This window comes from Aquila chrysaetos, chromosome Z (assembly GCF_900496995.4).
Source record: "Aquila chrysaetos chrysaetos chromosome Z, bAquChr1.4, whole genome shotgun sequence".
Taxonomy (NCBI): Eukaryota; Metazoa; Chordata; class Aves; order Accipitriformes; family Accipitridae; genus Aquila; species Aquila chrysaetos.
In genome coordinates, this window is record NC_044030.1 from 45,244,911 (window position 1) to 45,316,999 (window position 72,089).

Sequence of the window (72,089 nt, forward strand, 5' to 3'; positions counted from 1 at the left end):
ATCTGGATTTATGAATTTAGCACAAACTCATGCTGTACCTTCAATATCATCTGACCAAGAAAGAAGGCAAATGTTGTCCTACCTGTATTAGTCTGCATACTTCCAGTAGAGATAGAAAGTACTAACATCGTACAAAATCCTAGTGAGGACTCATCATTTTTCAGTTCTGGTTGCTTGTGTCTGAAAAAGAGAAATTCAAAAAGATGATGCAAGGTAGTCCTAAGATATCCAAAATAGTTTTGAATAACCTTGGCTACCAAAAGCAGCCTACCACACAGAATTAGGACTCCAGATCTAGAGGACATTTCAAATGAATTATTTGTTACAATTTTATTTTTAATTGCTTGATACATTTCCAGGGAGTTAGCATTTCCCAATAAATAAAGAACTAACTAAAGTTCATAACATTTGGTTTTGTACCAAGTTGCAACCACAGGCTTTGCTTAACAAGGGAATGTCCCAAGTACTGAATTTAATGGATTGACTTACTTTAAAACATTCAACTTAACTTCAAAATTTCAAATCAGATTTCATCTTCAGCTCTTTTGCAGATGGTTTAGAACTTCAGGTGATATTGGATTTTTTGGGTGGTTGGGTGGGTGGTTGCTTGGTTGGTTGATTGTTGGGGTTATTTTTCTTTCCCTACCATGTTAAACACGTTGAAAAGCAAAACTAAAGTTATTTGATCTTCTTCATAATAAAGTATGTCTATGAACTTGGGAGTGTTCCTGCACCCAAGTGGCAGGGGAGAAAGCTGGGAAGAATTTTCAGTGTTGTTACTTTTAGAACATCTTATAGCAGTCCAAGGCATGAAAAGTGCAGGAACATGGTTTCCAATTTTTTGGTACGGAATAAATCCAGCAGTTCTGCCAACACAACATTCATTTTACTCACTAAATACAGCAACTGAGACAAACATTGTATTTCTTCAAATAGGTCCTGTAAACCCTAGATCTCAGTTCCTTCAAATTCAGCAAGTTGAGCACCTGGGGAAAAGGTTTCTTCAAGTCTTGGTTTTCCATGTAGTCATTGCTTGAGACAGATAAAGAAACAAACATAACCAGAAATGTCAGCAGTCTTCTTTCTGAATAAATAGCATTTTCTAAAAAATGTGAATCTCCCCACTGTATCAAGCTGCTTTCTCAGTTTGTGTTTTCTTTTTATAAAGTTTTACAACATCGCAATAAAATAATCATCATTATGGTGCTTTGGTTTGAGTGTTGGAATAAGAATATCCTGAATCTCCATATATCATGTCACAGAAATCAGTCTTCCACACGAACTAAAAAAAGTCCAAATATGAAACTCAAAAAGATTTGAATGGGTTTTGGTCAAATAACACAGCCACAGCAAGCAGTGCTAAGTTCAGGACATTCGTGGAAAAAAGGCATCAAAGCAATTTTCTAGGAATGTTGTTTTGGGTTTGTGTCGTGGGGTTTTGTTAACAGGGGAGTGGCTGCAGGAGTGGCTCCTGTGAGAAGCTGCTAGAAGCTTCCCCGGCTCCAAGTTGGACCCACCTCTGGCCCAGGCCGAGCCCATCAGTGACGGTGGTAGCGCCTCTGGGAGAACAGATTTGAGAAGGGGAACTGCAGTGAGTAGGGGATCGGAATGTGAGAGGAACCCCTCTGCAGACACCGAGGTCAGTGCAGGAGGAGGGGAGGAGGAGCGCCGGAGGGGGGATGCCCCTGCAGCCCGTGGTGAGACGGCAGGCTGTCCCCCCGCAGCCCGTGGAGGGGAGCGGGGGAGCAGATGCCCACCTGCAGCCCGGGGAGGACCCCACGCCAGAGCAGTCAGATGCCCCCCAAGATGGCCGTGACTCCATGAGAAAGCCCGCGTGGAGCAGTCTGTGACTGAAGATCTGTGGCCCGCGGACCCGTGCCAGGGAAGTTCGTGAAGGACTGCGGACCATGGAAAGGAGTCACACTGGAGAAGTTTGTGAAGGACTGTCTCCCATGGGAGGGATCCCATGCCAGAGCAGGAGAAGAGTGTGAGGGGTCCTGCCCCTGAGGAGGAAGGAGCAGCAGAGACAAGGTGTGATGAACTGACCCCAGCCCCCATTCCCCATCCCCCTGCGCTGCTGCAGGGGAGGAGGTAGAGAGAACCGGGAGTGGAGTTGAGCCCAGGGAGGAGGGAGGGGTGAGGGGAAGGTGTAGCTGTTGTAAGGTTTGGGTTTACTTCTCATTATCCTTGTTTTGATTTGATTGGTAGTTTGATTTTGTTTCTTGCCCAAGTTGAGCCTGTCTTTTGCCCGTGACCATAAGTGGTGAGTGATCCCTCCCTGTCCTTGTCTCGACCCATGAGCTTTTCTTTATACTTTCTCCTCATCCCACCATGGGCAGGGGGGGAGTGAGCGAGCAGATTTGTGGTGCTTTGTTACCGGCTGGGCTTAAACCACGACAAATGTTAATAGCAGATAAATAATGATTGCTAGAAAAGAAATTTAATTTTGGTCTTCCCCATAACAACCACAGCCACAACTTGAGATTTTAACTCACTAAGATGCTTTTGAAAAATAATAATGAGAAATACTATGTTGTCCTTTTCCTGACCTCTTTCTACGAAACTAAATAGCTCAGATTTTGAATATTCATATTCAATAAATGGAATAAAGCCCAGAGTGTTTGTGCCACACTGTCTAATAATAGATGCATTTGAGGAAATCATGTAGTCTGAGAGGAAAAAGAGGCTAAATTTAACAAATTATTCACCGGAGATTACTCACTTTTCTCTGATGAGAGCAGGAAAATGTGACAGTATGAACAAAGTTTATAAGCTCATTCGTGTCAGCTAAGCATAGTTTTATGTCAAAAAGAATGAATGATAAAAACCACAAAGCAGAATATTAAAATAAATACCTTCAGGGGAAAAAGACAGCAAAGACTACAACAAAAGAAAAAGACAGCATATATATAGCCTCTTCGGAAATACAGCAAAGAATTCATCATCTTATTTGGTATTTCTAATTAAGAGAAACACAAGAAAGGCACAGAAACATTGGTAACATCAAACAGTAACTATTGTGCTTTCACTTCCCCCAGTCCTTTAAGGAAAGAGATGACAAAAGGATGTGACACTGTACCTACCCCTGGTGCCATACCCTTTCTTTGACCCAGAGTCTTTCCACAGAGAGTTAAGCAACACCAGAGCAACTGTGTCTAGTGACCAACTAGGTGAAGAGGCAACCAAGTATTTCACAAATAGTTCTTCATCACTGCATGAAAGCGTAGTAGATTTGTGATGCTTTGTAAATTAAAGGTGAGCTTTGCTTTCAGTGAAGTCAGGAACTGTATCCTGATGCCACAGCCAATGGGCAGAAGGTTAACCTCAAATTCTCCTGGTGTACCTTTGAGAGATGAGTCCTTTGTATTTTACCCAAATACCTCCTGATCTCTCAGGTTTTGGTGTTAAGTGTTTAAAATTCTGCTCACTCACTAAAAAGTGATCTGAAGTTGCTTTTAATGGCCAAGTAAAATACAATTTCATTTTCATTTCAGACACTGAGTAACCTGATTTTCTGCCCAAGACGGTAATTTTTCAGGCTACTAGATTACCAACACTCTGGGAATCTATGGCAAGTTTTTTCAGATGTCATATTTTTGCTGGTGATAACAGCTAAGGAAATATGGCTGACCCCCTTCACTGGCTTTACTGGATCTGCCTTTATGACCCCTCAAACTCATGCACTCCCTTCCTGAACAAAGAAAGAGATGGAGAAGTGAGGAAGAGAGTGAGAGAAAACAAAGTAGATTGAGAGGCTTTATCATTTGCGTGAAGGAGTATTGTCATTGTCACCCTGTTGTAATCCAACATGACAAGCTGAAAAGAGAGTGTTATTACACACTTTCTCAGAAGAGAAAGCAGAGGTGTCACATACAGAATAGAAAACAGGAATCATGATATGATCTGGCCAGACTATTCAATCCTTTGCTGAAGAAGCCCAACACCAACAGAGAGGCCGCAAAAGTGCTGGTTAGTTTGCTATGTCTCACCTTGAGAACTAGAAGGAAGAAAAGATGAAAAGAATGCCTTCTCCAAAATGAAACTAAAATATAAAACAAAATAAACAAAATAAAAAATCTCAAGGAAACAGAAAAAAAAAAAATAACACATAGGTTACAGAATTGTGAGAACTGCCAATATGAATAAGGAAAAACTCCTGGTCTAAGTAAGTATATAATTTTTCTTTCTCCTCCCCACCCCAAAAATTTCTTTGGGGCTGGATTTTCTAATACTTTTTCTTCAGGCTGTAACTGAATTCTTACTGAAAGAGCAGAAAAGACTTCTAATCGATATATACCTGAGTGGCCCACATGTAGCTATATCAGAAAAGCCATGTTTTCTTGTAATCACAAAGATCCTTCCCATTGCTTTTCTCTTGAATCAGTGAAGGATGCTTTGCCCACTGCTTTATGGCACTTGAATATTTAATGTTTTCTAATTTCTGAAACTTTAAATGGTTAGAAATTTTCAAAGATAACTCTTTGTCATTCAAAATCATTATATACCATCTCAGATGTCTTTTACCAGCTGCTACTAAATTCTTTATTGATGACCTGTGCCTGTTTAGAGGCAATGTCTTGTGACCTTGGATCTTGCTGAGTTTGCAGAGACTTACTTAATACCTTATCCCAACATGACAGACCTTTACTTCTTCCATTACTTCATATCTAAACACTCACTTAAGTCTTTGGAAGAGATAAAGAAGTAAAGGGAAAAAATATCTGAATTAAAAACTAACTTGATTTTTTTTATTGGCCCAAACCAATGTGAAAGAGAAGCAGACAAACTTCAAAATAAGAAGGAAAAGGCACATTTGTGTTTCTTGCTCTTTGCACAGCATACATAACATGAAGGAGCCTGGTAAGCACAGCAGAATCCAAATATCTGGTTTATGAAACATATAACAAAGGTTTGTATACAATAGAAGTATTCTTATATATGTGCAAAATATATAACCTGTGTATAACACCAGTACTCTGTCTGGCAGTAAGCTGTTGGCTTCTGAAACCCAGGAGGCACTTGAGGTTCCCCATTGCCTTGTTAACAGCTATGGCCTCAGTATCCCTCCTTTAGGATGAATTGCCTCACATTAGGAGGAAAATGTGAGAAAGCCGGCTGAGCTCAGTAGGAACAGACAATATTAAAGACCTTCTCCCTCCTCACAGACAGCCCAGAGGGGATGACGTGGGCAAAGCAGCTGGAGCAGAGAGCCAGGTCACCGGAGGGGTCCAAAAGAGCCTGAGGCTTCCCTCACTCTAGGGCTACTCTGGGGCTTGGTTGGCTGAAGTGTGACCCCAAAAGATTTGGGAAGCAGCCTAACAAATGGCTTCAAGTCACCGCAGGACAAAAAGGTCAATGGCAGGCCCGCACAGCACTCATAGGGATACTCCTAATCCAACCGTCCAGTAACCTGAAGTTACAGAGTCTGAAGAGAAATGTCATCATGCCTGACAAGACTATTAGGCAAGGTCTGAGAAAGTGGTTGGGATTTTGCAATTTATACCTCATGCGTTTGGTAGCAGCTAGGACAGCTTCATGAGTTGACTCATCTTTTTGTGGCATTTGCTGTGATACAAGATACACCACTAACAGCAGCAGACATTCTAGCACTCACATTGGATTACAGTGGAAACCAGCTACATGATACTACAGAAATACATCAAACATTCATGCCTGGCAGGCTTGGAAAACATTAGCTCTAACTTAGACAACTAGCTTAGATCAGCTTTTGTTTTTGCATTAATTGACCCATTCTCAGTGTCCCTATCTTTAAAATGAAGTTGTCTGCATGATTATTTTGAAAGGAATTTGCTTTTATAGGGAGATGACTAAATTTGAGCTAAACTATGATAGCCCTTATTTGACAGCTTTTTCCCATACAAGCCTGTTTTCCAGCTTGGATGCCAGTCTTAATGTGGGACAATGAAGCAGAAGGGAAGGAAAGGGCATGTTTAGCCATGGCTCTATTCACTCTCTTTTCTAGCCAAAGAAGCCAGAGAGTAAGTTGTTCTGTGACCACATGAGTAACTTACTCCATGAAGAAGAGAACTATGGCCTGCCCCTTCTTTGCAAAGCAGTTAGACCTCTGAAAATAAATGTTTATTTCTGCACTGATCCAAAGGTGATGCAGACCACTCCTCAACACGAGTAGACATTTTACATTTTGTTCCTGGTATTTTGCTACTCTGCTTTTTATGCAGTTGACATCTAGGTCTAAATTCTGACTGGTAGTGCATGGATGCTTTGGAATAAAAACATTTCGAGGCTCCAGCTGCCTTCTCCCCATCTTCTGAGCATGTTCAGGAGTAAAATTCAAGACAAATTCCACCCCAGCAGTAAAACAACATGATTACTAGACCAGACTGAGATAACATACAACAAGGATTTTTCAGCCATCAGGGAGTGAAGCCTGACAATTCAGTGCTATGCTCATGCTCTTCACAGACAGTATTGCACTGAGTTGCAGGTCAGGGTGCTCATTTGTTTGGAGCAGTGGTATGTTCCATCATGAAGTTTCTTCCCTGTGGATTCCCAGATTCATTCTGTCCCATGTTGGCTGCTCTCTTTCCACTAGAAAAGAGATTTTCTCTTAATCCATTTTCAAGTTCTTGCAAATATTTGCAATCTATTGGAATACCTGAGATTTCTATCATGGAAAAATCTGCTGTTAGAGATGGTTGAAGCAGGTTGGATAAACCAGGACTGAATGTGATAATTCATCAAAACTCAGACTGCAGAAAATCTTTGTTGATTTTCTTGGTAAAGATTGGGTGAATTTTTTAGGTTTTTTGGCTGTTTTTAAAATATTTCCAGTGTTAAATTTTGTCAACAATATTAGAGGCAATACCCAAGTTACCCAGGCCTGAAAAACTCAGCAAGTTTAAAGGCTCATTTTCTAGACCAGAACAGAGACCAGGCTAATGTAGAATGAAACAGAAGGAGTAACTTAAGTTCTGTCTGCTCCTCTGAATCTTTAAAGCCTTTGAGGTTTTCTTATTGTGAATTATGATAATACTTTCAAGTAATTTATGTACTTTATGTATGGTAGCATTGCTTCTCTTGGTAAAACAGATTTTTTGTTCTTTCCGGTCCTCCAAACATCTCTTGCATTAGGTTTAAATTCCTGGGAGAACAGGGTTTTAGTTGTTATGCATCTACTATGAGCTTTGAAACATATTCCCACAAGCCACTGGGGACACGATATCCCTGATGGATTTAAGACTTGCATTGGCTTGTCTCTTGACTTCAATGTTTTATCTGCTGTGTACATAACAACTTTGCAGGCTCAAGGAGTCCATGTATTGTCCCCTGTCAACAAATCTGTCTTATGGATACACTTAACTGAACTAATACATTTGATCATGCACCTGTTGAAGGTTTTTATGTATAAAATGCATTCTAAACTGCATCAGTAATGTCAGTTAGCCTCTTTTGAGGCTGAGATTCTATTTCATATTCTCTGGTTTTGGAGGGAAGGCAATACTGTTGGTGCTGTTCTTAGCTACTATTAGAGCTGGCTAGAGAACAACAATTCTATTTGATGACAACTTTCAAAGTTTCCAATTTTTTTCTTCCTCTCTGCACTGGAATAAAAAAGTCTTTTGAAGGTTGCAATGAAGCTGCATTGAGGTAAACAGCCATTTTTAGATTGAAAAAGTTGTGTGCTCACTCTTTTTCTCTCTTTTTTCTCCAGAAAGTCCATCTTGAATTTATAAAACCATATAGTTGTAGCTTCAGTCAAAATCTATGAGGTTACATCAGAATTTTGGTGTTGGCTACAAATCACAACTGCAGGAAAACACCTAGTTCTATCTTAGGAAATCTGTCTTCCTAATCATAGAATCATAGAAACATAGAATCATAGAATATCTCAAGTTGGAAGGGATCATAAGGATCATGAAGTCCAACTCCCTGCTCCTTGTAGGACTACCTAAAACTAGACCATATGACCAAGACTGTTGTCCAGATGCTCCTTGAACTCTTACAGGCTTGGTGCCATGACCAGTTCCCTGGGAAGCCTGTTCCAGTGACCGACCACTCTCTCAGTGAAGAACCTTTTCCTAATGTCCAGTCTGAACTTCCCCTGATGCAGCTTCATTCCATTTCCTTATGTCTTATCGCTGGTCACCAGAGAGAGGAGATCAGCAGCTTCCCCTCTGCTGCCTTCCTTGAGGAAACTCTGTAGTTTCATGGCATTGCAGCTGGACTTGTTAAAAAGAGAAGTCTGGACAACACATGCTTCTGAATATTCCTCCACCACAGTTTTAGAGCACAGACTGGATTTCTAGTGTTAAAAGTGAAAAGACATTAACTTTAGGCCATCATAAATCTTGCATTCACCAAATGGGTAGAACACTACAAGCTTTCCCAAGATCAGCTCTGTTCTTTTGACAGAAATGCAGTGCAGTTAATGTCTACTGCAGATAAATTGTGGATTAAGTCACATTGCATCCTTCAGGTTTGGGTTATTCAACCCTTGTGAGGGTGAAATGTTTTACTTTGCACATTGCTGCTGTCCTTTTAAATGGGTAATATGTAAATTTTACTTACAGGATTGTATATTGTAAACTCCATGACAAAAGGATTTTTTTCCCCTTTACATTAAAATATAGAACTCAAGCATTGTATTTACTGACAGTCTGAAGTTTGCAATGTGTTCCTTAAGGTAACAAACAGAACTGTATCTTTCCCGATGAGCATATCTTCTTTTAAGTTATGGCAAAGTGCAATTACAGTTTAAAGGGAATATTTATGTACATTAGTTAACAACATCATTGCAACTTAATGCTCACACATCAACACTTAATTAGTGTAAGCATAAGTGACATAATTGCTACAAGGCGTGCATTACCCATAATGTGAGGTAATTTCATGCACTATGCACATTTTAAATATCTACTCCGTATTTTGCCAGGCTGGATTTTTAAATCAATAGGAGATGTTTGCATATAAAGACACCTTAACCTATTTTCCATCTTACTTGAATGCAGAATGTTGTCCAGCAGTAGAGCAAAATCCTTTTTTCCCCCCAAGGAAACTCTAACCAACTTTCAATCTTCAAACTTGCAAGTTCAAAAATGTTTTCTTTCAAAACAGCACAACTGTCTATGTGAACAGTATAGTAAGTTTTCTATTAAATAAACATATTTTTTGTGCCTTTTCCACAGAATTGTCAGCCTTAATATACTGATGTTGTTCTTCTGTAAGCCTAACTATGCTTTTGTCCAATCCTCCTCTTCACATGAAATACCCTTGTTAGCCGACCAGCAAAGCCAGTGGCCTCTTCAAAATTCAGTATGACCTGAAGAGACCCAGCTGTTACGACAGCTACAAGAAACCAGTGAGCTAATGAATAGACAGGGCATCTGGGAATACATTATGGATGTGTAAGTGAGTAGGTTCATATGTACAAATAAAAATGCAGCCATTCGTTCCCTGCTTTATTTTGTTTTTTACTTTATGAGAGGATTGTCTCTTGGAATTTATTTTCTGTTTGAGAGGGAATGACTCTACCATATTCTATCAAACATTAAATGTATTTTGCATATTACTACGTCTTAAGGAAAAAGAAAACTAGCTTTATAATCTAAAGACAAGAAACAGAAAATGTATGTGTCTTCCTTTGGGATAATTTGCAGAAGTTACATACGATTAAATGGAGGCAAGAAGGAACCAAGCAGTTTTAGAAAGTTTTAATATTCCCTTGTCATGTTACATAAAGGGCTAGAAATCTTCAATAAGATTGCTGCTTCTTGCCTAAAACCTAATATCACATGCAGCAATTAGTGTTTAATAGTCCTGTTGAAAGGATAATCTAAACTTAAGACCATCCTTCCCTCTCATTACCTACAACTTATTATAAATAAGATCTGAGGTTTAAATATCTGAAAGAGATTAGGATCAGATATTTTTTTCTGCTTTTTTTGGGGGGGGTGGGCAGGGGTATAGTCAGCAGAGTTGACAGAATTTTATATGTAATCATTTCACTGTTGCTCTTCCTTTGTCAGGTAAAGCACTTTTAAAGCTGGAGGAAATTTTATCAGCGGAATATTTTCCTGCTAGAAAATGTTCTTTCTTATCATATAAAGTCTTCTGCAACAATACATCAATGTTGAAAAGTTTCTTTAAAAAATAGAGAAAAAATAATTATTAGACTGAGTGGTGGCATTTTGTTCTCTGTTAGAGCTGACAGTTTAAATTTTTATTGCAAAAAGACTTTCATTATTGATTTTAATTTTTGTTATTATAAGCCGAATAAATCTTTTAAAGTAAAGACTAAAACTGAATATTTTTCTTTAAAACTGTTCTTTTTTGAAGGTAATTAAAAAATATTAATGTCATTGGAATTTGCAATAATTAAATCACAAGAAAAAAAAAAATCCAGTGCCTGTACAAGTCCACCTCCAAGCTTACTGAAAGAATTTTTACAAATGCTTATAGAATCAAGACTTTCAAATAGTTATTTTGTTGTTTATGTAATTCTAGTTTCTTTAGGCTGTGACTTAGCAAGAGACATCAACACAAGCACCCACCCAGCGTTATAACTTGTTATTGTTTGAAAAAATACTTATGCACATGCTTATCTTAGAAATCTTTTTTGATTGTTTTTGCCATGAACCTTAATTTTTTGTACATACTGAAAGCATTAGTCAGTCATCAAAATTTAGGAAGATGTTGCAACTAGAAACATTATATATATATATTATATTATATACCCATTTGGTTATAATGCAGTGACAGTTAAAATACCTGACTTCTCTTATGTCCTTTTTTTATATCACCCAGAAGAATTTAGATCTGGAGAAAGCTTGATACATCCCATAAGAAGTACCACTAGAAAGTCCCTCCAAATATTTACTGAGCTCTACCAAGACAAGCTAAAGGATTTGTCGTTTTCCCAAAAGATTTTGTGTGTTCCCCCATGCCAAAGCTATTCTAAAATCTCAGATTTCTCATGGTGGGAAACATGCAAATTTGCAGCCCTTTATTTGCTGCATTCCTTACGTCCTTGTGTGCAGTAATCTCCATTAAAAAGATTTTCTCAGAGGGGTAATGCAATTATGATTCTAAACACAGCAATCATTTTTTTCTTGGTCTACCAACCTAAACTTCTCTGTGGTCTTCTGACATGAGATGTCTCCTCTTTCCTGAACTTCTTAGTTGCTCTCTTCTGCACCCATTCCAATTTGAGTACACCTTTCTGAGTAATCAGAATTAGACATGGTGACTGATGTCACCACTACCTTGTACAACAGCATTAATGCTACTTTTACTTTTACTGAAAATATCTTGCTTGATATATCCTAAATCAGATTAACTCATTTTTACTGACACATTCACATTAATGACTCATGCTCAACCTAAGATCAATAAGCACATCCAAAGTCTTATCCTTCTATGCTGGGTCCAATGCTGAGCCCATCAGTTTACAGCTTATTTTACTTTGAAAAGTATTTTACAGTTTATTTTAATCTGAAAAATACGTTTATACAAATAAGAGACATCAGGTATGTAAAAGAGGAGACATTAGCTTAGAATATGCATTGGTATTTGCCAGAAAGCTTATATATATTCTTATATGAATATAAATATGTATATCCACATATTATTATATATATTCTACTGTGTAAAACTAGTTTTATAGTTTATCATTACTGTTATTATTATTTATGTAATTAAATGCATCCTTCATACTGCTCCTCTCTCTAACCTACAATGTATTCCTGCAAACTCAGATCTCCTCCTTGACAAGATAATATATTGCTGTCACCTCACTGAATATTAGTATAATTCTGATTTTAGTCTACTAAAATGACAAGTGTAGCTACTTTATAGCTGCTTTGGACCATAAAACATTTTGAAAGTTATTTTGCCATTGAATCAGCACTGGAGCAGATATGCGTGAAGATTTGGCATTTAATATGTGAGGTGGTTTTGCCCCTTTTCTGTTGTGGGAAATTTGGTTATAAATTTTTCATGACATAGTTCTTTTGTCTGTCAGCACCTTTTACTTGGGGAAAAAAAACTGCTTGACAGCCACTTTGAGCCTGCTTCTCCAGAGCTTTTACTCATCACAGAAAAAAGTTTAGGAATAATAAAAAAAATAAAAAAAAAAATAAAAAAAAAAAGAAGAAGAAGAAATAAGGACAAAAAGAGGAATTTAAGAAAATACTTCCTTTTTCACTGTTCTTTTTTTTTTAAGTACTAGATATAAGACAGCTGTCATCAGATAAGATGAGGAAATGTTTTATGGTCCAGGAAGAAATCAGAAGTATATGCTTTTAGTTGCAGACCAAAGTCTACAGGATTGTTTGTGTTCCACACTTCACCCAGGACTAAAAGCCTTCCCTTTGGAGGAATCAGATGGAGAAACAGAAGGACCCTGCCCCATTAAAGAGTGATACCTGTGCTTAATCTTATGAACTATGACAGCTTCCACCGATTTAGTGGAGCTTGTTATGATACAGATAAAGCTACATATATACAGAAATAGTCACAGGTCCAAACCAAGCTTAGGCTTTAGGATTAACTGATACATATTGTACTACTACCATTGTAAAGAAAATTAATTAAATAGTAGCTTGTCCCTGTACATATGCAACAAGTTTGGCTGAAGAACCTCTCCTCTGAGGACAGGCTGAGACACTTGGGGTTGTTCAGCCTGGAGAAGGCTCCGGAGAGACCTTATAGCAGCCTTCCAGTACCTTAAGGAGGCCTACAAGAAAGCTGGAGAGGGACTTCTTACAAGGACATGTAGTGATAGGACAAGGCGTAATACCTTTAAACTGAAAGAGGGTAGGTTTAGATTAGAATGTAGGAATAGATTGGAATATCAGGAAGAAATCCTTCACTATGAGGGTGGTGAGGCAGGTTGCCCAGAGAGGCTGTGGATGCCCCATCCCTGGAAGTGTTCAAGGCCAGGTTGGATGGGGCTTTGAGCAACCTGGTCTAGTGGAGGGTGTCCCTGCCCATGGCAGGGGGGGTGGAACTAGAGGATCTTTAAGGTCCCTTCCAACCCAAACCATTCTATGATTCTATAAGCAATTATATCATGAAAAAGAAGAAAGAAACATATAGTTAAGGGCTCTGGGTGAAAAAATATAAGAACCATATAACTACAGATATAGCTGTACGGAAGTACTCAGCTATGCTGGTCTTTAGACTATCACTATGTTTCCTCAGAAAACACTTAAGAAGAGCCAGCTTTCAGTGTTAACAGACCTAGAAAGGAGCAAGGTCTTTTATTAAGACGACTGAGGTAGCAGGGACATAAGTTAAATGCCCAGATGTTGAGTCACATCTACGCAAGGTGGAGAGTACCTCATGAGAAAACATTGTTTTCCTTTCACAGATAGTCCATAACAACTTCTTTTGTTTAATCTAAGGTGTATGGTTATTGACTGTCATCTCTCGACAACTTGTCTGACTGCCATTCCAAGGAAGACAGTACCTCCGTTCTCCTGAGGACATCAAGGCAAGGCAAACATGACAGCCTGCGTACAGATCAATGCCACAGAGAAAGCTGCTCTTTTTCCTCCAGAGCAGTGTAATCAGCATTGCTGTCATTTTTCTCAACCCAAAAAATTCCAGTTTCAGAGTTAATTTGAGGAGAAGGGTTTGTTTTCCAGAAAAAAAAAAAAAAAAAACCACAAAAAACCAAAACACTTTAATAACTCCCATCAAACAAGCCACGAATGTAAAATAACACAACCAACTGAAATCCAAAAAGACCCCTTTTTCAAAATTCGGCATGTAGCTCATACCTGACAACTAAGTCCCCAGCTTATTAACTACATATTTCATCCCATTTATACAATTTTCCCTTTACATCATTAGCAGCTTTTAAAAAAAAAAAAAAGCTAGTTGCCAGCATGGCTATGCAACAGTCCATAAATCACTATAAAATAGTGAAAAACTGGATATCCAATATGTAAAGCTAAAAGGAAATAATATAGTATTAGAGCTTGTGAGAGAGACACTAGTCCTCCTCCTCCTCCTCAGAACTTGGACTTTAATTGTCCTTCATGAAATGAGTTGTGCTGCCCAAGGAATGGGGATTTTCCTGTGTGAGTTGCTTTCTCTTTTCATTGTTCTGTGCTTGCAGTTCTTCCCTTATTGTCGGAGTCCTTGGAAGTCGTGTCATCACTCTGTTATCAACTAAGTCTCTCCAAAATCACTTTCAGTTTCTAAAAGAATTTACTTACTATATAATCCATTGTTATACAAAAATGTATATAAGGATAAAGAATTGCTGGGAAAACACTGTTGTTTTAGGTTTATCCTGTGCACTCACCTTCATGCAACAAGCATAGCTGGAGAAAGTGAACAGATGAAATCACAAGTCACAGCAGCTCTGAGAAATTCAAATGGCCACCCAAACCATAGTTAGCCCAACAACAATTCTGAATATTTTGGTGGCTTCTGTAGTCTACAATGATGGTCAACATGGACCTTAGCAACATCGAGATGTCAAGGCAATAAGGAATGTTTGTTTCAGGCTAAAAACTGTTCCTGATTATATACCACTGGCCACACACAAGTGCAACTTAAGAGTCAAGATGAGCAACAATGAAATTCCCCGTTTCATGGAAATTTCTGGTACTTTTTGTTTTTTGAGGGGTTCTGAAAAAAAGAACAAACCCAAGAAAATTCAAAATTTTGTATGAAATTGTGAAAAATATATGGGTTTGGTGGATAAGGGTACTGTTTGCCAACATCAGCACATTATGTTCTACCTTTGAAGCATTCGTTTAAAATGCAAAACATGGAATTTGACAAAAAAAAAAGAATTAAATCAAAACTCAAAATGTTCCATCACTAAAAATGCCAAATTCTGAGATTTTTATTCTTTGTGCATCGTAATAAAGACAAGATTTTTCCTAAAAAGTTTGATGAGAAATTTCTTTAGCCAGTTATATTTACCATGCCGTTAGAGAATAATTTTCCTAAAAATTTCTGTTAGATCACTGGAAAGGGAATGTTCCCACTCCCATGAATAGGAAGAGGTTACAGACTCTTTTCACCTAACCATTGATGACTGAGAGAGAGTGAGAAGAATGGTTCAGCTGACAGACTATGTTGGCTGCTCCCTTTCTCTGAAAGGAGTCCAAATTAATATGCTGAACCCTACTACTGCAAGTTTAAAAATTGTATATGAAAGAAACTCTCTCAACTTTCTCCTACTATTTTCACTGTGTGTTGTACAATAGTCTTGATGAACTTTCCCCTGTGCTCTTGGATGTCATCTTCAGCAGATTGGATACAAGATTCTGCAATCCCTTCCTTGTAGAAATGGAGTGGAAGTTGACATTAATTAGAAACACATTTTTCTTTACGTGGACTCTCATAATTTTTTGTAGGTCACTTTTTCTTTTTGGTCAATAACACAATAACATTAATATCGATTATTTTAGAGTTTTCTTTATCTTTTGCTGTCCTACTCCTTATCTTTGTTGGTAGACTTAAAAATTTATATGTGTCTAGAGAAAAGTCCCAGAGTGGTTTCACATGTCCAATTATTTTTTTTTTTTTTTTTTTTTTTTTGCCACTTTGAAGAGGAAGTTAGGGTGAGAAGGTCATTATTTCCTTCTCAAGTTCAGCATATGCAATCTAGATATGTTTCTAGCACACACATTTATCTTTACTGGGTTTTTATTAATATCAAAGGTAAGCAGAGTGATTTGCTAAATGTAATTCCCTTGAACACCTGCTGGGCCCAAAGCAAGGACTTACATTTTTATCAAAATTACATTTCAATGGCAATGCTGACATCACCATAAATGACATATGTTTAGCGACAAGAAAGCCATGAGATGTTGTCTTTTGCTTAAACATAGAAATTTCTTTTGATGGCATTTTGATCATATAAAAATCAAAGAAATTAATCATTTCCAATTATAGCAAATACATCCATGTTGTTATCTTGTTTTGAACTGAAGTCCTATTAAATCCTGGGAGAATTATATCTCTTCCTTACCCAGTCTGTCACCATCTTACTACACTCTTCAGCTAAAGCTATATTGGAATAAATTCATATACTGGAACAGAGAAATTACAGACAGTAATAAGCTGCAGCTTACGTTTTTACTGCCACTGGAATGAGGAACAATCCTTTGGTGAAATCAACATTTTAGTAAATAAGGAAGACTAATTATTTTCACAGAAAATTCTTTGCATTTCCAGGATTGTCTCTGTTTTCCCTGCCTAAACCCCAGACAAGGATTAACACTTTGCAGCTGTAACTCCACAAACACACCCAGCCAGTCACCACCTTCCCTCCCCAGCACAAAGCACCTCTCAGTCACAGGTGCAAGCAAACTCCTACACAGGACATTTTCTTTCTCCTGAGACTACTCTATTCTCTCTGCATCCCAGTTACTTGTGTAGGTAACTATTAACAGCTCTAACAAGTCTTGCCATCTGCATCTATTGTCCTTTCCATCTCTGGATTGTGATACTTATTAATTTGCAAATAATGCATATGTTAGTCTATAGTGCCCATCTAAAAGTTTGATAGGTTGGACTGATACAGAAGCCTAACAAATAAAAATAAATGTGCTTGCCAGAATCAGAGGGATGGAAAACAAATTAGATATCTAATTTTTTTTTTCCTTTCCTTTAGTTCCCTTTGCTAAAAGGCATTTTTCCTCTGCTAGACATAACAAACGACCCTGCAGTTATCACATGGAAATAAGAAACAGGAGTTTAAGGACAAATGTCTGATGAGAAGAAAAATGTTATTCTTTCACAGTTCAGGTTTTGTTTAATTATTTTAGGCTGTACTAATGGGGAAACAAGTGCAGTTTAGCTGTTGTAGCACATATAAGACTGCAGCCCATTTTGCTTGTCTCAAAATCTCCCTAGCTTTCATTTTTGGGAGGATACATTCCAGAAAACACAGCGCCTTACCACGTCATTCATTTCATGCAACTCAAGAGATTTTTGCAGACCCAGCACACCTTTTGTTTTAGAAAAGGAAACATGAGGCTCAGGAAGTTCTACCCCTTATGTCAAATTGAGGCTGCATCTTTAAATTATAAAAAAGTCTGCCTATTCCTGGTGTGGGATGAGGTTTTTTATGGATTGCTCAGGATGGCATAATGTGTCTAAGTGAGAAACGTAGAAGGAAGGCAACCAGGGAAGGCTTGTTAGTGAACTGAGTTCTCTGGAGTAAAAATAATTTCTCCTCCTTCAATTTCCCCTGTGCTCTGGCATGTTTATGTTCCGTAATTTTTGTCACAAGGCTTCAAATAAATCAGTAGAGATTTGCCTTTCTTGTCAAGCTGTTTTTTAAAATTAAACACACACATTCTGTGCTGGTTGCAAGGTTCTCCCCTCCTCAAGACACAAACATTCGTGTGCATACACACGCATGCGCACGCACACACACAAACACACACACATACAAGCCAGCATCTTGCTTACTAGACAGAGACAAATTCCTCACCAGTGTGATCATCAGACACTAAGCCAAACTCATCTTCTTCTCCTTCTATTTTTTTCCCCCCACTCTGTTATTCATAGAGACCACAGGTGAACCAAGAGAAAATTATTACAGTGTGATGACTGCTGAAATAGTAGAAGGTAAAGAAGATGGATTATCATGGTGCTGACATGATTTGTATGGATTTCCAGAATTAAGCTGTTCACTTAAAGTGACCGTCTTCTTTGCACCCACAATATTGCAGCTGCCCTAGTAATAACCTTCATCTGCACTTGTGAGCCAAGTGAGCAGAGCACGTTTCCCATTACCTGTCAAGCGAGTATGTAGAGTTCTTCTGGCCCGGCAGTAATAGCAGGGCTGCTGGTGAACAGAGTAATAAACACCTACTGAGAGGGATGTAGCGTGAAAAGATCTCATCACCTGCCATTAGCACGCTGATGAATAATGCAGCATTTTCGGTGGCAGATGTCAGGGGTGGGAGGAAGAATCACTTCTGTAAATGCTCTGGTGAGCACTTCAGCACAAAGTGAGAGGTGATAGCAACAGATGCATGTGACAAAATTACACTCGCTATTGTATTTTAAAAGAAATGGGAACATTTACTTCACAAATAGCTGGCAGGCTTTCTCTTTCTCCCCCCCCCCCCCTTTTTTTTTTCTTCCATCAGAGTCAAAGGATGCTACAAACTAGCAAACTAATTCACATACTGCTAAGCATTTACAGGTCCTAACTTAACCACTGTGTAAGGGGCAGTGGGGCTTGGCTGTCCAGCCAGTTAAATGCTTTCTCCTGCAGACCCAAACTGGCAAATTGATTGAATAGGTAAGATTTGAAAAAAGAAGAATCATATTTCTATTTACATTTCCCTCCCACTGTACATTTCATTTCTCTCTTTCAAATAATCTACAAGCCACTGGTTAAGTGAAGTGACAACTCCTGGATTTCATGCAGTTAAACCCCTCAGAGGCTCTGGCAACAGGAAAAAGGTCTCGCTAATATTGAAGTTATCAAGAAACCTCCTATTATTGCCCCTGTTCCACCCACCCATTTTGCTGCTGAAAATGAGGTAAAGAAGGGTTACAACTGTAATACAACTGGTTTCTGGCTGTGATTTTAAGTGTGGCAGTCCCTCTCGGCTAACCTAAATTAATGCAGGTATTATTAATTGTTGACAATAATTTTTTTCACTTGACAGAAATCACAGACCTGGACCAAGTAGTTGTTAATGATGAAAGGTGTTGCATGACAGGGGGAGTATAAGACTTCCAAGCTGCCACAGCAACTTAATTCCCTGTACCTACAAGGAACAGCTCTCAGAGAGAGCCCAGTTGAATTTTACATAAGTTTTATGCCATTGCTCTCTTGCAGAGAGAGTTCCTCAGTGCTAGTTATGAATGAGGTCCAAAATCTGTCATATCTGACACCTACATATACGGGGGGGGGGGGGGGGGAATATGAATTCACAACCAATAATAATGTTATGTGATTGAAACATTATTCCTGGCACATTTTATCATCTTGTCTGGGGAATCACAGATTCAGATGATTTAAAGCAACCAGTCCCAAAGTGGAAATGTTTTCTGATTAAATTTATCTTCAGACTTCTATTTCCAGTGGTGTTTTGAGCCAAACAGCTCTTTTTGGTCAATTGCTACCACTCGGCAGAGTAACTTCTTAACATCAAAAGTCCTGGGTAACAGATGGCTTGATGCCACAAATGGTGAGATTTTAATATAGAAAAAGACTGAAGCACCTGGAGACCTGCACTCTGGAGGCCATGAGGGCTGGATACTCAATGATAGTAATGAGTTTGATGTCTGCAAGACAGCTAAGAAGAGAAAGGAAGAACTGTTGAAAACCGGAGGATGGGAATGCTTAAGAGACTTTCTGTAACAGGCGAGCCACAAGATGGCATATATGCTGTCATTGCTCAGAATGGTCCTGTTCATATTCACGTGCACTGCACAAGCCACAAAAGTAAAAGTTATGTCAGGTGTCCTTGTTTCTGCCCCTAGCAAGCTATGCACACATTTAGATTCTAATAATTGACTGTAAAAGGCTACTGGAGGATAATGGATTGGGATTAAAGAGCTCTGAAAGGCTGAAAAAATGCCTCTACCATTAAGCAGAATCCTGCAAATATATTTCAGGGCAGACTCTCTCTTCTGATCACCTTTTGGTTGCAGTTGTTATTGCCCAAGCTCCTTCTGCGCTGCCCATTCACACACATTTCAAAGGTCAGCACTCTCCTGTTAGCCAGGGTTGTGTCAGAAAGAGATGGTGAGACTTAGAGAAGGATGCATCACTTCAGCAAGAACTGTGTGATGAGAAATACAATGGGTTTGGGAGATATCTGTATAGCTGCAACAAAATGAAAAAAGGAGATGAATGAACTATATAGCAAGGAAGGAAAATAAAAGGCTAGGTAAGGAGGCCATTTCTGATTTCCTTCAAATGATAAGTGCCGTTATTAGAAGCAGAGTAGGCAGAGCATATATCCCAAAAGAAAGAGAGAATGTTCTTTAAGAAGAAAAGTATATAATCAACATGTAGCAGGGATAATCAAGACAAGGAAAATACTCATAATAATCCCGTATTCACTAAGTTCTTATTAGAAGAGGGTTGCTTTGAACTGTGATTCGAACGCAGGGTAGCATTGAAACGAAGAGAGACGCATTTACCAGTAAATCTGGCACACTGGAGCTGTGCCTCCTAGCATAGAGAATTTCAAAGCATGTGTATAAATAATGCCAGTCTCCTCTGGGTGAGAGTCATGAATAGACTGGAAAAAAGATCATCACCTCCTCTCCCTCACCACCCAGCCCATTCCTCTGGACATCTTTTCTTCAAAATCAGTTGTGCCAAACCCAAGATGTAAACGCACTTTAGTTTTTTTGGCATTTCTCTTTGCAGTGTGCCAGATTACTGTGGAAGTAGAGCTGTAAACAATATTCTTTTAAGTGCTGTGGATGGAATGGGAAAGTTGCTGAAGTAGAGTACAAAGGCACATCTCTTCAAGATTTAGGCTCAACTGCCCTGGAGATATTCCTTGGATTAGCCAAGATTTTGCATTTCAAACTTAAATTGAAAAAGAAATATCATAAATTAGAAAACAAATGCTGCTGTAAAAAGAACAAGTAGGGTTTTCATATGGTCTCTTTTTCCATAGGGGAACAGGTTGAGATTCTTTAAAAACTTGGTTCTAACTGTTTTGTAAAGTATATACTTGCCTAGAAAGCTGCTGTATTATAATATTTCTGTTTTACTCATACCTTCATAGATTTTAGGAAGAAAATATACTTTGCCTACCTTTTAAACTTGTAATTCTTCATTATTGCACTTATAGTTTGATATACTTACCAACAGGTAGCGTTCACAGATGTTGTATAAATATAATTTTAATCCAGAAGTCAATCCTGGAAAGACATTAAAAGCTAAAGAAGTTTTGATAAAAAGCAACATTTGCCATGTGTTTTGTGCCCTAGTATTATTGCCACCGATGTGTAAGGCTAAAAAGGGCCACCTATTACTGTAGAGATGTATCTAAAAAATCTCTCAAGCTGCCTGTAATAATCTCCATTATGTATAATGACCATTTTGATAATAGTCTTTAGAAGAGGTAATGGCCCTGCTGAATGGTTATTACCTGTCTGTTCATGCTGGAAGCAAGATGCAGAAGCCAAAGGGGACAGTGAAATGGCCCTTGTAGTGCAGTCTGAAGGAATAAGAAATATTTAACAGAATGCAAGAAACAGACAAGCAAGCACCTTTGGTTGTAAAACTGTCTGCAGTGGTGCAGTGAGCCACTGTGAATTTTGTGAAATAATGAAGAGATAAAATGGTAATTAATAATAATAATAGGCAAACTATCACTGTGAAAGCTATTTTAAGTGTCACAAAGTCTGTCAGAAAATAAAACACATCTGAATGTTAAGTGTAGTTTGGTGTGTTATAGAATGTTAAATGTTGCTATATGCCAGTTATTTACCATGCCACAGGAGCAATATCAGTTTATTCCCGAGAGACCTTCGCACAAACCAAAGGTCAAAAGTGTTTACATCTTCCGCACAACCACGGCAGAAGCATCCTTATATACAAAACTATGGGGTTATAAAAACAGCGAGCAAGCCATGTCAGACCTATAAGGACTCAGACTAGCCTTTAAAACACAGAATTGTCTTGTAAATGAAGCCTGAGCATAGACAATCTACTGCCACAAAAACATCAGGACCTCAGCGACTTATGTCACCTCTGCCCAGGCTAGATGACCAGCTCTAGAAGTTAACTTTTAATTATTATCTGCGAAAATGATAAGGTCTTCCAAGCAGAGATTGCCTTTAAAACCTGCACTGTGTTTAACAAAATTTGACCCTGATTTCATCTGTGACCTGTGGGATTTATGATAGATTAAAACTGCATGTAATGAGTAATTCCTGAATTAAGGAAAAGTGAAATTATTAATTATCTTATTTTGGCCTTATGCCTAGAAGCATATTGGGAAATCATTTCACTCAATAGAATTGGTTTAAAGACATGCAATGAAAAAAAAAGAAGATCCTGTCTTGGAAAGTAGAAGAAAGAGACAATCCAAAAAATCTCCATTTAACAAAAAAAAAGGTAAAGTCTTGCTTCAAAATGCAAACAGCTATGAATGCTGAGTGTTTTATTCTGTGTAGCTTGAACTGTACCACTGAACACTGGTATTTCAAGAACACAGTACAAAGATGTGTGTTTACATCTTTACATGTATTACATTTTCCTTAAAAATTGCATTGTTTCCACCCCTTACTTAGCAGCTCTGCACACAAGAGGAAAATGTGAGCATTCAGAAAGAAGGATCTCAGCCAGATCTGTGATTGTTTGAATTAGGGAATGCTTTTAGCAGTGATTTGTTTTGTCAACAGACTTTTGGGTTCAGGGAAACCCAGAAGTCCCAGTTAGAGGGCTCACATGCCCTTAAACATGTTATTGCTTCATCCTCCAGGGTAATCAGGAAGGCATGAAGAAATGCCAGCTGCATGCACTCTTCTGATGCCTTGTTGGTATTTGTACACTGGATAGGGACACTCCATTGCTCAAGGAGAAAGTGACTAGAGCAGACCAGTAGGCACTGGCAGTCCTGGATCCAGGTCTCCGTTCTGGATTGACTTGTACTGTGACTTAAAATGGAAAGATGAGTCTGCATTGATAGTGATGATATTCGCTGCCTTGCTTTTCTCCATTATTATTACCCTAACTTGCTACCACTAACAAAAGAAAGAGGGCAAATTATCAACTAGATGTAACATGTAACAGATGTTTCATTTACTACTACAGACAATAGCACAGAATGGTTTTTTTGTCCTCTCCTCCCATTTCAACTCCTATTCTGGTCTTAAGTTGGATTCCAAAAATCATCTCACTTTTAAAATCATTTCCCTCACTTCAGGTTTAGAAGATGCTCATCCTAGGTCACCCACATCCCAGGAAGAGTATTCCTTCATTCTCGCTACCTGTGTGGAAGCACTTTTTCTGTCCCATCTTTTTACTTGAGCAAGTTGCCCTCTGGCTGAGAAGTACATAAGCATTGAATGGACCTAAAAGAGTGACTCAGGACATCTTAAAGAGTTAATTAATTGAAGGGGTTTGAACAGATTCTGAAAACACAGTTGGAACCCTGTGTCATGACAGGGTGTGTGAGGAAATAACAGTAATAAAAATACAAATAACAAAATAATGGCTTATACCCCATAAAGGAGTCCACAATAAGAAATTACTTCAAAGAGAACCACACTCAGTGTCAGAAAGAGGCAACAGCACGCACCAGCAGGAAAACAAAGGGACTACCCTGGTGTTTCTTCAATTTGCACTTGCTGGTCAGTTCACTTGAATTTAATCATAGAAAGCATGCTACTGGTCCTCAGTAAGGCACAATAAAAACAAATGACTAGGTAGTATCCAAAAATACTAATGCTGAAGAACACAGGTAACTTCATTCAGTTACAACAAAATAAAATTAAAATGTGGAAACCCAGCTTGAAATTGTACAGCCTTGGCACAAAATTAATGCCACTAAATAGAAAATAAAATCCCTATTATTAGTACTACCACTCCAAAAAAAGTGTTCTCACAGGAGAAATTCCAAGGGAATATAGAAGCAAGATGAAATGTGTAACTGTCCTAGTAAGTTCCTGGTGGTCTGTATCTCATCTGGAAGGAGGTTTTTACAGAAGCAGTAGACAGTGTTTCAGGGCAAAATACAAGACTGTATAAAATACAGTTAGAGAAGACTGCGTTTCATTTGTTGCCTCGTCCCTACAGTTTGTGAACTGCTCAGGCTTTTTATAATGGCATTAGATAATATATGACTTACATATGAAAATTCATTTGTGTTTATCTTATCCATTAAATGGATGGTGGATTTTGGCATCTATCTAGATTTTCTTAACAACTTTAAAATCTGTGCCTTGGTAATAGCCTCCAGCATTTATTTCTACTGGGCAATTAGGTATTTTCTGAAGAAAAAACAAAGAATCATTCCTGTACCATTCATAAATATGGCTATTCGTTATCTATAATTAAATTCTGGTTTTGATACTGACATCTAGGCCATCTCAGATATCCCATCAAGAGAAAGAAGAACACAAACCCCTTACAAATGTCCTTTCAAACTTCATCTAATCTGAAAGAAAAACAAATCTGTGATCATTTGAAAAAGATAAGGCTATAAAAAATGTTCATAAATACAAATGAATAAATAAATTTCCAAATTAGTTTAACATTACAGAATAAAGAGTGAAAATAAAATAATTTTTGCTTTTTTTTTTAATTTAAACTCCTTTTTTTGGTGTATTAAAGCTGTAAGTCACAAGCGTTAAAAATTCTGCTTAGAAATGTTATTTACCAAGAACAATACAATAGATTTCTTTCTTTACTCTTTAATGACAATTTTGCTTATAAAAAAGGAATGTCGAAAAAAGTATTTTCATATTAGGTAATGATTTTTTATTTTTTTTTGTCAGAATGGGTTTCTTTTCAGGAAAAGAAAGATGTTTCAACAACATTTACTACTTATACAGATTCTGACAGAATTTCCTGAGTACTTTGGAGGCTCAGGTTTGTATCCTTGCATGGCCACAGGCCTTGTTGGTCAGCTTGTACTTAGCTTCATGGTCCAGTCATTTATAACACTAGGATAATGGTACTTTGCTGTTTTGCAGACATCTCAGGCCCTTAACAACTGCAATGTCCTCCTGTGCTACAGTGTCATGGTTTAACCCCAGCCAGCAACTAAGCACCATGCAGCCGCTAGCTCACTTCCCCCCCCCCCCAGTGGGATGGGAGAGAAAATCGGGGCGGGGGGGGGGGAGTAAAACTCATGGGCTGAGATAAAGACAGTTTAATAGAACACAAAGGAATAAAATAATAATGATAATGGTAACAATAATAAAATGGCAATAATAATAATAAAATGATTGGAATATACAAAACAAGTGATGCACAATGCAATTGCTCACCACTTGCCAACTGATGCCCAGTTAGCTCCCGAGAAGCGATCCGCCCCCAGGCCAACTCCCCCTAGTTCGTATACCGGGCATGACGTCACATGGTATGGAATACCCCTTTGGCCAGTTTGGGTCAGCTGCCCTGGATGTGTCCCCTGCCTACTTCTTGTGCCCCTCCAGCCTTCTTGCTGGCTGGGCATGAGAAGCTGAAAAATCTTTGACTTAGTATAAATACTACTTGGCAACAACTGAAAACATCAGTGTGTTATCAACATTATTCTCACACTAAATCCAAAACATGATACTATGCCACTTACTGGGAATAAAATTAACTCTATCCCAGCAGAAACCAGGACATACAGCAAGAGTAGCCAGACACTTACCACCTCCAGTGCACATGGGTATCATCAGGACATCAAGATCCCCACTTGTGCCCAGGTTCCCTAGTTATCCATGCAGCATAAGCATTTCTTACCCCAATTTGCTGAACAGGAAGCCAGCTATGTTCCTGGGGAGAGAAAATGGGGCACAGAGGGTTGGGTGACCACACATCCTGTCCCTAAAAGTCTCCTGCACAGCACTGGTTCACCTTTCTTGCTCTGCTGGCTCCATCCATAGTCTATCACACCCACCAAAGGCAGGGCATACTTAGCAGCCAGCATCTTGGTGCTTGGAAAACACTGGACTTTTTACCACTCTGTATTTTTCACAACTGAAAACAACAGATTATTATCAGGCGGCAGAGAACTGAATGTTCCAGAAATATATTTGTTTCACACACTCAGTATATGAGTCATGTTCAAGCTGACAGGACAGCCTGCTCCAAGATCTGTCCCTCCACTCTTGCCACCACTTGCTATTTACTTTATTTTCACATGGAACGTTTCTGTTAACCATCTTTGAGATACATTCATAATAAACAAGTATTAAAACCACAGAATCACTAAATGGTTGAGATTGGAAGGGGCCTCTGGAGGTCAACTGGCTCAACCCCTTGCTCAGGCAGGACCACCTTGTCCTGAACATTTTTGTCCATGGTCAGTTGCCCAGGACTATGTCCAGATGACTTTTCAATAACTCCAAATAAATGGGTACCAAAATACGCAGACTTTATGGTAGATACTTGTAGAACATTTGGGTTCTGGAGAACACAGGAAGGAATAACATGATTTTTTTTATATGGCTGTAACACCATATGTGTCTGTGCAAGTAAAAAATATTGCTGAAGTGTAAAAAATATTGCTGAAGTGTAAAAAATCTAAGGTTCTTATGCAGTTAATGAAACAAGCCAACACACTTCTCTGCAAATTTTAAAAACAGCTGAGGGAAATCCAAAGGAGTTTTTCTTTTAGACATAGAAATTATCATTCCCAGCAACACTGGAGTGAGCAGGTATGCTACTAGGTAAGTGCAAAAGCAATTCCGTTTGGGTGGTGGGATTACGGCTTTTGAATGCGGAACATATCTGGCAAGGTATGATGTAATCTCTGTCAACTTTGCCTGGAACAGAGGACATGCAGCACCCACCAAAAAAACAGGCTCAGTTCAGGTATTTTTAAATGGTGCTCCTAGGTGAAGAAGAACAGGAAAGGAAAGGAGGCAAAACAGTAACTATCTATTAGCACACAGAATAGGCTTTCTGGGCCTAAATAAATACATTTGAACAGATTTTATGCCAAAGTTATCAATTTCAGAAGACAATAAAAAATAAAAGAATTTTTTTCATTTGTAGTCATATAAATTTTAAATTATATTTGAAGTACATGAGAGTAGAAAGAATACACATTGGTAAAGTCAGAGAAAATTAGAGTCAAGCTTGATTCTTACAAATAAGGGTCAAAAGCTTATTCTGTGAAAAAGACATTATCTAGTCTCTCAATAGTACAAATAAGTTCATTTCAGACCTTGATACAAAGGTTGCAAAATGTCGGTGAAATCAGAAAACAAATATTAAAACAAAAACTACAAAATGGTAGTTCTGTGTTCAAAGAATATCATTCTTCTTCTCTCTTTCCTCTTCTCTCGCTTTTTAAATCCCAGATCATATAAACTTTTTAATCCAGCCTGATCAATATAATACATGAATTTGTCTCTTGTCTACTTTTTCCTCTTTTTTGGCAGCAACAAAGAATTACTGTAATGAAATAATTTCTGACTGGCATGGTTCCCAGCAAACTTGGGGAACCTTTGAGACTGGTTTACATTCATTCCTCACAACAGCCATTTGAATACAAAGTTCTGGGACAATAATTTATTTCTCCTGTGGTTTTATGGTATTTAAATGGCCTGAAATATCCTACCTGATGGCAATTCGCATAATTATGGGTCTCCCATAAATGATGCAAATTGCAATAAAACGCTGGGAGAACCCTACGTCACATCTTTATCTAGATTTTTCAGTGATGACATTTGGGTTTGCTTCAGATAGATAACTTTATTCATTTAGTTGCAGAAGAGCATCCCCCTCTTATCAGGTATTACTGGACAACACATTTGCTTTTTCTGCTGACTATTCAATGGGGCAAAGAAATAGAAATTTTTCCCAGTGCACTAAGCAACAGATCAGGAGTAAGTGTTCTGACATTGTTTACTACCAGCTAAAGAGAACCACCTACAGTTTTTCTTTTTTTCTTTTCCCTCTCCCTGTGGAACCCCCATTACAGCCAGATTAACAACCCTAATCCCTATCCATATTACTACTACTAGGCAAAAGTGCTTACAGCTTTAGGAAAGGGACTTGCCTCAGTCTAAATCTTGCTACAGAAGATTGTCTATCATCTCATTTACTGCCTAACTATCAAAAGTTGAAATATCAAGCATATGAGAAGCTTTGAAGGAAAATACAGGAAGGTTGTAAATAGTAACTGCATTTCTGTTTGGTGATACATTAGTTGTGAGAAGAGATAGTCTACCACGTGGAGCTGTCATGAGGTATTTACAAAGCACCCATCACCTTTATGCAGGGCAAAGTCTATGCTCATTTTCATTATAATGAAACTCTGTTAATAATTATTTTAATATTAGTAATAATTAACTCTGTTAATAATAATTAATTTGGCTAAGTGTAGACAATCATTGATCTCACATTCAGATTTAAGGTAACAGGAGGTCCAATATGAATGCAGTTATCTGAAAGCATCCCCAGTGAAACTGAGAGCAAAACTGGAACAAATGTGGCTACCTACTACAGCACCAATAATGTAGTCCCCCTTCATCAGGAAAAATTCTAACTAGGAAACAGCTCATACATTCTAACTTACAACAGGAAAATGATACAACCCTGTGATGCAAGTTTCATCTGAATTGAATGCTATTCATCCCAGCAGAGCTCTGACATTCTAGGCTACACACACTGGTGTGAATCTGCAGTAACTTCTCTGTAATCAATGGGATAGTCCTGGATTTATGTCAGTGTAGTGGAGACAAGGATCTGGCCCAGTATTTTGGCAGAAGCTCCAAATATTCCATCTGAGATCACACCCGGACACCAAAACCAAACCTCAGACAGAAGACTTTCATCAATGCTTTTCAATACAAGCATGGAAACCAGATAAAGCAAAAAAAAAAAAGATATGTATAAATCAGCAGAAACCGTGGTTCTACTATCCCGAACTTCTCACAAGCCAGTTGCCAACATGAAACCTGATACTGGAGCACAATTCCAATTTGTCTTTGATCAGATAAAACTGAACTTCTGGAATCCATTGTGAGAGGGCAAAAAGGAGTGATCTACTTCCTGGGCCCACTGCTCACAGCCACCCTCTTGCAAAGAGCCTCACCCACTGCTGTAAATGATCCAATGACCTAAACACTTTTCTTGTTTAGACTGAGGAGGGAGAATGAGACTGTTGTTATCCATGTAGTTACACACTTGAAAGATCCTTACATACTTGAAAGATCCCATATGTAGGAAAGAAAGAAGCAGAAAGATTGAAATTAGGGACTCTACTTCCAATCAGACGATAACAGTAGCAATTTCTGTACTTTGGCAATATACGTCTGTAAGAGCTACTCATTCTCAGTTGTAATTACCTGCAATAAAATCCCTAAGTGTGGCAAAAATTTAGGTGCAATGTGAGCACTCAGAACCTTCCCAGAACAGGTTGCCATTCACTGTGGTTCTCAGATTCTTCTTTTGCCTCACTGTGACTCCGCTGCCCATATTGCCCATTCCTACACTAGCACGGGTCCATTTTGCTGAAGAGCTCACTCAAAAGTGACATAGATTTCTCTATTCTAGCCCATGCTCCAAAGAGAATCTGCCTGGGTTTTAGGCTGACTTTTTTTTGGCACCAGACAAATTCCATTCCTGATCTGGATGCTCTTTAACATCCTGCCTCTTCTTTTCACAGAGGATATCCATTTTGTCTTGACATAAATTCTCAGCACTTTATTCAATTCTCCACAGACAGCAAGGAAAAGATAGAAAATTGAAAACTTGTTCCAATCCTCAAGTGTATGTAGTTGTTTCAGGGCTTCCAAATAATTTACTAGCATTCTTATTTTATCTCCAGACATAAAAATAGCTTGGACGTATTTACAAGATTAATTTACTGCAGTTTAGCATCATTCTCAAAAATGTCTTGTTGATGCCATAATTGTCTGCAGTCCGAATAACTTTGCCAGTTGAGTTACAGTGGTGTAATTAAAGTAATATCCAATGGAACAGTTATTTAAGAAATGCAAGGTACTGAGTTTATACTGATGAGAGCAAGTCTACCTAGATATCTAGATATATCAACAGTAATTCTCTCTGTTCTTTGCCTGATAATACATGACTGCAGTAGACCATCTTAGCATATTTCTTCCATCACTTTTCATAGTCTTGTTGCCATCCCATTGATAAGTAGACATGTTCGGGCAGTTTTGTCAGTCATTAACTAATTTGCCAAAAGGTCTAATTTTGTGAGTCATCGGCCCTATTCATTGTAAAGATTTGAGCGGTATTTCATTAAAATCCCTGGCTGCTAAACCAATGTTAACTTCAGTTTTCCATCACAGGTGAATGCAACACATTTATTTTTTGTAAAGAAATATCATGTTTACCTCTAGCCTGCAGACCAAGTCACACATGAAACATGATAGTAGTAGCAGAAGGAACAGAAGAATCACGACCCAACACCAGGCTGACAGACAGAATAAGAAACCTCCCATTTCCCAGCAGAGAACTCATTTGATATTCCATAAAGAGCAAAAATTCATGGTTCTGTCCTCTGTGTCTTGTGTATACAAGTCAGCCAGCATATACATATGCTGTAAAATGTTGATTACAGATTTGTAATCATTCATTAAGTTCGATCTCCTTGAACATCAGCTGTTCCAGATTAGTTCTGTTTAGTATGTAATTACCAGGAAGAAACTAAGTTTTTCAATCCTTCCTGCTACAAACATCAGACAACATATCCAGAAAATATTCTGTGACAGAATCCAGGTCAAGTGCTGCGAGCAATGGCCCCCATCTTGTTATTGTGAACTCCAAATAATGTAAATGTAGCAGTGAGTAGGAGTCCTGGCACTTCTTAATATGCTGGAACAAAAGTAATCAAAACCAAGAGGGACTGATGAACTTAACTCCTTCTTGCTCTTTTGATTTCAAAATACCTTTGGCACTAATAATAATATTCAAGGAAATGTTACCAAAGTAGAAGAGGAAATATTTTTGTCAGTGATGGTGATAGAGACATAAACAGGAAAGTGCTGAAAAGTTGTCCTATGCTGTAACTCTGTGCTATAGGCTAACTCCACATATGTATCCTGTTTCTATTGTATACCTTCTTCAGGTGAGAACTGCCCACAAAGCTGCCTTGTGAAATTAGGAAAAGTCTCCAGTCAACGTCAGCCATCCTGGAGGCTTAACAAGGAGAACCACGGGAATGTTGTAGAGAGTCATACTTAAAAAGTATAATCATTTCCCATTTGGAGCATGAACTTTGTCCATGGAGCAGACAAAAAAGACCTGGAAACCTAGAGAATAAGCCATTTAAGATGAAGTTTTCTTTTCCTCATTATATCGTTCTCTGAGGGGCTTTTAAGAATAAGAAATGCCACCATGAGAGCTTCCCTGAGAAGATTGAAAGGAAATTCACAGGAACACTCTAAAGCAGCTCTCTAAAGACCCCAAATTCAAACTGGAAATACATCCCTGGGACCCAACATGAGTGAGAACTCATGGGGACTGAAAGTCTTGTCCCAACAGCTCTCGCAGATGTGAACAGGGAACCTACCACAGTGTGGGGCTAGTGGTGAAGTCTTCACACAGGAACTATGAAGCAGAAGCTGGTCTATAACTAAGGGGAGAAATATTTTACTAATCTTTGCTGGCTCCTCTAGAGGAGATGTCTAGGAAAGTGGTGTGGTAGAGCTTCTCTGACTTGCCTAGAGCAAAACAGATTTGTCCAACACCAAAGGAATACGTGATCAGGTGTGGGGAAGGCAAGGTAGTAAAAATGTAATTGCAGTGTATACAGACTTCTTTCTCTATGGACAATAAATCTTCAGTCATGGTTCTCAAATGAGCAGAATATGATTTACCAGTTACTGCAGTGGGTTGTTTCCACAAACCTTGTAGATATTCCCTCAACAAGATACAAATCAATTTCTCTTTATAGTATGCAGATAATTAAAAAAATTAAAAGACAATGCTCATTAGTATTAGAAACAAGTAACACCCATCCAAAATAAAGAACATGTACTGTTTACACCCTGCTCCCAAAACTAAAGGATTTTTTTTCTGTTGTTCACAAGAACAGTGGTTTAATGGAACTATATAAAATATTTTGCAAACTCCCAGCCATCATTTCTTTTCATGTTTTCTGACCTCTGTGATGCCTGGAGAAAATCAGGACAATGATACTCTTAATAATCAGGTTAATATGGGACATTTGCAGGAGATTAAGTACAAGATTAATATAAAGCCCCAAAATGACTTGTGTGTCTGATCTCCTTAGAAAGTAACTGCTCTTTGATAGCATCTGTCTAACTTTACATTTTGCACCACATCAATTACCTTATTTCTGATTAACAAGTAATAAATAATTATAAAGTTATTTAATGCTATGAATTAGCACATTAATCACTGTAATAGTAATGCTAGGACTGAATCCATATATTAATAGTAAATGACTGCCTCTTTCTCCAATTCTTTTCCCAAACTAAAAGAAAAACATTCTGAATTCAGGAAGGAACTGCAAGAAATAGGATAAAAGATCGCTGAAAGTAAGGCATAGAGAGCTGCTTCACACAAAAAACCTTTCCTGATGCTTGTTTCTTTGGTTTTCTTTAGTTGACTGGAGATAAGCCAGCCAGGATGAATAAAATACTCATGAAAGAGAGAGAGAAATTGTCAGTGTGCATTGAGGGAGGGGGTGGGGGTGTGTGTGTGTGTGTGTGTGTGTGTGTGTGTCTGTGTGTCTGTGTGTCTGTGTGTGTGTGTGTGTGTAATAACTGAGGCTCCATTCCAGTCAGCAGAACCTGAATTTCAGCCTAAACTTTGGGTATCAGATGATCATCATAATGATTCCTGTTGCCACTTTGCTCTCCATGGCAAAGCACACGAAGCATCTGCAGCCAAGCTGAAATTAGCCCTATCCTGATGTCATCTCTAAATGTTTCCCCGTTATCTCCCACTTGTCTTGATAGCTAATACAGTTCCTACAGCTGCTATATCATATTAGGTCAGAGCGATGAAAACGAATGCCATTTTCTTGATGGCTTATGCAGAATTGTTGTAATTTGAATCAAGTCTCCCTAGCTTCTTTCTTTCTTTCTCTCCTATTTTTTCTGCCCCTCATACCGAATATATTGGGGCCCTGGCGAGCTGCCATTCTAACTGCACATTAGAAATGGTAGAGTTTTCCTCTATCTGATTCTCTAAAATGAGTTCACCAAAAGGTGCAGACCCAGCACATTTGTGGTTTTTCCTATAAATTACTTTAACACTGTGTCCAATCATATATATAATTTCAGATTTTCAATTTCAACTCACTGCTGTGTCAGCACAGACTCCACTGATATGTCTAACGTATTTAGCTTAAAATGAAACGGATGGCATTTCATTACCAGGAAGATAATATTTTTGAATATGTTTGCTGCATGGCAGGATCCATCATTATTCTGCCATTTTATGTTCAGAGTGTGTAATAGCTTTTTAATGCTTTGATGTATTTTATTTATATATGTAATATTTTTCTAATATCATGGGGTGGTTTAACTCATTGGACACATTATAAAATCTTAATTGAATGCTTTTAAATATTAGTTAGGGAGGAAAGGCTTAACAAATTGCCAATATTTTGTTCGAAATTTAATAGAGAGTAGTTGAAACACTGAAACCCCCATCTCATTCTCACTCTTTCCCATTACTCCTCAGCTCCCTCTGACACTCAAAACACTTTGAAAAGAAAAAAAGGGGAAAGAAAATCCCACAGTCCCCTGAGACGCTCGAGCTGTCAGCATGAAGGTAAGTAACACAGGAAATCTTGAACGTGCCCAACTGTGAATGACAGAAGCCCTCTTATTGGAGGAAGCTTCTGACAGGCCTGAAATCCTTAATACCGGGTTTCTCAGTCCTTTGACCAAGTCATGGAATTTTAAAACTACTAAGAATTTCTTCAAAGTTGGTTTTGGTGTTGGTTTTTTCTTTTCCTTGCAACGAAATGATACTACTTATGTACATTAGTGTAATGTCACAGCTAAAAGCATTCTGAGTGAACAGGTAAGTATTAAAGGGCATTTCTTGATGTTAGTAGCAAATGTTAAAATGAGCCATGTTAACTGCTCCTTGCACTGGACTAGTCTTGTTATGCTCTGTATGCAATTGAATAAGAATGCTCTTTGATTAAATGAAAGATGTCGTGTAACAGTGTGTGTTGTTAACTATGACCTTCTACATACAATTTTTAAAATTATTATGTTCCTTCTGCCTTTTCCTTTTATAACAGCTATAGTCACTCATTTTTCCAGTGGTTTCTGTTTGTTTGCAGAAGAGACCCATTCCCCAGATGACCAGTTTTATATTGTGGAAAGCATCATTTTCCCTAAGCTATTTCAACTGCACTCTTCAGAGGGGAGGAAATGCATTGCTATCCCTTTTACAGCAGGGGCAGGGTAAAAATAAGTTAAAGTCAACCTTCTCAAGTAGTGCTGCTTAAAATTAAGTACTTAAACTTTGTATGATTTCATGTTTTTCAGAGGTACCAAGCATCTTTTAATCCTCTTGAAGCTGACTATACATTCCTGAAAATCAGGTTACTTCTTTAGACATGTAAATATGAAGCTAGGGACTTGTCTTTGCATTTTGTGGCCAAAAGCCCTAGTCATCAAGGGTAGCTAGGCATTTAAGTTGTGTTGAAACATGAAAATATTTGAGACCAAATATTTTGTGAGATCTGATTTTGTCCAGGATGTGGTTAGTAGCAGACATCAAGACACATTTTATTTTATCTTATTTTACCACTTCCTCAGACAGGCTGAATATCCAGTTTATTTTTAGGGAAAGTGGCATTTTTTTTATACAGACTAACTGGTTTTAAATAACTAGCAGAAATACTTAAGATGGGGGGTGGGAGGAAGGAAAGAATTAAAAAATGCATAATTAATAATTCCCAGGAAGAAGAGGCTGAAAATTATAATAGTACATTGTTTGTTGGTCTAGTGGGAATTTGTCCTGAAAAATGAGAATATCAAAGGAGCTCTATGCTTCCTTAGCAAAAGATATTGGAAAATAAAACATATTCTAGATAAGTCCTTTTTATTTATTGTTGGGGTTTAATTTCTTCTTTTAAGTTTTTCCCTGTGTGACAGACCACAGCAATAATTCATATCTAAAATATAACAGATAGCTATATAACAGCTCCTTCTCATATTTTCCCAAACAGTTGGATTATCAAGGTAACAGGTGCAACCCTCTTTCTCCACCATTCACAACATGCTTTCCCCTTCTTACTGTTTTATGTGGACCGTTTCTCCATCATCCAGTACAACATTTTAAATTAGATTTTTCAAGGGAATTTTCTATGTACTGGTGTCTGAGTATGTACTAGCAAATAGATCCAGGGAAGTTAGAGTGAAGACACTCCTTTCCCATATTATTCACCTGTATACATTTTCCAGGTATTATTCTGGGAATGCCCTGCTGATGTGGCTTTTGCAGTTACATTCTGCCTGAAAATCACACAAGTGACAGACACCACCAGCTGCAATGCCAACGTTAATGCCAAAACATTACAACAAAAGTTTCCGGATTTTCTAGGTTAGCATACATAAATGGGGACCAAGTCAGAGCCTTCTCAAAAATTAGTATCTGCAAGGAGACAACTGTCTGATTCTAGATTCAGGCTCCACTTTCCTTAATAAATTTGGAAGGTAGTCCAAATTTCTGGAAGGCCAAGGTTTTGCCTTCAAAACCAGTCTCATCAAGTAGTTGAATCTTGATGCAACTGTGGGGTGTTTTACTGCCTGGTGCACATTTTCATAAAGAGCTCAAACAGTTAGTTACATCTTTAATCTGTACCTTAGTTTCTCCATAGCAAGCTAATGGTAAAAATGCTTACTCACTGGAATTGTGAGTCACACAAACTCAAAGATTAGTTATCTTGGCACCCTTCAAGTCAATTAACCCCACAGCACATCCACCTCTGAACATAAGGCAGTGCCTCATTGAAGTAACCCAGCCCTGAAACTGAATGTATTCAACTACACGTATCTTTGTTTAGAAGCTACCCTCAATTAGAAGCTGCTCTCCTTTAGTAGGTGTTCCATTAGCCTGCAAGCCTCCAGGAAAACTAATTAAACTTAATAGAAGCTGTACTCCATTTAAAGCTGTAGAGAAAATTAATTAAATATTGTAGGAACGCTGGACTTAAAATGAAGACGTATGGCAAATGCAAATCAATCCACACATCCCAGCATCTTTCCCAAGTCATTTTAACACTTCTGTAGAGTGTTGTCCCATGTACATGTACTGTATGCTAACACTGGGAAAAATGCAATGTATCCTAGAAAACTATTGCAAAAATTCTGCATTTCCTGTTATTCCTTAAATTGGAACAACATATAAAAGTAAAATTTTAAGTTGACTCATCAAAAGGCAACATGCTGATCCAGCAATAAAATATGGCCATCTTTAATTATTTTTTATATTATGTTGAGCATATAGTTTGTCCCACATTATGAAAGGGATTTGGCAGGAATGACAGCCTTCAATATCTTGGATGCTCTGGGTCTGTGTTCATCCATCAAAAGGAGGTTGTTTATCTGATCTGCATTTAGGTATCTTAGGTCAGAGCCTTCCTCAACGGCTGAGGAGATGTGGGACTACGTGTGCAGAAACATCTGGTCTCATACTGAACTAAAAGCACATTTTCTAAGATTATTTTCTTAGAAACAGCACAAAGTGATGATCATGCACATTGGTATGAATTCTGATATAATTAGTGCCGTACACTCTTCATTTAAATTTCAGGACACAACTGAGCTGAGTTAGTGAGAACACACAGGGTAATAGACTGATGTGCCAAAACATCATTTCCAGGCACTGTGTTCCTGAACATATCATGTGATTTCATTATGGCTGTGCAATGTAGAATAGAATAGAATAGAACAGAATGGAACAGAACGGAACAGAATAGTTTGGTTGGAAGGGACCTACAATGATCATCTAGACCAACTGTAGTCAAACAGCTATCTTAAATAAAAAATTAAGCGCTATTTAAGGTGAGGTGAATACACTTGTGGATTACAGCGATCCTAGTCTTGCCTCTGCGGAGAAACTGCAGATGTGGCCAAGGTGTTGAACCTCTCTGATACTTCTGGTGCTCACTAAGGTGGCCAACCTGAGGGTTAGTCAAACTGGACCCTGAATACTCCAGGAGTTAGGAAACTATAAAAGCTGCTAATTCTGAAGTAAATTCCTTCAAGCCTTATGCTAAGGAAAATCTTGCAAGTGGTATCAACTTAAAAAAAGAAAGTCTGTGCAATGCAACCAACACATATAACTTTGATTTCCATGTACCTCACACAGCAAGTTTCTGGGTATTAGGCCCTTGTTTCTAAGGGCAACTGAGCAGCTGTAACTCTCACTGAAAGCTAACAGAAACTGCAGGAACTACGTCCTTCTCTAGATTGTCCTATAAAATCTAATGTCTGCTGAGGTAGCACATAATCCACAGATACCCTGAGTAGACCAGGCAGACACAGAAATAAAGCAACACTCTGTTCTTTGGTTATCAAAAGTTTTAAATGAGGACAGATTACATTCTCCTCAAAGCCTAGGACTACTTTTCTTTGACTTGGTATTTTTGTTTTCCTGACTTCTTAAACCAGTAGATATGCAGGAATCTAAGCTCTAAACTTTCAGGATCTTCAGCTGGTGATATTAAAAGCCATAATATGATGGAAATAATGCAGCTTCTTGCTATGCTTTAATTCTGAGCTGTCCACAACTATGTGCTTAAGCACAAACTGTCTTGCCATGCCCCATTAGTTTCACATATCAGATCTCACCATAGCAAAAAAAAAAAAAAAATCCCACAAAGCTGTTTTTATGTATTTTGAACTGATGGGTCCTTTCTTAGATCCAGTGCATATGACAGTGACCCAGAAACTGTTCACAGGACTCGAAAGGCATCTCCCCGACCAGTTTTTTTGTTTTATTTTCACTTTCATACTAAATTACCTATTTTAGTTTAAAAAAAAAAAAAGCATATAAACTTTACTAGTAAAGGTAAGAGTTATTATATCCCTCTCTGGAAAGCAGCTATACACTAGTATCTGTATTTTGCAGATGTTCAGTGTCTGGACATCAACCCTTTGCATAAATCTTAACACAACAACATTTGGCTGCATCAAAAGAAATGTGACCAGCAGGCTGAGGGAGGTGATTCTCCCCCTCTACTCCATTCTTGTGAGACCCCACCTGGAGTACTGCATTCAGCTCTGGGGCCCCCAAAATAAGAAGGACATGGACCTGTTGGAATGAGTCCAGAGGAGGGCCATGAAGATGATCAGAGGGATGGAGCACCTCTCCTATGAGGACAGGCTGAGAGAGTTGGGGTTGTTCAGCCTGGAGAAGAGAAGGCTCCAAGGAAACCTTATAGCAGTCAGCAGTCTTCCAGTAGGCCCTTCCTAAAGGGGGCCTACAAGAAAGCTGGAGACGGACTTTTTACAAGGGCATGTAGTGATAGGACAAGGGGTGATGGCTTTAAACTGAAAGAGGGTAGGTTTAGATTAGATGTAAGGAAGAAGTTCTTTACTGCGAGGGTGGTGAGGCACTGGAACAGGTTGCCCAGAGAGGCTGTGGATGCCCATCCCTGGAAGTGTTCAAGGCCAGGTTGGATGGGGCTTTGAGCAACCTGGTCTAGTGGAAGGTGTCCCTGCCCATGGCAGGCGGGGTGGAACTAGAGGATCTTTAAGGTCCCTTCCAACCCAAACCATTCTATGATACTATGAAATTTCACAGTCCTTCATGACATGCTAGCCAGATATCAGCCACACTGGCAAGAAATATCTTCCTGGAGAATAAAATACAGATTTGATAAGAAGTAGATGCTTCCAAGTGCCCCTTCTATAAGAGTGAGCCAGAAAAGAGGACTAATTCCAAGAGAGCCAGGCAGGAATAAAATAAGACAACTACAAATAGTGTATTAAAAAAAAAAAATCAGGTAGATCAAAATAACAGTATAGGAACCAGGTTTATCTCAAGATGCATCTTTCATATTTTTCAGGCTACTGAGCAGAACATGGTGCTGGAACCTTTTGCCTAGTTTCATGAAAATAAGTTTCAGCAATTAATGTGTTTGCATCAATCTGCCTATATTTCAGTTTGCCAAAGAGCAAGCAGTACAGTAATATATTCTCTCCATTTTTTTCCATGAAGCTGCTGCCAATCACTTGTTTTTACACAACTTTGCAACCTAGGATAAACTGAACTAATTCAAGCCTTTCAAATTTCATACTGTAGGATTAGACCAATGACCTATGACTGAAAGAATTCCCATTGACCTTGCCTTAAGCCATTTCACTTTTAGACAACATTTAAAACACATTGTTTTTATCAAATATACATTCTGATTGCTGGCTTGTATGAAGAAGACAAAGCAGAGAAAATCATCTGGCAGGAATTTCCCATACTTGTAAGAATATCTTAGTTTGGTGGTTGGATATTTAAAACCAGAATGAAATTAGGCAAGAAACTATACATACAGTTTTATGCTTACAGCTGAATGCTTCCTTATTACATTTCTGCCCACACATGAGATTCTGGTATCCAAACCATCGAGCAGGCCAGAGTTCTGCTAGTTTGTGGCAAAGCAACACCTGAATAGACATAAGTCTACCAGAAGCCATTCTGAAACAGATTTTTAAGGGACAGCCCCAGCTGTGAAGCCAGCAAACATAAAAACTAAAGGCCATCCTAAATCTCCACATTTTCCACTGTAAGTGAAAAAACTATTTAATCTGCTTTCTTCACATAAATGTATAGCTGAATGCACTTCAAAAAAAAAGAAAAACAAACTACACTGGCCTAACAATTCTCCTCCTAGAGGGAGAGAAACCAAGAGAAAGAACATGGATTAGTTATAATATATAATGTGCGACATATGTTTATCAACATTTAAAGCAGTAGGGATTATACAGTCAGTATAATCTGAGAGAAAAGAAGCAAAGAGAAAAGAATTACAACTATCAGCTTCTGAAAGAGGTTTTGAAATGTTTGCCTTAATAAACAGATATATTTTATGGACACCACATTACCGGTTATCAGCATAAATGATGTTATACTTTTTAAGAGCCAGCTCTTTTAATCTCTTAGCAGTTTAACACTGTGTAATTCTGCTGACCTCATTCAATTTTTGTTTTATAATGAAGTAGCTGTTTGAAATTGGGCCCATAATTTTACTTATTTTTAACCTGTGAAAAGTTTGTTAGCTACTGCACAATGTTTTCATACAGCCTAAGCACATCAGTTGCTCATTTGCTATTAGACCATCTTAGTTATTCATACAAACACATTCAGACCAGAAACTTACTACCCAGAGCAAAAACATTACCCTTGTTCAGCTAGGAACTCTAATTACTAGTCTCCAAGATTCTTCTGTTAAATTGAATTATATAATAAAGACTGTAATATTTCCATAACAAAATATGTGCTTTGGAGAATAAAGTGTAAAGATCTCCATAGCGTCTTTATTTGACATTTATCAATTAATATAAAGATGGGATATACTCCAAGCACACTCCAAGACACAGAGGTTTGAATCCAATTTATACAAAGATGCCTTCACCTTTCTAAGACTATACAAAGGGACATGAAAATGGTGAACATGCCAGGTTTAAGGCCTCTTTATATTGTACTCATAGTGAGATCTTTGGCAAATGTGTGTGAGGCTCCCAATTCTTTTAACTAAAAGGAACTAAACAGGTCACAATGTATTAAACCATGGATGAGTCTGAAGAAGTACCTTTAAAATCACTCCCTTAGCAGTTTTTTTTATGATGAGCCATAGAAGTAGTGCATGATTTTTTATCACTCTTCTGTAAGAGCCAAAGTGCAAGTCCTTCGTGTGGAATTACTGTATTGTTACAAAGTTCATAATTTAGTCATTCATGGATTTGCTATAAAATTCATACATTTGTTAGCTGGATTTTATCCTGAATTATATGTCTGGAAGTCACTAAATTTAAAATTACCTCAACCAGAGCCGTTCTTAGTACTGACTTATTCATACCAGCTATTACAGAAGGTACCTCTCCTGCTTGAATGCACTGCTGGATCTGCTTAAGGAAGTAGTGCCAGGTATACCCTGACTCCAGAGACCACTGCTGTGCACCTGTGTAGTGATATATCAAGAGGATTTTCTTTTCTTTGACAACAGATCTCGATGCCTTGCAGTGGACTATTTTGCAGTACACACTGGAGTTCTTTTAGGCATGTACTGTGGGAAGTACATAATATTCCAATTTATCATTTTCTTTGTCCATATCTTGCCCTCCACACAAAAAAAATTCTCTTTCTCTCTATGGCTGGCTAAAATGCTGTGCTCCCTCCTATGCACTCAGATAACAACCAATCCACACATTCGTGACTTTCTAGTTTGACAACCGCAGTTGAAACAACAGCAGTCTTGAAAAGCTCTATCTGATTGAAAATACAACAGCTTCATGCCAAGCAGAATGGAGTGACTTGTGTCACTTGGAGCCCTCAGAAAACAAGAATTTAAAAAATTCCCACACATGGAGGCTCAGATTTGAAGTTCTGTTCTTAATTTTAAAAGTTTTCCATTCCCTAAGCCCTGAGCTACTTCTAGAGCTGTTTCTTCACCCTCAGTCATAACTTTTCCAGAGCCATAGAGTATTCAGGACAACAAAAGGGACACATGAAGATAGGGATGCAGACATCTCTGTAAGAATGAATGCAGACAGCACTGCTATCTGCAGAAAATACAAAATCACCAAATTTTCCCATAGTGAAGAACAGTCATAATGGGAACTTACTTCATAATATTGTGTCTCTTCTGCTCCAGTATCTTTACTCTTGAAAGTTGTTATATCCTATCTATAAGTTAGTCTTCTCTCCATCACAAGAAACACAATTAAACATCTCCTTTAACATTACCATTTGCACCTAACTTTCTGGACAGTTAACCGGGAGTTCTCACTTGGGACTCTTTGATACATGAGATATACACAGAGAATACAAAAAATATTGACTGAAAAAGACTTCAGTCAAAGCTCATGCCAAAAGGTCAGATGAAGCACAAAAGAGAATTGCCCATAGTCTTTTAGGATGAACTAGTGGTGGTAGGCAACAGACAACAAGCCCTGATATGGGTCAGCGGAGCAGAGGGGAGAACCAGGCAGTCAGAGCAACTTGACAGAATAGTCAGTCACCATGAACAAGAAGTGGAATACATGTGGACAGATTTTTTTTAGATTTTGTGTTATGCTTACTGCACATTTTCAAAAGTTTGGAAAGGAATGAGAGTTATGGAAAAACACATTCACAGAAATGATTCTCCAGTACTGCAAAAGCTGTGTTAGGTATTCATTCAAAGTGCTGTCGAATCACACATACAAAAATTACTGCTTAATGGTTTTATTGAACACTCTGATTCCCTTGCTTCTGAGTCCCTTACTGTGGTTATGCAGAAGAAAGCAGGAGGCATATGGTTCATAAGTGGAATGAATTGATTTCTCTTCTATAGATTTAGCTAGTGTTTATCATCAGCTGCTTCTGCACCAAGGCAGTTATGAGTGACTTGACCTCACTGGCAGGCTTTTTTGCATTTGAAGGACTTTTCCATGATCAACTTGCATATGCTTGCTAGCAACTTTTCATAAAATTGTGGTAGATGTGTTGCAGAAATTGAAAGCCATGTAAAGCCAAATAAATGAGAAGGTTTATTTAGAGCTAATAGTCTGCCATAGCACTGTGTTATTTTACAGTTTCCTCTGGAGTAAATCTGTCCAAGAGCAAATGAGGTCAAAAAAAAAAAAAAAAAAAGACTTCTTTCAAAAAACTTTGTGCTTCTGGACACCATCAATTTCTTGAAGCATGGTCATACCACGATCTGTCACAAACAACAAACTGCTGGATAGGGCTTAGCACGATCTGCCCACTTGATACTGCAGAACCTTTTAGTCATGTACATAGCCTCAGATAGGCTATTACATTGATTGGTCATTATAGTAAATGATCTGAAATAACCTTCATGTTACCTGTTGCCATGTAACAATAATGCTACCTATTTGCCTCTGGTGTTCAGCCACTAAGGAAACCCCTTCTAAATCATGTATGATAATGGCTCTTAGCTTACCTCTGCTGACTTTGTTGTTTTCCTCCAAGGTACACATAGGTTTGTTAGTATGTTATCCCCAGTCGGATGAGGAATTTGAAAAACTTAGTCATGTCCTACACAACCTATTAAGAACTAAACCAAGCCAGAGTATCTGGCTGAAACCTACGTTCTTCATCATTCTCTGACCACACCAGATGCTTGTTACTGTATCATTTAGCAAGCCTTTTTCAGAAAAAGGTCCTTAGTGACCTCTAGCAGGCTGTCATCTTCTTTTTCTCTCTGAGCAATCAAGCAACTGTAACAATAATGTCATTTTCTGAGTAGTGAGAACCTGGACAAAATGCACCGTGTATGACAGACAGAGGACAAAACAGTGACAACAATCAATTGACAACCTTGACATTTTTTGCCTTTACTCCATTTAAATATTTTCCAGCAGGAAAGATGTCACTGGGGCTATCCCTGTAAAAGATACTCTTTCTTTAACTCACAGAAAGTTTTCAGAATTTTTTACATCACTATGGATGAAAACACAATTGTGGAAAATGAAAGAAAGGAAGAAAGAAAGAAAGAAAAATAGAAAGCAAGCAAGCAAGAAAGAAGCATGAGCAGAAAAGCACATATGCACAACTGCTCCAGGATAGGCAATAACACTGTTAAAATTTGAGCCTGGATCTGGGATAGCAAGTTTTCATCCACACACTTTCTGAATCAGGAAAGCATCTTCAGTTTTCATTCTCCCTTAAACCATGGAGTGCTTTGACCACCAAGCTATTAACTATTCTGGGAGTGGTCTTCCCTTAAACATAGATAGACAAAATAAATGAAACAAATTTTGTGAATCATTTTTTATTGTCTTGGAGGGACAAAGGAGAGGTGAAATGAAGCGAGCAGGGCAAGGGGATAGCACTAAGGGTTGCTGAGTCAGTTGACACATAGCATTGCATTATTTAACCTCTGGAAGAGGGGGAACAAAAGCTAGAGACCAATTGAGAGATCACAGTGGCTTAACAGATCACTGCCACCTTTTCAGAACTTTGTCAGAGTTGTAGCACACATACCAATGCTTTGTGCAACACTGGACAGAAATGAAGGCTACAACTAACTCTCATGGCAAGGAGACCACCAGGTCTAACAATGGCACCCCTCTGTCTTTCAAAGTCTCTTGGCATGCAAGTACCAACATTTGCCTTTCACAGCTTGCTGACAATATGTAGCTTGTCTCTAATTGTTACAAAAACATGCTTCATTTAATTGAAGCCTTGTAGTACTCCACCAGAAAGCAGCTGATCAATACGACAGGAATGTTTCAAAATGTACTAACAGGAAAGGATTTTTCCAACAGTTTCAGAACGACAGCCTTAGGGGATATCTCTGTCCATATCAGCAGTAGTATGTATGTAGTTTGATATCAGACTGTTCATACCAATGATGGTACTGCCATGCCTTCTGCCACTTCTAAGACAAATGTGCCAGTCTCAGGCCATTCACTTCATAATGCAGATGATGGGTGGAAACACACCAGAAGCTTCACCACAGCATGGAAGTTCAGCCTGCAATCTCTCTGGCTGGACTTTTTCTCCCTCCCCTTATCCTCATCACTGCTCAAAGTGGCAAAAGTCTTAACTGCCCCAGCATAGTGTCATCAATCTTTCTGGAGATTCAGCTGCATGCTTTCAGCTTGCAAACCAGGAGGAACTGAGCAATTCCTTTCAGGCAATCTATATGGTCTAACAGTTCACCGTGTAAGCAATGCCTTATCGATTTCTGCCATAGCCTCCATAGCTGACTCAAGGATCAGAGGCTCTGACAACAGCTAACAAGTTTAAACCATTAGTCCTGTTTGTAACTACTTGGTGAAATGCTTGTCAGTCTCAACGTACCTTATACTGCAGCTTTTAGGGGATTTCTAGTCCCATTCATTTTGCCACAATGACCTCTGTATTTAATGGGGGTTATTGGAAAATTATTTTTTCTTTCAAAAGCTTTTCCTTTCTCCTCCTGATTTTTCTTTTTGGAACATAAAAGCCATTTATGTTGTGATGCTACAAAACAGCAATGCAGGCAATAATCTGTTGCTCTCCAGTGAGAAAATATGTGTACTTGTGTACTGTGTGTTGTGTCTGATACTAAAAAACATCTTTGTCAGTCAGGTGCCAGAAAAGTAATTCATTTTGAATAGAAAGGTTTGCTGAGAGCAGTATTATTCTTTTAAATGGTCATATTAAAAATCTTAACACTCTTCAAGGTTGAGGACGTGCCATTAGTATAATTTCACCATATTAAAACCTTTCTTTTTTACCTGTCTAATTTTCTCAGAGCAGTAGTTTGCAGTTTTGTCATACACATAGTAAAATAGATTCCTTTAGATCAAACCATGTAAGATTCTTACTACTGAATGGGCCCAATTATGCCAATTTTCATAATAATTAACATTATACACTAGAAGCAGATCTTATTAGCTTTGGCTGTGCTGTTCCCTTAGGTTACTCTCAAGGGCTGCCCCAAAAGTGTTCTGATGTTCACCATCCTTGTCCTTACATCAGGCCTAACAGCCCTCAGGATTTTCCCATTGTTCATTGTCTGGAGCAACCTTAGGCCAGAAACATATCTAAAACAATGTCCTGTTAAAAGGACTGGGCTTACCATCATATTTTGGTCTCTGTGCCAGCATGGCAAAAGAGATGGTGACTTGGCAAGGTTCAGGGGAAAAACCAGAATGCTCCAGAGCAAACCTACTGGGCTAAAGATACATCTGTATCTTGATGCTGTCTAAGAGCTAGCCAGCTCATCTCAGGGACCACAGCTTACATCCCATAAAAAGAAACACCTCAGCCACTCTCAAATTCACTAACAGGATGTCCACATTGATGGAGCCTTCCACAGCTGAGGCTTGACCACCACAGTGGCTGATCTGGGTATGCATTGCAAGCACTTACTAGTTGACCATGCCACTGCCCAGACAAAAAGTTGACCAGTAGTAGGTACTTAACTTCTAGACATAAAGCCTCCAGAGTGGCAGTATACCAGCTTCTAAATTCCCATTTTACTCTGTTGGTCCATTTTTATCTGTTTTGCTTATTGGACCATTTGTACCATTTCTCTATTTCACCCATCCAAATGGAACAGAAATTTAGTTCCCTGTACCTCTCTTCATCACAGGATCTGTGAGGCCATATGTCCTCTGGTTTATCACATCCTAAGAACAACTTCCGTCCCAAAAAGCAGCTAAACAAGATGGATTCAAATATCTCTGGGAGAGGGCCCACACTTGCTGTGATTATGTGTAGAGATATCAATCTCTCCTGCTCCAGGGTCTTAAAGGACACCATGGGCCACCAACAATAGCTTAATTTGCTGTCTGCATGATGTCTTTTTGGTTTTGCACTCTGATGTGCATCACCTGGAGTCATGGATCTATGTACCTAGGTGCTGTCGTTAGGCAAGCCGCTGATAAATCAACAGGGATGTGAGTTCCACTGCACCTTCTCAGCCTGCCAAATATTCATCAAGTGTGATTTTCAGCAGCTCAGAACTGTTGATGCTGTTTATCCTTGGCACCAGCACGAAAAGCAGCACTAGCAAAGCATCAGGTCCTACCTCACCAACTGGGTGATGCACAGAGCTCATCTGTTGCTGCTGGATGCAAGGAGTGCCTGACAGTAGCAATGCATGAACTACCAGCAGACTCTCAGCACCCCTCATTTGAAAGAAAATGTGTGTCCTTCTTTCAAAGCTTATTACAACCAGCATAAACAGGAGGAAGACTTACGGAAGGAGGGGACTGGGCCTCTCTCCCATCTCACAAGGAACACACATTGTCCCAAGCATGCTGTTCTGGAAGTCCAAAAAGACATTCCCACCCTGCAGTTGGGGCACCCCTCTATGCCCTCACTACATTCAGGCACTGCCACAAGTATCTCCTGATATCTGTTTCTTCCTCTAATATCTGTGCTGCAGATGCAAGTGCAATTATGAATTTGTTGCCCTGGGCAGTGCCAAGCATAAGCCAAAGTATGCAGTAGCCTCAAATGCCAGCTAAGTCCCAGGTGTAACTGGAGAATGACAGTATTTCTCCAGTACCCTTCTCCAACCCTGTGGGCCTTCAGTCCTGGAGCTCTTCCTTGCCTCTCTCTGCTCTGCATGAAAAGTCAATTAGCCTTTCGATGTCACCTCCTCCACGGACAGAGTATGCAATACTGTCACCTGGGCACTACAAGGCAGTGGGGCAAATATAGTGGGCCCTGGCTTAAAAAGGCATAAATAGCATTTATAACACCATTGTTGATGCCATGTATTGTGGTCACTGCCATGGTTGTCATAGTTATGTGGAGAGACTGAATGTTTCAATACCATCCTTTCCAGAGGAAGTCAGAGGGCCAATAAAAACAGGTTTCTGCTGCCTTCTTCCCTTTGCATGCCTGGTGACCAATGTCCCACCAGCTGAAAACGTGGCCATACATACCATGTACAGGGTATGCAGTGGCCCTTTTCTCAAGGACTTAAGGAACACCTCAGACCCTGGGTGAAAACATTTATCTTCCCTTCTCTCCAACTAACACAAAAGGAATTACCACCCTTGTCCTGGCTCCTTCATCGCCTCTGTCTTGGTACAGCACCACTCTCCTGGCAGCATCCACAACTACAGTCATTCTCCTCAGCCAGCCAGTCACCTCTGTATGGCCATGGCCTGTCCAAGAAGGTCTTCCCCTACACACACTCCTGCCCAGCAAAGTGCCTGGGGAGATAGACATAACTGACTTGCTGCTCAGAAGAAAAGTACTCTGTGCCCCAGCTGCACCACAGAGCTATTTTATCTAAACATGTGCCATTTAGGAAATTCTGGACAGTGAAATAAGGATGCAGTGGGACAAGCCATATCATATGGCCATGATAGTAATGTGCAGTGAGGCCAGGAGCAAGGATGGGTCAGGCCAAGGGATGGAAGGGGCCTTTCCACGGCTGCCCAGAACCACTGTAGGTACAGTGCTGGGACGATGCCCTTGAGAATATTTCAGAGGCTCCTCGGGCAAAATTTTACTTCAAGGAAGTCAAAAGAGAACAGTGTAGAAGCAGTAAAAGAAATCAAGGTGTAAGTGTGAGAAAGAGTATCCAAACATGGTCCTAACAAAACTTAGGTATATGCTTAATATCATGGAATTAAAAAGAAGCATCTGAATTTTACCTCTCCCTGACCTAATCAGCAAGACCTGATCATCAGTCTCCATGCTCCTTTTGTTGTAGAGATATTGCTGATATGTGGCATCAGAGAAAGGGCCTATCATATCCTTTTTCTGTTAGGGGTTTGAATTCAGTAAAAGATATGTATAACTGAATATAGGGGTCCTCACTCTCAGAATTCCCGGATTTATCTTTAGCTTGTAAATAAATATTTTCAGCTGGCTTTAATTTCCATGCTGTGCACCTCAGCCAGCCTGAGGTCAGAAGGCAGAATCATGTTTTGACTGTAGAGTCAATTAAAACATACTTTAGGTGTGACTTTCTCATTCCACCTCAGAGTTGAGGTAAGATGAAGCGTCCATGTGCACAAGGTTTTCCCAGAGAACATTTTCTTAGGCAGCAGCCACAGAGAGGCATATGTGTAGACAGCATGTCCTTGTCTCATCTCCCAGAAAAAAAAAGTTAACAAATCCAGGCCAAATATGACAGAAGTGTGAAAGATCACAGTCCTCCCAAGAAATAAATCAAAGAAAGAAAGAATTAAACACACATTTTTCCACTAAAACAGGAATACAGAAAATGAAATCTCCTCTGTCAGTGATTATCTTTTCAACTGATTATTTCTGGGGCTGGCATCTATAGGCTGCCATATTATGACTGCTTAATTGTAGCGTGGAGTACAGGAAATTGCTGTTATTTTTTAGAACTGGTGCAATTCTTTGACAACTTAATACTCTTACACAATTTACTTCCACCTAGCTGGATGTCTGTTGTGGTAGTAGGAGAAGACAAAGCCCCAGCACTGCCTGCTGGAGAGATGAGCAGGAAGAGTGAACAGTGGAATAACTCCCTTAAAAATGGCACTTAGGAACGACTGCCATAAACACACTTCTAGATTTCTTATGGATCAGCAGCAGTTTCACAAGGACTGCTGGCAGGATCTATATGCTATTTTTGAAAAGAAATAGAGCTAGAGGTTGTTCCCAAGCTTCTGGCAGGTCTCTACCCATTACTTTATTTAAAAGGCATGATGACTGTTTGCTGTAGGTTATCCTATGAGCTTTATTTTCTTCTTAAGAACACATAAAAAGAAATAAACATGTTTCTCAGTTTAGCTTAAAAAAAAGGGTTAAAAAAAATTGAAAAGCTAAAATCATCCTGGATTGTGTAGTGACATCTTGTGGTGCAAGGAGAGCACAGCTGAGTGGGAGTTCAGAATAGTGATTATTATCAGCAAAACTCCAAAATGCGTAATAACACTTTGTGTCTGGCTTTTGATTGCCTCAACAGAGGACTGTTGCAGGATTATCATTGCACCCTGTTCATTATGCCACCTAAAATGCTTTTTCTGAACAGGGTATTAACTTATAATTAATCATCTCACATTAATGTAAATTTATCCATGCAGGCATATTTAATCAGAGCTCTTTCATTTTTCATAATATTTTAATAACAGAGCACTAAAGGAGACTTGCAAGATATAAAGTTACCTGAATAGTGTTTATAATCTGAGTCTATTCAAGGGGTCTGAATTCTTGACTTTCAAGGAAGTTGAAAAATGACATAATTTGAACCTATGCACTATCATTATGATTAACCTGCAAAATGTGTATACTTATGGAACAGCACATGCTGCCCTGTCTTAATGACACCCTCCATAGAGGTCATACATAACAATGATGTGTTTTCCAATAAGAGCAGTTATAAGATAATAGGACTTAATTTATTTTAGGAGCCTCAGCACAGCAGTATATCACCAGAACAATCAGAAGTAGAAGCTTTTCAGTGAACATAATGAGTGTTCATGCAAGTGGATGTATTTAAATGTGTGGCAGGTTTTAGGATTATCTCATTCAATTTTTTAAATCCTTGCTCTATAAACAGTGTAAGGTTCTGGTATTTCTAATGAGTATTGATGGCAGCTGACATTAAAAAGACTGGCTTGTTGTGAATAATAAGTCTGCACTCATTGTAGGAGATTACTACTACTGCATTTCTGGCAACATCATTTGCATCTTATCTCCTCTCTAAAATGCCAAAAACCGGCAATATGCTCCACCGTTCTTTGACAAACTTCCTATTCAAAGATGAGTCAGGCAGGTCATGAACAATAGAAACACCTCAAAATCTTCAGGAACTTGGAGGCCTGTGGATAAAGCAAACATTGCTCAAACTTGTACTCGCTAACCACAGGTAAGTCTGGAGAAAAACTGTCTCTCTGTAGTGATCTGGACCATACACAATCCCTAATTCTGTGACCACTGCTCAGATTTAATCTGCATTCTGTTAGCTTTCCAAAGGGTCCTCCTTCACTCTCATCCAAAAGATGTGTTTTCCAGTGTGACATTAGAGAAGCTAATAAATTAACTGCAAGCAGCCAACTTTTTTAAAATATGAATACTAACAATAACAACATCGCCACTTGAAGTAAACCAGTAGGTGTTTTGTACTATATATCGATTGTGACCGGTTTCTACTCTCATTAGAAATATTCATTACTAAAGCAACCAGTTGTTGAAAAAATTGCATGTTTCTCCAGGATTAATGGCCACCTGGGAGCAGATTAAAGCTTGCTGTATAACCAAGGCCATTAAGACCATTTCATACTTAGTATGAAGAAAATGCCCAGTACAAAATTACTTATTCAAGATGTTTGTTTTTTCCAATTGAGGAAATGTTTGATCCTTCCAGTTAAGGATCTCCCTGTGCTTTACAAACAGCAATGAATTCACAGTTCTGCATCCACAGTGGGTAGAGAAGGGCCGTTATCCTTACTTCTGAGATAATGGAACAGACACCCAGAAAAATTAAATAAATTATTGAAAATTCCAGGGGATATCTGCCAAAGCCTTTTTTCCTGATGTTTGGTTTCATGTCAGGATCAACAGGGATAATTTTTCTTCCAAGCAAGAGCTTCAGCAGTTACAGAGGACATGCTCTACACTGTGAGTCAGTTGTACTGCTTTGTACTGCTTTGATTCTCTCTCAGTCTTCCATTTAGCTTATGGTTGTTTCTGGCTGCTTCTCACACACCACCTCCTCTGAGTAAAATAGTCACCACAGCCACCACCAAAAGAGCCAGCTTTCTGTTGAATTACCTACTAACAAATACGAATTTCAACAGATTTTAATTTTGGTAGATGATAGGGGGAAGATGTTTCTTGTTTTCTCCTCCAACCATTTTTTGTATACTTTCCTCCATATAAACAGAGCAGGGAGAGAGTGAGAATTGCTCAAGTTATGTAAGTCAGAAACACATTCAAAATGAAGAATACTCGGTAATGAACAGCTGAGGCCCTCAGTGGAAAAGAGATTTCATGACAAGAGAGTCAGACCTTGGTTATTACAGCCATATTTTCTTCTCAGAAAAAAAAAAAAAGGGAAAATAAACAAAACCAGCAATGTTTCCTGTAACAAAACATTTAAAATAAAGAGATGGGAGAAAAAATTAAAGTGTATGATATGTAAATGGTTGCAAAACTGGAATTTTATGATGCTATTGCAGCTAGATGAGGTTGGTGGTAGCAATGGAGTTTATCGTTACTTTTGGCATCATGTGTTGCAGGGCAGAGAAGTGATGAGGGACAAAGTGAACGTTATTCCTTCAAGTAAGAGGTAGCAGAGTGAAGTGGAATTAAGTATTTGCTGTGAAATCAGGGGATTAAAAGCTGTTTGAATTATTTAGAAATTGGGCACTGGGTCTGCCTCTTTTCCTTGGTTGACCACTGGATTGAAGAAACTCACAGGTACTGCTGCAAGTAACTGACTGTGTGAGGAACACCATATTTCCTGGCAGCATTTCTCAGCAGTCCTCTTCCAGCACAGAAACAGGGAGGTGCAGGGGCAGTACTTACATCCTGCTGGCATGGCTTCCTCTCCTCTCTCCTCTACAGTAAGTGCAGTAAAAATGCTTCAATGACCTGAGGCACACTTTCTCAAGATTCATCTACATTTATAACATGAGCGGCAGCCTATTCTGAACTGGAAGGTGGACTATAACGCTTCAGGTAAGGATCTTCCTGGTTTGGGGGACACGCAGAAAACATAGACCTCCACAAACGGCAATGGTCAAAGGAAGGTGCGTGGTGGAAAGCCTCAGAGCACTTCTGAAATCCTAACACAACCCAGACATGTGACCCAGGTAACTACTAACTCCAACCCCAATTCCTGTCTCTGGTTTTCTTGTTACTTCCCCCCGCACCCCAAAAAAGGAAGTTAGGATGAATAAACTAGGCAGGAGCTGCAATCTGCTCCAACAAGTCCCTGGTAGATGATTAGGATTAGTTTAGACACAGCTGGATGCGTTTGACTATGCTCACATTAAATTTGCCCTTTGCCACAGGCTGTCTACAGAGCAGGAAGCTATTTTTACTCTGCTACTGTTCTGTATTGCCAACCCAACTGTTCAAAATCAACTGTCCTAAAAATCTAGAAATGGATATAAAAATAATGATTTCTTTACAAATAACAACTGTGAAGTGTATTTTCCTTCTAGGTTCTAAGCTTCACAGCAAGCCGGGCTCAACTCATTTTGTATCTTTAAGCCTTTTTATTCAGTTATGAGACTCATGGTACAGACTTGTGAAGCAACAACTCCAATGGTGATTTTTAAGTCTGTTATAGATTCTTGTGCACACTACATTCAGAATCTACCCCCTGAAGTTGCTCCACAAAGTGCCTGTAATGTTACACTTGGCAACTTTTAAAGTTTTTTATCTTAAAAGCAATTCCATGCTACATCACTGTTTGATACTATCACTTCAGAGTCTTACTAGGGCTGTCAAGGGAAGAAAGACCAACACTGAAAACCAGAATAAAATGTAAGCAGTTATGTCATTAAGACATTAACTCAAAATAGCAAACATTGCCAGTTGTTTAAGGGCAATCTCCACAGCAGAGAAATAGTCAGCAGTATTGGTTTTAGTAATCAGAAGTTAGCTATCTGACCTGACCTCCTTCCTAAAGCCTTTCAAGAATGTCTGCCAATAAAAAAGAATAAAATAAACAGTCCTAAAAGTCTATAATTTTTTTTGTTCTTGTATTTCTTTATTTTTATTTTCTGTATTCCTCCTTATACCCCTTGTATTAATCACCATAATTTTTCTTTCACAACTCTCTAGAATTTTTTTCACTTTTCTGTTCATTACTCTGTCTCTCTTCTACCTGCCCTTCTCCTTTCCTTTCTAAAAAAAAATCCTCTCATGTATTTCTTATCACATTCATGGCAATATCCTCTCTCCTAGGACCTGGTTTGCTTTTCAGCTCCATTTCAATTCTCCCTGATGAGCCTGCTTCTTCCTCCCTCACCTCAGGTTATTAACAAGGGAAACATCAGCTCACACCCTACTTGCCTGCAGGAAAAAGAAATGGGGTGAAGGGAGCAATGTGGCCACTAGGTGAACGTATATAAACCATTCCAGCTGGCTGTTTGTCCCACAAGTCAGTTGCCTACCCACCTTCCTTCATTACTGTGCTGCCCTTGCCATGCTTCTCCCCCACAAAACTGCTATGTTTCCGTCTGGAATTTTATGCCTAAACATTGTGACAGGGCAGGCACCAGACACCTTGTTAAGCCAGAAACGTAGCAGGAACCTTGAAAAGCAGGCTTTCCCTATGACACAAGAAGTCCCTCCTGCAGAAATGGTGCTCAGCGCCACGCAGATGACAGATGTTTAGCAAGGATTTCCCTCCGTTATTGCACATTTACACCACAGCCAGGCTCCTGGAAATCCCCCAGTGTCATGAGATGGGGGAAGCTGATAAACTATATGGGAGAAAAAAAAAAGAGAAACCGATAATATGTGAAATAGAAGTGGGAAAGAATCAGCTCCATTTTAAGTGGACTTAAAATTTTCTTAGGAGAAAGCCTACCAGGTAAAGCCTGACACTGCTACACTGCATTTTCTCTCTAGGAGGGGCTCAGCACAGGTGACGGTTGTTTGCTGTTATGAAAAAGAAATGGCACACAAATGGTTAGTTTTGAGATGGAGCAAGAACAGAGGAAGAGAGTCTTCCTAAATGGAGATAATGTGGCCATGGAAAAATGACTACATGAGAACATATACTCACTCTAAATATTTGCAATTCTGGGAACCTTTTATTGAGTATACAAAATCAACATTGTTAAGACATCCAGCAGCGCTCTCTTCCTTCTTATTGCACTGAGATCAAAAGGCAGCCTGTGTTAGTCATGGGAGATAGAATTTCTCATATCTGTTGAGTTAGTTAAATAACCAGAGTGCACTGTATTCATTTTCACTGTGATCTTAATTTGAAAATATGCCGATGCTCTGTTTTAGTGAGTATTTCCTCATTTTACAAATCAGGTTCAGCACACAGGAAAGTTCTTCTTTCCAGTGAAGCCAAACCTCACATTTATTTTTATCTAGATTCAGAACCACCCTCCCCCCATGATGTCATCTGCTTAACTAAGAAGGCTAGGACTTATTATTTTTTAAAAATTCCCAGAGTCATACCTAAGGTAGGCAGACCACCTCTGAACAAAATTTTTCTTTAGGAGCAAATTGTAGCTAGCCTTGACCTAATAGCAATGAAAGAAGGAAAAATACAAGCAGTTCTTCCTGCATCCCAGAATACCTGAGTATACTTTTGCCAGCTGTAGTTCAACTGCATATGGTTATGCCGAAGTTTGCAATAGTGAATCTTGTTTGTCCCCTTTCTTCAGGAGGGACCTGACCACAGGCTGGCAATGACCACCAGGAAGACTGGCCCCCTACAGACTGCTTCTGCCAAGGTCGGCAGCTGAGATGCTATTGACAGAGTAGTTTTTGTACCAGCACATGTCCACTAGCTTAAATGGTGATGTGCACTGATTCAGGCTGTCCAAGGTTAACTGAAGCCTCTGAGCAACTTTACTTGCTACTTACAACCAAATAAAATAATGTCATTGCATGGATGAAGACATATCAGAGGTAAATCATAGTTTGAGATACCTGGACCCTAACAGGCACAGCAGGACCTCACTTTTCAGCTAGCTTTCAAATAGGTCCTTGAAATCTCAGCAAAGAGTAAGACTAGATGCATACGGTAGTCATGTAGCACAGAAAAGACTGTAGTAAAGGAAATGGATGTAACAGAAACATTTCTGGTTCAGCATGATCCTTTAATTTTAGTGAGCTCTGGATCAGCTTTTCAAAACAAGTAAGAGAGATTAGAAATTGGTGCAACATGCAAAGGTCTGAACTACTGACAATGAAAAGAATCCCTCCTCCATCCATTGGCTCCTGGCCCATCCTGACAAAAAACCCAGAACTGGGAAGAACCACATGGGAAGAAAACAGGCATAGGAATAGTCCTCTTTTATTGCAACTGATGAGCCGTAGGCACGCAAATCTTGGTATCATTCATTTATAAGCCAGTGGATAAGACACAGAGATCACATTTGTAATTTAGATATTAAAGCGCATGGGTGTTTTTCACCCTCCTAAGTGCTGCTTTGAACATCTTCAGTATTTCAAGTTCTCTCTTCAAAATTACATCAGACATCTGGGATAGCTGGCTGTTCTTATTAATTTATTCTTATGTTTAGTGCTCTGCTGTTGTCACCATTTGTTCATGGACTTTTCATTATCATAACATTTGTTTATCTGACTAAATAAAGCAAACAATAACATTTTGAAGTACAGTACGGTAAACACAGCTTCCACTGCAGGCAGAAAAGCATACATGAAAGTCTCTTTAGGAAAACATGTCCCTGCCAAATCATATGCAACGATGCCTCTAAATGAGTAAATTTAGGTAATTGACACAAAGCCAAGCCAAAGAAATACAGCAGTAATGAGCTGCCAGGCACCAATAACCTGTAGAGCTAAAAATGGGGACAAGAGTTTGCAAAGGCTTCTATATCAAAGCTGTGGGGCTTTTGTTTAGAGCTTTTTTTTTAATCAAAAGCCTCTCAGATATGACGTATGGCCAGGTTTTCCTTCTGATTAAGCAAGGCTGATGAGAAAAGCAGAAACAGATAAACTAGTTTCAGTGAAGTTAAAGTCCCCCAAACTCTCAAGCCACACTTTGAAGCCAAAACTAACTCCTGCAACAGAGCTTAAAAGTTAGAAAATATTATGCATTCTTCATGATTATAGCTGTATGGAAGTTTAAAGAATATTCCTTACCATTCGGGGAAATGTGGGACCCAGGAGAGCCCTCCTGCAAAGTGCGGATATAAAATCTATCAGTAGCAAAAACCAAGTTCTTTGTTGTATCTGCTGTGGTGGAGCGTGCTCCAGGTCATTCCTGCACAGCTGCCTGAGAAGGACTGCAGAAGTGTCCTCTGACACATGGTAGTACATGCTCAGGCATCACAGGTCAGGCTCATGGCAATTCAGGTATCATCAAGACAGAAAGATAAAACAGGCCCAGTTTCTTTTATACCGCATACTGGGCCACAGAATTGTCCCTAAATTCAGGAATTCCCTCCCTTCCCCCCTTCATTTTTTTCAGTGACTTCACCTAAGCACTAACATCCAGTTCCTAGAAAGAAAGCCTACTCATGAAAGGCTGTCTAATTGGAGAGGCTGGAAGAGCAAATTCCCTTGATGTTTCCCATGGCACTCACAGAGAAGCCTCAAAATTTCATTCTAAAACCAGCAAGCTCCTTAAACACTAAAAGAAATTAATAAAACTGTGTCTAGCTTCCTTGCTAAATTTAGTCATACTTAGGAAGGCAAAGCTTAACTAATCCTATCACCTTTTAATTTTTTTTAATTAATCTAGGTCAAATTTCTTTCCTTTCCTTATCAAATAAGGATTCTCCATCAGACTCCAAAAGCCTTCTGCTCTACTCTTCCTTTAGGAGTGGTATACAACTCCTTCCAAATAGGAGTTGTATCATCAGATAGGCAGAGGAATCCTCTTTATCTGATTCATTCACATTAGATTGAAGGAAATCTGACTGGAAAAGCCAGAACAAATTTAGTTTGATTTCTAATCACATTATTTACATAATAAAGAAAATTATTCTTCATCTTGCTGACTTGATCATTGAATAATAAGAGCTCTCCTAGGAGAAATACACATGGAGACCTGGTTCTCCTCTCATTTACCCTAATTTTACATTGATGTAATTCCACTGACCTCAGATAAGTTACTCCAGACTTATGTCAGCATAAATGAGTGGAAAACTGAGACAGAAAAAAAAAGACTGTTGGGTTGAAACCATTATTCACATATTCAAATTCAACCCTGGGCAAGTTTTACGGTCTCTTTCTCCTCTGTAAAACTCAGCAATATCACTGATAGTCAATCAGTCCCCTAAGATTTATGAGGATATCTCTGATACCACCTTGGAAGTCTAGAGATATATGCACAGAGAGGTATGAATGAGCAAAAACCCCTGGGGATTACAATACTGTACCTCACACGTGAATCACCAGAATTACTAACTCTACCTCAGCAGTGAGAGCAGGAGAAAGCAGGGAGACCTTAATGCAAAAGAGAACAAATAGGAGTTTAGCAATGAAGAATTACACATATAAATTATTTTGCTAACACTTTTATTTCCCCATAATGATATTAATTTATTTGCTATTATTCACTGCAGTAACACTGATCTCAATGAATTCATTTAGTATTAATGCTGCTATAAGAAACACTTCCAAAAGAATTCCACAGTAATTCAGAATTAGTTAAAGGTACCATTAAACCAAAATGTGCTCACTTCATTTTTGTTGTTATTTTCAGGGTCTATTGAAAAAATTCCTTTCTGAAATGTCTGAGACATTCATCAGCCCTGTAGTTTCTGTCAGGGTATGACTGTCATTTAACCTTCTTCCTTCTTCAGTTTTCATCCTGATGCATTTGTATTAAACCACAGACAGATAAATGAGCATTGCTTTGGCTACACAAAAGAGCAATCATTAAAGAAACCTCTCATAAGGTATGAGTCAAAGACAGGAAACCTTTACTCTTTTTCCACTCGATCTTCCCTGGCTGAGGGACTGCCTGCAGTGGCATACTCTTCTCATATTTATGTTTTGCTTTTCTTTTTCATTCCCAAACCATTTCTACCCATTTCTCAGTAGCTTTTTTGAAAGATACACAGGTATACCTAGGCAATAGACAGTCTGCTACTGATTGTTATAGCACAGTTTTGTAAAAGTCTGTTATCAGTCTGAAATGTAATCCAGCATGAGGAAGCATGAAAACAAGAAGGGCATGAAGGCAAAGAAACAGGCATCCTGATGTGAGAAACATGTCTAATTAATGAAGTGAGATATGCAGAGAATTTAGACCATTTATCCTAATGACTTTCTTAGAATATAGAGAGATGAGACTGACTAGTTTATGCTTAGCACGCACAGATGCACAGGAATTTTTGCTGTTTCTTTTGAACAGCTCAAAGCAATTTTCCATAACCTCTGTCCCTGCCTAGTCATCTGTGCTTCTGGTGTAAACCATAGCAGGATTGGTTCTTTGCTTTTACTATTCCCTACACAGCTTCTTTTTCATCTTATTCTTTTTCTTTACTTCACTTGCTTCATGGTGTGTTCTGTTTCTTGAAGGAGTCAAAGAAGTTCTTGTGTCCTTAAACTAAGAATAATTACTTTTGAACCAACAGAAGTTGCCGGCCTCAGCACTATGATAACCTAGTGAATACAGGCTATATTACACAGGTTGGAGTAGGTGTTTTGTGGATTCCAAACTTTGCTCATACATAAATAAATAAATAAAGACTCAAGAGTAGTAATGCCTCTGCTGAAGTCACTGGAGCTCTGCTGGTGTAAAACTCAAAAGCAAAGAGAACTGAACAGGTTTCATATCAGAATTAAACCTTGATTGAATGCAGGAGACCCACATTTTCAAAGAAAACTATCACATCACAGAACACAAACACATGTTTAAAAGGTCCCTCATTCAAAACCCAAGGGGCGTAATTTTCTGAAGCCAATATCCAAAGAGATCACCATGTGTAAAATTCTGCCAGCTCAAAGCTGAGTCCAAAGAAAATAGCAAACAACAGATGCTGCTATTGGCACAAGTACATCATAAGCTATGGCTTGTCCCCCAGATCTGGGGTGTCCATGACGTCCTTGAACACTGCTCTAGAAAAGGAGTACAAAAAAGAAGAGGAACCCAAACAGCAGTATAAGTCTAAAATCAATAGCACATAAAATTGTTTTTGCAGAAAAAATAACATGCTTTAAATCACATAATACCTGGGGCCCAATCCATGGTGATATATGTGACTATCGATTTCTGTAGAGTTTATGCTGACATATTATTAGCTAAAAGCCTGGCCAAGAATTCAGAAAGGATGCTAAAAGTATTAGATTTATCCTGGCTGTGGCATTACCAACACCGACACCCTCTGATTTATACTGGTGTGAGAGGGAGGAACCCCATAATACAGACACAGAACAATTGAGCAGCTAGATCATGAGAATACAAGGGCTTCTTACTGATGAAAGTAACACTAAGACAAACAAAAGCATATGCTATTTGATATGAATTGTCATGACTGTCATTTGGCACAGAGGCACAAATAAATGAGGGAAAATAACAGCTTAAGGTGGTACAGTGAAAAAGAGAACTGTCTCAAGGAAAACTGGAATGAATGCCAAGAATAACTTCCTGTTACTGAGATCTGGTTAGTCTTGGTCTAGTGTCTCAAAACAAGACTAAACAAAGTTCATGGGTACAATGCCGGGAACAACCTTGCACCATCAGGAAGAAAAATATCTGCATTATCTATGACTTCTAGGATTAGAAAAACAAGGCAACAGCTCAGCACTACTCAGCAAAAAAATGTTGGCATGATGTACTTCACATTAGAGTCAAATTTGCAATAAGAAGATGCATTCAAAGAAATAAGCTCAGAAAATAGGAGAGAAGAGGGGGTAGGGTAGCCTTGATTAAAACCCTCTTTAATACCAAAATAAACACAAACTGATTTCCGAGACAGTCCTGTTCATCTCTGCTGCACCCATCCAACACAGAACAGTCCCAAAGTAGGTACTTATATAAAGCCTCAAGGATGATCAAGGATGACAGAGCCTGCATCTTTTACGAATGTTCTAAGTTTTCCAATCTGGAGGAAATAGGCACACAGTCATCAATTAGTTTATTAGAGAAAGAAAAAGGGAAAAAAAAAAAAAAAAGAAAAAATGGAAAAAAAAAAACCAAAACCAAAACAGAGAAATAACAGGTCACCTTTAAAACAAAAGAAGAAATAATGTTTAATGTACTAATATTTCATCTTTGACAGGTAGAGTACCAATTGAGATTGCAGCTAAAAAAAGCAAAAGCAAACACTCTTCTTCCTCTAATATTTATTTAAACGAGGAAAGAAAGTTTACAAATTCAGATAGAACAAAAAAGGGTGCTACAAATGCAGAGAGATGTGGGGTATATTAATCGGTGTATCTATTTCTTTTAAAAGATCTTCCTTAAAGGTGCTTAAATCAAAAAGCAAATAAGCCATCTTGTCTTTTGAAGTTTATTGCAGCAGCTTATCAACAAGGAGGAAAAAATATGTGGGAGAAGAAGGGAATATAGAGAGCAAAAGACCAGCAATCTCAATCAATAAAGATGTTATTTATAAGTACACAAGGATGCATAGTCCTAGTTTCAGTTTTGAAATCTAACTTCAGTTTTGAGCCAGAATGTGAAAATTAAATTTTTTTAAACCCCAGGGTTAGTTTCTGCTCATACAGGTGGTGGTATATTTACTAAAAATAGCTTGAACTCCATTTCTACCAAATAAACAGTATTTGCTAGGTGTACATCAAGCATATTGGAGACTGCCATTTCTCTTAATAGGAATTTGCGGATATTCCAAGCAATTGCCATCAACAAAAGCCCTTTTTTAGCAATGTTGACATCAGCAAAACAAGTAGCAGCCCAGAAAATGAAATCAGTCTCCCTTTCTGGTAAGAACCTCTGAAAAGGTGGGTTCTGCAGGCTACCCCTCTTCTGCAGACCAAGCAACAGTGACAGTAAGGTTCTTAGAAACAACAGTGAACAACACCTGTTACCTTCTTGGATTTTTAAAAGGTTGAAAATAAAGAGTGGGATTAAAAATTGTTAATTGAAGCATCCCAAAAACAAACGTTGGATTTTTCTAAAATCTTGGAAGTTTAAAAAAAAAAAAATTAAAGCAGAAAATTATGGTTATTTTGGTCCCACTAAATAAACATTGTTGTTAAAAACAATTAGAGAAATGGTGTAAAATAAATGGCTCTAAGACATGCTAAGTGAATGGTCGTCTTATGGTTTTGTTGTTGCTTCATACATATACCTGGTAAATGTTTAAAGAAATAGTACAATCAGATAGCTGCCATAAGAGAAGGTCAAGATCCATTTTTATGCAAACATCCAAGAAACAAGGCTGAACTTTTGGATTTGGGAGAGATTTCTGGGAAGGCCAACAGACCAGCTGTGTCAACTTTAAAACAGAGAGCATATCATATTAAGGTAGTAATGGCTCTAATTGTCTGTTAACAAGAATGTGCAGAGCAATGCATGTATCTAAAATAAAAAATAATTTTATACATTATCTGCATTTTTTGACATGGATTGTGAAATTCATGCTCCATTTTTTCCCTTGTAGCTCTTCCGACATATGCAGGAATAGTTCTTCACCAGAGCCAGAGTACTTCTGTAGACCACATGGATCAACTGTCAACAAATGAGGTCCCATATGGAACTAGTTGTTTCTGACAATAGTGCTGCCATTGCTTGCACTCTAAAGGGTGCTGGTTTTCTCCAGTTCCTTTGTTTCATCCTCTAATGCAGGATCTCCTTTCCAATAAGTACTAACTAAATGATAGGCATTTCCAACAGCAAATAAGATAATGGAAGAAGTCCAGAGAAAAAACTACATGTGCAGCTGCTAGAGGAAGATGCCACAAGAAAGGACACCAAAATTTAAAGTTTGGGACAGTCTTCCAATGCAGTTTGGAGCAGAAATTTGCCAGTAGCTTTGTAATTTGCTGTTTAATATATAGAAGGCATTGATATCTATGGTGTCTCTTGTTTATTAAGTTGTGTTATTAAAAATGTACATGGTGCTCTGCAAAATCACAGGGTGAGAAACGTTCCCAGAAACATTCCCTGCTCCCAGTTATCTGTCTTATTTAGTGGGCAATAGCTCACATAAGACAAACAACTGGTAAGAAAAGAGATGATAGGAAGACTTACTGCTAGTCTTTGCTGGAGCAAAGAGATAAAGGCAAAGATTAAAATTGGGCATAGGGGTAAGATAACATTAGGTGTTGACAAGAACTAAGTCACAAAGCATTTTGAAGCAATAGGTATTACAGCAAAGAACAGGTCTGAAAAGCTGCTGTAGTGGGGCAAGGAAGCGGAAATGGAGGAATGATCACACAAATCAGGAAGAGAAGAGTCTGAAAAGTGTTTTTTCTGCCTGAAGTAGAAAAGCAGGAGAGAAAATGAGAGGCATTGAAGGAAAGGTATAGTGATCAAGGAGAGGGAATTTGGAGATGGAAAGATCAAAAGGAGAGCTGATCAGCAAAAGACATGGGAGCAGATTTTTAGAGTGAAGTAGGTGTCTAATTTACGCTAAAATATCTCTAAATGCACACCAAGGTCATGCCAGAAACTCTAAGATGCAGATGAAAGGAGGAGGATATGCAAAGGGACTGTGAGCACTCACCTGATTGTTAATTCAGAAAACGAGTTCACTTAGTGAAAATGTAGTGAACTCAAAAAGTAAAGAAAGTCTTGTGGTAAAAGCAGGAAATCAAGTTTATTCATTATCATGGGAAGTATTTATGACTAACCTATTTTTGCCCAGGATTTTCCAGACAGAAATATGCGCACATTTTCCATTTAAAACTTCTACAGCAAGTTCAATCCATGAGAAACTGTACCTACATACAGAGTAAATCATTACTTTGGTGCACACTGAATTTACCGTACAGACCATGTGGGCATGTCCAGACTTCCTAGACATATAGCTGCCTAGCTGGAACGACTGAATAGTAGAAATCTCAGAAAAATATAGAACTTCCTCAAAATCTCCCAAGATAGAATTACCAAGCAGAAAGAAAAATACATGTCTAGGAAAATTCAGACATCTGGTAGTCTTCTGAATGTCAGATTTATCTTTACTATAGATATTACTGCTATGCTTCTTCAACACACTTTCCAAAGCTTTCCTGCCTATTTGCAGATTCAATTTGTCACTGCACAATTATTCCATAATATATTTGGCAAATACTGAGTACCCATGACAGGTACACAGTGACCCTGGAAATTCAGGGGGCAGCTCAGATTTTGAATTGGCAAGACTGAAATGGGACTCTGTTTTTGAGAGTCAGTCTTTTCTTTCTTACTAACTGGAGAGTAGAAGAGTTACAGACAGTGCTGATTTTCTATGGGAGGAGGTGCCTGAATTAAAACACACACAACTGGAAATATTTTGGTTGGCATAGTACAAACACATGCCTGAAAATGGTTTTCCATAGAACAGAAAGAGGTTTCACTATGCATTTCTGTGTTGTACCATGAGAAGTCTAAACCCAGCACCATATCGTTAGAGAATGGATGGAGAGTTGTTTACATGCAAACCCTAAAATACACTAAAATAGACAAAGAGCAACAAAGCCAAGCACAGAGATACAAGAATTACACTGAAACAGAAAGCAAATTACAAAGAAATGTACTTTAAAACAACCAAGAAATAAAAGTCCAGAACATATGAGGTCTGGAAATTATAAATACATTAGAATTTACTCAGAAAAGCCTAGATTTGAGTCATAATATTGTTGAAAAACAAGGATTTTCCACAAAAGATCTACAGCACAAAGTTGCTGCCTATGTACAAAAGTGCATCTTTACTTAAAAAATTTTATCTTCACAGTAAATTTGCCACAGATATATATTTTGTAGATTTTCCTTAACTCCTCTAATTCTCCCATAACATAGAAAATACTATTTAGAGGAAAGAGGAAAATCGTATAAATAAAATAGAAGTTGGTGCTGGATCACAGGTAAATGGCAATCCCAGTGGTCTCGTCATTTTAACCAAACAAATCAGAGCTTTGATGAACACACCATAGTGACTGCTTTCCATTCTACTTTACACAATGAACAAAGAGGACCTAAAGGGCAGCTTTATACTGAACAGCTCTTGACTTATGTCCTCTTTGGTACATTATTCATGAGTGCCACCTCCAGTTTCCAACTTTAGTCCTATCTGGTTTCCTTTGGTCGCTTTTACACATTTGCTATCTTTATCCATTAAGCAAATACTTTGCAAGCATATGAAAATACTTCCTTTTCACATTTAAGTGAATGATACTAAAATGATCAGTGGTCAGCTATTCTCTGTGAATATGAGGGTATGTGTCACTCCTTTATCAAATGAAATCAACTTCACTGAGAACCTTCAAGAATCGACATTTTTTTCCTAATGTTGTCTACATCTAAGATAATTCTGTGCCTCTATCTGATTCAATTCAAGAACATAATTTAAAACGTATTCTGCCTTTTTGTAACATTTTTTGAGTAGCTATATTATATGGCATTTAATTGTGTCTGGTTTTGATCTTCTCATTTCAATTCAAGCAGGTTCAAATTACAAAATTAGAGCAGGCTGAACAGAATTAATATTTTTTCAGATGGGCTAATTAACTTGTGAAAAAGCACTCTGTCCAAGCTTGCAACAAGCTTTGGGAAGATGATAAAACAAAACAAACCAAACACACACACACACACGTCCCCCCGCCAAAAAAAAAAAAAAAAACCAAAAAAAAATAAAACCAAAAAACCCAGCTGGAGAGGTTGCATTTGAAGTAGGACATAATTACCCTGACAGCTTTAAATTAAGAGGACAGGAGCTGGCCATGGTCCAAACACAGGAGTCCGGAATGCTCCAGTGAAGTGGCAGTCACACAGACGTGTGAAATTATAGATATATCTATAGATACCTTTTTTGGGGGAAGGGAAGGGAAGGGAAGGGAAAGGAAGGGAAGGGAAGGGAAGATTTCAGTTGGAAGGGACATACAACTATCATCTAGTCCAACTAGCAATGTTGCTATATTATTTTAAATGCACAGAAGTTTCATTTGTGAGCTGCCATCAGCAGCGCTCTCGTAAAAGTGTGCTTGCTCTACTGTGGAAAATGTATCCTACCTCAGACTGCCCTGGGGTGGTTGTATTTCCAGTAATAGACCAGGCAAATTACCACCACTGCCAGCAGAATAGAATCCCTTTCCTTACACCCATCCTACCTGCCTGTCTTTCAGAGTGATGTGTCAAAGACCCAGCTGTATGCACTCTGGCATACTAACATGAGGCTGCACACATCCACTCTGTGAATGATCAAATGCCAGTGCCAACTTAACCAAAAAAAGGAATTTATTAGTAACTGAGAGGCCAGTTCCTAACATGGTTTTTAATCTTCATGTGGCTATGCAGCAGAGAGAAATACAGCCTCTTCATGATGTACTGAGTACTAGTTTGGCAGGTTAACAGGTGTGGACAAGTGATCAAGGAGTAGAAATGCTACTTATCAGAGGACATATTGAAGAAAAAGCTCATTTTTCACAAATTATGGGCTTTTTATTGCTGGTAATGCAGAGAAGATTAAAGTGAAGTCTATATTTCAGAAATGGGAGGACCAAATGATTTAAAACCTTTTTTATAATGACCTGCCTGGGAGTGAAGAATCAATTTATTTTACAGCAAGAATCTGTTAATACCACAGGAGTGAGCGACATAAGACAACAAGAAAAAGAAAGAGTAGGTCAGATTCTTTCTTCTGTCTATATTTTGATATGCCTAATTACAGAGGCTGCTGCCATTATCTCTATACTATTTTTTAAGCAAAGTGATGATTTAAAAAAAAAATGAAAAATGTCTAAAATTTAGAAAGTGTTATCAAAAGCAGCGTGGTTGCAATGTTTTGCAAACTGTCTTTTTATTAACGAAGTATAGGTGGTACATTTCTTGCAGAAATGTAGCCCACTTAATTGGACTGGTATTCTTTTATAATACTGAAAATTATCCCCAGTACAGTACCTTAAATCTCACTTTCCTTATGGCAGTACAGGCCAAAACTGTCAGTGCCCAAAGCTAGTTTATTTGATTCCTGTCTCAGCGCTGGTCATGCTGCAGCCCCATTTTTAAAGTTGCGATACTGATCTTCGCACTAAAGCACCTTGAGTTTGACAACTATCCCATTCTTTTTCAGACATTACAGAAGACAAGGGGCAGAGCCAGTCATCACTGCAGCTTGCGAGGCATTCTGCAAGTCAGAGCTCTGCCATCCAACACCAAGATTCACCTCTTCAACCTCTACTGCCATATCTGCATCAGCAAGTTACTGCAGGTAGACACTGTCTGCAATTTTTGACGCTAGTGGGTGCCTTGAATGTAGGAGAACCTGACTGTGCTCATCCTAATGACTCAGCAGACACCTAGTCACGAATAGGACATGCTAGACCTCTTCCCCCAATACAAAAGGGTACACTGCATATCAGGAAAGCAGACTGCTAGATGTTATTTATTACCTAATTCCCTAAACTGTATTTCCTTCAGGTTTTTCATGATTTTCACAGTGATGTAACTCCACTGTCTCCAATAAAATTAATCAGTATTCTGTGACTGTTTCGCATTACACTGCATCATCTATTCTCTAATGAACTTCTACCAGCTTGAAGGAGAAACCAAGTCTTATTAACAGGTGACATAAGAAAATTCTAGGTCCACAGACTCCTACCAACACCACCACAGATGACATGTCTAAGGCATGTAAAACTGGCCTTCCAAGCCACAGCAATACAGAACAAAACAGGTTATTTCCACAGCATGATGGGCCTAAGCAGAAAGCCAATGAAGTGCTACTAACAGCATCTCAGTCAGATCTGATGACCTTCGTACAAAATTCTGCAGAATTTTTTTTAAGCCATTATTTTATATTAAATAAAAGATTTTACAGAAATGTTATACTGCCTTATTAAATTCCTTTCTTCTGCTTGCTATAGGAGGCATAAGGCAGAACAACATCAAAAATTGTGTAAGGCGATGAAAATCCTCCTTAGGAGAGTCAAATGACTGGTCTATCAGAGGATATATATGTCCTTGTGTTGAGTAAATAAAGCAGGATTGTGGTGGCTCTTTCCACTCATAGTGCAGCTGCAGAAAAAGCTTTAAAGAGGCATGACACTCTGCAAGGTTCCTTTTAACTTTACCACACGCTTACATCTCTTTTCAGAAACTCTAAAACAGCTGTTCAGTCATAACACTACAGCCAAACTGAACATTAAGGATGTAATAGCTGACATTCTTGGTAGGCAAAACGAATTCATCTCAGGCGTATGTTTCTATTTATTTACTTTAGAGTTTGCATTTCTAAGAGTTCCATAAAAATAAAATTATTAAAATAAATCCATAAAACTCCAAATGCCAATCATCAAGATATCACAAGCAATGTGCAAATGCCTTGCTAACTTAAAACAACTAGTAAGTAAAGACAGCATTTATATGAAATAAATGAATCTTTTCAGGAATGCTGCTCCTAGCAGCATTCTGTTAGCACAGAAAACAATTTCATGTTTTAAAAAAGATACTTATTTCCTTGAAAGACTTGGGGACTGTGTTTACAGGAAGTTTTGCAGTGATGAAAGGAGGTACACATCCAAGGACAAGACTGAAGACATAATACATAAACTCCAAAGAGGTTATTTGGAGTTCAGCCATGTGCAACTACACAAAAGTCACTGTCTCATAAAAAAAATAGACTATGGCAATGACAGGTGAGATCCTAATCACCTCACAGTACCAAAATTTGATGTCATTTAATAGGCTTGTATGAGGTTACTCCAATTTTACTCCAGTAGTTATAACCAGTACTTCAGTCTTCTCCGCAGTCATACCTCTTCATGGCCATGAAGTACTCCAGCACAAGTGGAAGGAGAAAATATTAAGACAGAAACAAGAAAAATTTACCAGTTGCTTAGAATATTAATTATTTGTGGAAATAATATATTTTGAGTAAAAGCAATTACCAAAACATCACTAATTTAATGTTTTCTCTAGCCAGTAAGACATGCAATGGCTGAGGCTCTGTAATGGAGCTGCAGGCAAGACGCACAAAAAATAAATTCTTTTGAAATACAATTTAATTTTTCCTCACAAATTTTCATGCTTCTCAGTGATCTATGACAAGCAGATATTACACCCAAAACTATAATATGTCATTGAGGATTTAACAGCCAGCCACAGTGGAGCAGCAGGGAATGGGAACAGTCTTGAACTGTGTCAGTGCACCTTAACTTATTTTCAATTTTGGTTTATTCTGTCTGCTAGGAGCACAAGACACTCAACACTGAAAATCAGCAGACTTATATTGACTTAAAGAAAGATTTGACTATCTACCGCTATTGAGGATGTGGTGTGAAGCACACTACGACAATGTTCAGAGGAAGAAATTCTCAGGGAAGGAGAATAACAAGTGACTAAACTGAATAATGAACTATGAGGGCTTGCCTTCTCTTCCCGTTTTGTCCTTAGTACACTTGAAAGCACCAAACAGCTACACACCTCTGAGTGACATTTGATGCTAAAAATGTTTCCCAGTCACAGCAAAATATCTTATATATTTTTTGTGCCAATTTACATACAGTCTTTTTTCCCGTGACTATCTAGCTGAGATACAAATAAATGTATAACTAATATAGACACAATTTGTCATCTACCCTTTGAAGACAAGCCAGAGCTACTCTGATGGCAAAGAACCGGGATAATGAAAGAAAGGAAAGAAATTTCTCGTACATGACCTGCTCCTGATTTTTCTTATTCTGTGGACTCACCGAGTATTTCTTTCTGGGCTGCCACATCACTTCACAAGCACTAGTTCTACTCCAAAGTTCAAGAAAGAAAGGACACAAGCAATGAGAGACAAAAATAAGGGAGAATTATGTAAGGAAATTTTTCAAAAGTAAAGAAGTGGTACAAAAAAAACCCCAAACCATACTGTGAAGAGGAAAGGGGAAAATGAATACCAATGCAAAGAAAACTTACCAAGTTGGGAGGGTGGGATGAAAAAGAAGATTCACTATAGCAAGGCTATGTACTAAATGTTATAGCTTTGACAATTCCCAAAAGTGTAAAAAGCTCTCTATGTGTATACAGCCCTTTAAAAGTCACAAAAGGAAACAGGAAATGAATTCAATGCACTTGCTTTCTTGGATTTTTTTTTTAAGATCAGATAAATGCTACTAACAGAGCACTTCTCAATGTTTCAAAAAGAATAAATAACACCCTCCATGCCAACTTTTTTTTTTATTATGATGTCTGTCTCCTGACTTTTTAAATGCTTTCCTTAAAAATGTTTTCACACTTTTTTTCCACTGAATGTTTTATAATTTTGCCTTCTTAAATTTCACCAGAGACTTGCAAATGAAGCCAAATCTCACTGATTTGATAGCTGCTTTTATGTGGCCCAGTGGAACACAATGTGTTAGCATCACTCTTTCCGGAAGGAGAGTTTATTAGCAAGCCCTCCCTCCCCTGCTTCTCCAACAAGGTGATGTGATTAGCAGGAGCAGCAAGGAAGCTGTCGGCAGGTGACTGGAGAGAGATGTAAGATGCCATTTGGCTTTCTTAGCTTGTGACCTTCACTCACATGACAGTGAAAAACAAAACCACATCTTTGACACAATATAATTAGGACCCTTGCATTTCACCAGGTCAGGGAGAGAGACAAAAGAACAATACTTGTTTTGCAGCCCCAGTAATTAGTCCTGGAGGATTTCTCCAACTGCTACTGTTGGCAAGGAGAGCCTAGGAAAAGAGCCACCACTCTTCCTGTACAGCCGACTGTGGAGCCTGCTTCCTGCTTGAAATTCAAATGAGCACAGCTCTGACCTTTACTGTCACATTTTTTATTTCATAGACAGTTTACAAGGCCTCTCCACCATGCAGGTCATGTTTTAGTTTAAACAGAAATACTCTCGTAGGTGTTAGATGCTAGTTAATGATTACACTGAAATCATTCTAATTAGGCTCTGTTGTTACATGCTGCCCTTTGGGGGCTGCTGCTGTTGTCACATGAAGTATTTTGTAGAAAAATAATTGGCCTGAGATCTTCTTTAAGCTATTTTTTTTTCTTTGTACATTATTGATCTATTCTATACTTGATCATAAGAAATACTGCGCAAAAATTTTAGCAATGGTTCCTCCCCATCACCCCATGGTTCAAAAACAGTGGAGAGGCAGGAAGACTTAAGAGCAGCATGACATTTCTGAAATATATTAGCTATGATCTGAGGAGGGAAATGTGCATTGTGTTCATTTCCTAACACACTATCCTGCCATTTCCCTAAGAACTTGGTTCATGGTGTAGCCAGGGGAGGTTTGCAGACAGGGTAGGCACTGCTATGCTTCATGCACTGGTGGGATGACTGGGATGAGGGAAAGCAAAAGGGAATTTGAGTCTTTTGAAGAATTCAAAAACAGGACAGAGAAGAGTACAGCAAGCAGCAAGTGAAGAAATGCAAATGGGGTAGAGAAAGTTTCACTTCAACCTTTTACATTTGGCAAGGGACATTAATGTCATATGTTGGAGTGCTAGAAGGCAATCTCAGCCATTTCTTTTCTCTCAAACATGTCCTCTTTTGAAAGATGTCATGCAAATGCCACTCGTTTCTGTATAGCTTACATTTTTAAAATGTGAAGTGTTTTTGGATGGGGCAAAAAAAAGAAATCCCGGAGCCTGAATTGCAGAAACTCAAATCACCATGTTACAAGAGTGACATTCAAGCTTTAAGAAGCCCAAAATTAGTCAGTCTGAGAAATTCAGATAAACTCTCTGAAAATGTTAGAGTCCCTTTGAAAGCAAGCAAAACACTGTTATTTCATTAACAATTGCTTCCTCTCTCCTTATTTCCAAAATGGTCTTCTTTATGATGGATGGCTGGGGTTATAAGTAAAACGTTGCTAGCTCAGGCTGTTGAAATGTAGTCTTTTGTCTACTAGCAATGAAGTCCCAAAGTTATTGGGATAAATTCTGCAGCATTTGTACAGTGGTAAATCCATAATCACTGTATTAATGAGAACTGATTTCCAATTTGCACTCTACATACAGGGTAGAATTGGCCCATCACCTGCAAGTATCGTCTTGGCTACTACTAATACCAACCTACAGCCATGGCAATACATTACTAATACCTTTATCACTGCCTAAATGAAGCATCAATAATTCAATTCCCATTTATAAAACCAGGAAATTATTCATGCCATCAGCCCTCACCATCAATAACAGAAGTAAACCGAACTATCTCATTATCCAATTGCAATGTGTGCAAACAGAACTGCCCGTTGTTGACAATAAATATTTGATAAGTGAGGAAACAGGAAGGATAAACCAAGGATGTATGGAGTGGCTGCTTTATAGTTACCACAAGAATTGACCCAGATGGCAACGGTTTACCCTGCTTATACCTCAACTTATTTTCTTTTCATCTAACAAGAAACTGATCCCAGATGGGCTGGATGTCAACCATGGATGTAAACCATCTGTTCTCTTCCTGTCTTTGTTTATGGTATTAAGTCAAGCTAAATACCCAAGTTCCTATCAATTTCTGTAATTCCCATGTTGTTGTTTTTTAAATTAGCAACCAAGTGATAACTGTAGGGATCAATTAACAATATACAAATAAAATATTTACTTGCTAAGGGTGCTTGAGCATGCTGTGATTTTACCCACGTTCAGGAAAAGCTGTTACTGATTTCAGTGTAGACTCAGCTTTATATCTACTGGCAAAATCTGATCAATCTATTCCCACACAGTAGGGTTTGGCTGAATGTAGTATATTTCATGTATCAAGTATAAGACTTAGCAAGAAATTAGGAGTCAGCTGTTGGAAGCATCAACCAATACTGGAATCAGATGTCCAGGATCCAAGAGTCAGTTCCTCTCCCACTTGAGAGATTTTTTAAGTTCAGCCATTTCCACCTGAATATTCACCACCAGTTCACTCAGAAGACAATGGTTCCTAACAACATATCACGATTTATTACTGAACTAAAATCACTTGGATGCTGATTCAGGCTATACTCAGATAAGATACACAACCAGCATAATTCTCCAGGAGAGGAGTCAGCTTTTTCACCCGGGCCAGTAGCAAGTTTCCAGTGAGATCAAAGAGCATCGTTCACATGGCTGAACTGCAACATAGCCTAAGTGAAGCCAGATTTGCA